The 72,089-nt window shown below is 38.9% G+C and overlaps 1 protein-coding gene across 1 annotated transcript; it reads right to left on the minus strand.

The window, feature by feature from the left end:
* Nucleotides 1-24,497: 24,497 nt before the first annotated feature.
* On the minus strand, nucleotides 24,498-45,682 carry LOC140740314 (uncharacterized). Its single transcript, XM_073069468.1, has 17 exons — nucleotides 45,562-45,682; nucleotides 39,031-39,156; nucleotides 37,484-37,642; nucleotides 36,912-37,070; nucleotides 33,125-33,283; nucleotides 32,494-32,652; nucleotides 31,282-31,440; nucleotides 30,702-30,860; nucleotides 30,069-30,227; nucleotides 28,857-29,015; nucleotides 28,277-28,435; nucleotides 27,644-27,802; nucleotides 27,064-27,222; nucleotides 26,425-26,589; nucleotides 25,849-26,007; nucleotides 24,634-24,792; nucleotides 24,498-24,544 (listed from the first exon to the last, which is right to left on the minus strand). Exons 1-17 carry the CDS (start codon nucleotides 45,629-45,631, stop codon nucleotides 24,498-24,500), a joined length of 2,475 nt encoding a protein of 824 aa, XP_072925569.1. The 5' UTR covers nucleotides 45,632-45,682.
* Nucleotides 45,683-72,089: the final 26,407 nt, after the last annotated feature.

Below are 72,089 nucleotides of genomic sequence, written 5' to 3' on the forward strand. Positions count from 1 at the left end.
AATGTGTCTTTGAATATTACAGGTATACACAGAGTGGTAACGGGTGACAGATTACTTCCTGAATGTGAAGGAAAACTATCGACAATGCAATATATAATAGAAAGGTTGGACGTATTGGTCCAATATGTTGAGAAAACAGCAGGATGCCGATGTCATGAATCTAACAGAGAATTCTGATAATCTTCGAATTTAAACTGGAAGGTACTAATTGTGACGTTAACACATTAATGATGAAGGTACATATGGAGCGCAATTCTTAGCTCCTGAAATTATTGATGATGAATTATTTGAGATGCAATTCGTAGGATAACTAGAGGAATTACAGAATTTGAGTGTATCAGAGCACACTCACCAAGTGATGTGGTTGGAGCTGTGGTGCTCGCAGTTGTACTTTCAAATGTGGATGCACTAGTGCTGCCTGTAGTGATTTCTGTTGATGATGATGGCGTACTTTCTGCTGTAGTCATTACGGTACTGCTTGTCTCTGCAATTGTGGATGATTCTGTTGTTTCTAAAAGAATGCAGATTTGATGATGAGATGTGCAGTTATTGAAGCATAATTCTGTGATATAGCTTCAACAGTATTGGGATTCTTAGTGATTATTTGTACAGTGAGTGAGAGTGTAAAATTGCCTAATGATATCAAGAAGAGAGGGAAAGAATGTGAATGTAAACCATTTTGTTTTGTCTGTTTGTTAATTGTAGTATCAACATGATTTACTGTTGCCTGTAAATTTGATACCGTTTCCCAGACGTATCATTTTTCTCGTAACTTTCAATTTATTTCGAAGCAGCCAAGAACAGTTTCTGTCCGCTTGCATATTTAAGAGAATGGATGAAATATTTGAGATGGAATTGCATGTTAAATGGATCAATATTATTGATGTTACATTTGAGGAATTCATTTACAGCTCCTGTTTCAGTTAACTCACCGAAGGTTGTGGAAGGAATTGTCACTGTGCTGGATGAAGTTTCAGTTGTGAGCGCACTTGTGGTTGCAGTGGATGCTTCTGATGTTGTTGAGGCCGCAACTGATGTGCTACTTGGTGCTGTACTGCTTGCCACTGTACTTGTCGACAGTTCCGTTGTTTCTTCAAGAAAAATGAGATTGTTTGAAAATGAGTTGAACCATTGACAGAGTAGATTTGGTCATTGAATACTACAGCATTGTGAGAGTTTGGATGCAGGAATATAAAAATGATAAACATTTCGAAATGTGTCTTTGAATATTACAGGTATACACAGAGTGGTAACGGGCGACAGATTACTTCCTGAATGTGAAGGAAAACTATCGACAATGCAATATATAATAGAAAGGTTGGACGTATTGGTCCAATATGTTGAGAAAACAGCAGGATGCCGATGTCATGAATCTAACAGAGAATTCTGATAATCTTCGAATTTAAACTGGAAGGTACTAATTGTGACGTTAACACATTAATGATGAAGGTACATATGGAGCGCAATTCTTAGCTCCTGAAATTATTGATGATGAATTATTTGAGATGCAATTCGTAGGATAACTAGAGGAATTACAGAATTTGAGTGTATCAGAGCACACTCACCAAGTGATGTGGTTGGAGCTGTGGTGCTCGCAGTTGTACTTTCAAATGTGGATGCACTGGTGCTGCCTGTAGTGATTTCTGTTGATGATGATGGCGTACTTTCTGCTGTAGTCATTACGGTACTGCTTGTCTCTGCAATTGTGGATGATTCTGTTGTTTCTAAAAGAATGCAGATTTGATGATGAGATGTGCAGTTATTGAAGCATAATTCTGTGATATAGCTTCAACAGTATTGGGATTCTTAGTGACTATTTGTACAGTGAGTGAGAGTGTAAAATTGCCTAATGATATCAAGAAGAGAGGGAAAGAATGTGAATGTAAACCATTTTGTTTTGTCTGTTTGTTAATTGTAGTATCAACATGATTTACTGTTGCCTGTAAATTTGATACCGTTTCCCAGACGTATCATTTTTCTCGTAACTTTCAATTTATTTCGAAGCAGCCAAGAACAGTTTCTGTCCGCTTGCATATTTAAGAGAATGGATGAAATATTTGAGATGGAATTGCATGTTAAATGGATCAATATTATTGATGTTACATTTGAGGAATTCATTTACAGCTCCTGTTTCAGTTAACTCACCAAAGGTTGTGGAAGGAATTGTCACTGTGCTGGATGAAGTTTCAGTTGTGAGCGCACTTGTGGTTGCAGTGGATGCTTCTGATGTTGTTGAGGCCGCAACTGATGTGCTACTTGGTGCTGTACTGCTTGCCACTGTACTTGTCGACAGTTCCGTTGTTTCTTCAAGAAAAATGAGATTGTTTGAAAATGAGTTGAACCATTGACAGAGTAGATTTGGTCATTGAATACTACAGCATTGTGAGAGTTTGGATGCAGGAATATAAAAATTATAAACATTTCGAAATGTGTCTTTGAATATTACAGGTATACACAGAGTGGTAACGGGCGACAGATTACTTCCTGAATGTGAAGGAATACTATCGACAATGCAATATATAATAGAAAGGTTGGACGTATTGGTCCAATATGTTGAGAAAACAGCAGGATGCCGATGTCATGAATCTAACAGAGAATTCTGATAATCTTCGAATTTAAACTGGAAGGTACTAATTGTGACGTTAACACATTAATGATGAAGGTACATATGGAGCGCAATTCTTAGCTCCTGAAATTATTGATGATGAATTATTTGAGATGCAATTCGTAGGATAACTAGAGGAATTACAGAATTTGAGTGTATCAGAGCACACTCACCAAGTGATGTGGTTGGAGCTGTGGTGCTCGCAGTTGTACTTTCAAATGTGGATGCAGTAGTGCTGCCTGTAGTGATTTCTGTTGATGATGATGGCGTACTTTCTGCTGTAGTCATTACAGTACTGCTTGTCTCTGCAATTGTGGATGATTCTGTTGTTCCTAAAAGAATGCAGATTTGATGATGAGATGTGCAGTTATTGAAGCATAATTCTGTGATATAGCTTCAACAGTATTGGGATTCTTAGTGATTATTTGTACAGTGAGTGAGAGTGTAAAATTGCCTAATGATATCAAGAAGAGAGGGAAAGAATGTGAATGTAAACCATTTTGTTTTGTCTGTTTGTTAATTGTAGTATCAACATGATTTACTGTTGCCTGTAAATTTGATACCGTTTCCCAGACGTATCATTTTTTTTGTAACTTTCAATTTATATCGAAGCAGGTAAGAAGGGTTTCTGTACGCATGCATATTTAAGAAAATGTATGAAATATTTGAGATGGAATTGCATTGAAATGCATCAATGATAATGATGTTACATTTGAGGAATTTATTTGCAGCTCCACTTTTTTTAGTACCCTCACCGAAGGTTGTGGAAGGTGTTGTCACTGTGCTGGATGAAGTTTCAGTTGTGAGCGCACTTGTGGTTGCAGTGGATGCTTCTGATGTTGTTGAGGCCGCAACTGATGTGCTACTTGGTGCTGTACTGCTTGCCACTGTACTTGTCGACAGTTCCGTTGTTTCTTCAAGAAAAATGAGATTGTTTGAAAATGAGTTGAACCATTGACAGAGTAGATTTGGTCATTGAATACTACAGCATTGTGAGAGTTTGGATGCAGGAATATAAAAATTATAAACATTTCGAAATGTGTCTTTGAATATTACAGGTATACACAGAGTGGTAACGGGCGACAGATTACTTACTGAATGTGAAGGAAAACTATCGACAATGCAATATATAATAGAAAGGTTGGACGTATTGGTCCAATATGTTGAGAAAACAGCAGGATGCCGATGTCATGAATCTAACAGAGAATTCTGATAATCTTCGAATTTAAACTGGAAGGTACTAATTGTGACGTTAACACATGATTGATGAAGGTACATATGGAGCGCAATTCTTAGCTCCTGAAATTATTGATGATGAATTATTTGAGATGCAATTCGTAGGATAACTAGAGGAATTACAGAATTTGAGTGTATCAGAGCACACTCACCAAGTGATGTGGTTGGAGCTGTGGTGCTCGCAGTTGTACTTTCAAATGTGGATGCACTAGTGCTGCCTGTAGTGTTTTCTGTTGATGATAATGGCGTACTTTCTGCTGTAGTCATTACAGTACTGCTTGTCTCTGCAATTGTGGATGATTCTGTTGTTCCTAAAAGAATGCAGATTTGATGATGAGATGTGCAGTTATTGAAGCATAATTCTGTGATATAGCTTCAACAGTATTGGGATTCTTAGTGATTATTTGTACAGTGAGTGAGAGTGTAAAATTGCCTAATGATATCAAGAAGAGAGGGAAAGAATGTGAATGTAAACCATTTTGTTTTGTCTGTTTGTTAATTGTAGTATCAACATGATTTACTGTTGCCTGTAAATTTGATACCGTTTCCCAGACGTATCATTTTTTTTGTAACTTTCAATTTATATCGAAGCAGGTAAGAAGGGTTTCTGTACGCATGCATATTTAAGAAAATGTATGAAATATTTGAGATGGAATTGCATTGAAATGCATCAATGATAATGATGTTACATTTGAGGAATTTATTTGCAGCTCCACTTTTTTAAGTACCCTCACCGATGGTTGTGGAAGGAGTTGTCACTGTGCTGGATGAAGTTTCAGTTGTGAGCGCACTTGTGGTTGCAGTGGATGCTTCTGATGTTGTTGAGGCCGCAACTGATGTGCTACTTGGTGCTGTACTGCTTGCCACTGTACTTGTCGACAGTTCCGTTGTTTCTTCAAGAAAAATGAGATTATTTGAAAATGAGTTGAACCATTGACAGAGTAGATTTGGTCATTGAATACTACAGCATTGTGAGCGTTTGGATGCAGGAATATAAAAATTATAAACATTTCGAAATGTGTCTTTGAATATTACAGGTATACACAGAGTGGTAACGGGCGACAGATTACTTCCTGAATGTGAAGGAAAACTATCGACAATGCAAAATATAATAGAAAGGTTTGAAGTATTGGTCCAATATGTTGAGAAAACCGCAGGATACCTATGTCATGAATGTAACAGTGAATTCTGATAAGCTTCGAATTTAAACTGGAAGGTACTAATTGTGACGTTAACACATGATTGATGAAGGTACATATGGAGCGCAATTCTTAGCTCCTGAAATTATTGATGATGAATTATTTGAGATGCAATTCGTAGGATAACTAGAGGAATTACTGAATTTGAGTGTATCAGAGCACACTCACCAAGTGATGTGGTTGGAGCTGTGGTGCTCGCAGTTGTACTTTCAAATGTGGATGCACTAGTGCTGCCTGTAGTGATTTCTGTTGATGATGATGGCGTACTTTCTGCTGTAGTCATTACGGTACTGCTTGTCTCTGCAATTGTGGATGATTCTGTTGTTCCTAAAAGAATGCAGATTTGATGATGAGATGTGCAGTTATTGAAGCATAACTCTGTGATGCAGCTTCAACAGTATTGGGATTATTAGTGATTATTTGTACAGAGAGTGAGAAAGTAAAATTGCCTGATGACATCAAGAAGAGAGGGAAATAATGTGAATGAAACCCATTTTGTTTTGTCTGTTTGTTAATTGTAGTATCAACATGATTTACTGTTGCCTGTAAATTTGATACCGTTTCCCAGACGTATCATTTTTTTTGTAACTTTCAATTTATATCGAAGCAGGTAAGAAGGGTTTCTGTACGCATGCATATTTAAGAAAATGTATGAAATATTTGAGATGGAATTGCATTGAAATGCATCAATGATAATGATGTTACATTTGAGGAATTTATGTGCAGCTCCACTTTTTTAAGTACCCTCACCGATGGTTGTGGAAGGAGTTGTCACTGTGCTGGATGAAGTTTCAGTTGTGAGCGCACTTGTGGTTGCAGTGGATGCTTCTGTTGTTGTTGAGGCCGCAACTGATGTGCTACTTGGTGCTGTACTGCTTGCCACTGTACTTGTCGACAGTTCCGTTGTTTCTTCAAGAAAAATGAGATTATTTGAAAATGAGTTGAACCATTGACAGAGCAGATTTGGTCATTGAATACTACAGCATTGTGAGAGTTTGGATGCAGGAATATAAAAATGATAAACATTTTGAAATGTGTCTTTGAATATTACAGGTGTACACAGAGTGGTAACGGGTGACAGATTACTTCCTGAATGTGAAGGAAAACTATCGACAATGCAATATATAATAGAAAGGTTGGACGTATTGGTCCAATATGTTGAGAAAACAGCAGGATGCCGATGTCATGAATCTAACAGAGAATTCTGATAATCTTCGAATTTAAACTGGAAGGTACTAATTGTGACGTTAACACATGATTGATGAAGGTACATATGGAGCGCAATTCTTAGCTCCTGAAATTATTGATGATGAATTATTTGAGATGCAATTCGTAGGATAACTAGAGGAATTACAGAATTTGAGTGTATCAGAGCACACTCACCAAGTGATGTGGTTGGAGCTGTGGTGCTCGTAGTTGTACTTTCAAATGTGGATGCACTAGTGCTGCCTGTAGTGATTTCTGTTGATGATGATGGCGTACTTTCTGCTGTAGTCATTACAGTACTGCTTGTCTCTGCAATTGTGGATGATTCTGTTGTTCCTAAAAGAATGCAGATTTGATGATGAGATGTGCAGTTATTGAAGCATAATTCTGTGATATAGCTTCAACAGTATTGGGATTCTTAGTGATTATTTGTACAGTGAGTGAGAGTGTAAAATTGCCTAATGATATCAAGAAGAGAGGGAAAGAATGTGAATGTAAACCATTTTGTTTTGTCTGTTTGTTAATTGTAGTATCAACATGATTTACTGTTGCCTGTAAATTTGATACCGTTTCCCAGACGTATCATTTTTTTTGTAACTTTCAATTTATATCGAAGCAGGTAAGAAGGGTTTCTGTACGCATGCATATTTAAGAAAATGTATGAAATATTTGAGATGGAATTGCATTGAAATGCATCAATGATAATGATGTTACATTTGAGGAATTTATTTGCAGCTCCACTTTTTTAAGTACCCTCACCGATGGTTGTGGAAGGAGTTGTCACTGTGCTGGATGAAGTTTCAGTTGTGAGCGCACTTGTGGTTGCAGTGGATGCTTCTGATGTTGTTGAGGCCGCAACTGATGTGCTACTTGGTGCTGTACTGCTTGCCACTGTACTTGTCGACAGTTCCGTTGTTTCTTCAAGAAAAATGAGATTATTTGAAAATGAGTTGAACCATTGACAGAGTAGATTTGGTCATTGAATACTACAGCATTGTGAGCGTTTGGATGCAGGAATATAAAAATTATAAACATTTCGAAATGTGTCTTTGAATATTACAGGTATACACAGAGTGGTAACGGGCGACAGATTACTTCCTGAATGTGAAGGAAAACTATCGACAATGCAAAATATAATAGAAAGGTTTGAAGTATTGGTCCAATATGTTGAGAAAACCGCAGGATACCTATGTCATGAATGTAACAGTGAATTCTGATAAGCTTCGAATTTAAACTGGAAGGTACTAATTGTGACGTTAACACATGATTGATGAAGGTACATATGGAGCGCAATTCTTAGCTCCTGAAATTATTGATGATGAATTATTTGAGATGCAATTCGTAGGATAACTAGAGGAATTACAGAATTTAAGTGTATCAGAGCACACTCACCAAGTGATGTGGTTGGAGCTGTGGTTCTCGCAGTTGTACTTTCAAATGTGGATGCACTAGTGCTGCCTGTAGTGATTTCTGTTGATGATGATGTCGTACTTTCTGCTGTAGTCATTACGGTACTGCTTGTCTCTGCAATTGTGGATGATTCTGTCGTTTCTAAAAGAATGCAGATTTGATGATGAGATGTGCAGTTATTGAAGCATAATCCTGTGATGCAGCTTCAACAGTATTTGGGTTCATAGTGATTATTTGTACAGAGAGTGAGAAAATAAATTTGCCTGAGGATATCGAGAAGAGAGGGAAAGAATGTGAATGAAAACAATTTTGTTTTGTCTGTTTGTTAATTGTAGTATCAACATGATTTACTGTTGCCTGTAAATTTGATACCGTTTCCCAGACGTATCATTTTTTTTGTAACTTTCAATTTATATCGAAGCAGGTAAGAAGGGTTTCTGTACGCATGCATATTTAAGAAAATGTATGAAATATTTGAGATGGAATTGCATTGAAATGCATCAATGATAATGATGTTACATTTGAGGAATTTATTTGCAGCTCCACTTTTTTAAGTACCCTCACCGATGGTTGTGGAAGGAGTTGTCACTGTGCTGGATGAAGTTTCAGTTGTGAGCGCACTTGTGGTTGCAGTGGATGCTTCTGATGTTGTTGAGGCCGCAACTGATGTGCTACTTGGTGCTGTACTGCTTGCCACTGTACTTGTCGACAGTTCCGTTGTTTCTTCAAGAAAAATGAGATTATTTGAAAATGAGTTGAACCATTGACAGAGTAGATTTGGTCATTGAATACTACAGCATTGTGAGAGTTTGGATGCAGGAATATAAAAATTATAAACATTTCGAAATGTGTCTTTGAATATTACAGGTATACACAGAGTGGTAACGGGCGACAGATTACTTCCTGAATGTGAAGGAAAACTATCGACAATGCAATATATAATAGAAAGGTTTGATGTATTGGTCTAATCTGTTGAGAAAATAACAGGATGCCTATGTCATGAATGTAATAGAGAATTCTGATAAGCTTCGAATTTAAACTGGAAGGAAGTAATTGTGATGTTAACACATGATTGATGAAGGTACATATGGAGCGCAATTCTAAGCTCCTGAAATTATTGATGATAAATTATTTGAGATGCAATTCGTAGGAGAACTAGAGGAATTACAGAATTTGAGTGTATCAGGGCACACTCACCAAGTGATGTGGTTGGAGCTGTGGTGCTCGCAGTTGTACTTTCAAATGTGGATGCACTAGTGCTGCCTGTAGTGATTTCTGTTGATGATGATGGCGTACTTTCTGCCGTAGTCATTACGGTACTGCTTGTCTCTGCAATTGTGGATGATTCTGTTGTTCCTAAAAGAATGCAGATTTGATGATGAGATGTGCAGTTATTGAAGCATAACTCTGTGATGCAGCTTCAACAGTATTGGGATTATTAGTGATTATTTGTACAGAGAGTGAGAAAGTAAAATTGCCTGATGACATCAAGAAGAGAGGGAAATAATGTGAATGTAAACCATTTTGTTTTGTCTGTTTGTTAATTGTAGTATCAACATGATTTACTGTTGCCTGTAAATTTGATACCGTTTCCCAGACGTATCATTTTTTTTGTAACTTTCAATTTATATCGAAGCAGGTAAGAAGGGTTTCTGTACGCATGCATATTTAAGAAAATGTATGAAATATTTGAGATGGAATTGCATTGAAATGCATCAATGATAATGATGTTACATTTGAGGAATTTATTTGCAGCTCCACTTTTTTAAGTACCCTCACCGATGGTTGTGGAAGGAGTTGTCACTGTGCTGGATGAAGTTTCAGTTGTGAGCGCACTTGTGGTTGCAGTGGATGCTTCTGATGTTGTTGAGGCCGCAACTGATGTGCTACTTGGTGCTGTACTGCTTGCCACTGTACTTGTCGACAGTTCCGTTGTTTCTTCAAGAAAAATGAGATTATTTGAAAATGAGTTGAACCATTGACAGAGTAGATTTGGTCATTGAATACTACAGCATTGTGAGAGTTTGGATGCAGGAATATAAAAATTATAAACATTTCGAAATGTGTCTTTGAATATTACAGGTATACACAGAGTGGTAACGGGCGACAGATTACTTCCTGAATGTGAAGGAAAACTATCGACAATGCAATATATAATAGAAAGGTTTGATGTATTGGTCTAATCTGTTGAGAAAATAACAGGATGCCTATGTCATGAATGTAATAGAGAATTCTGATAAGCTTCGAATTTAAACTGGAAGGAAGTAATTGTGATGTTAACACATGATTGATGAAGGTACATATGGAGCGCAATTCTAAGCTCCTGAAATTATTGATGATAAATTATTTGAGATGCAATTCGTAGGAGAACTAGAGGAATTACAGAATTTGAGTGTATCAGGGCACACTCACCAAGTGATGTGGTTGGAGCTGTGGTGCTCGCAGTTGTACTTTCAAATGTGGATGCACTAGTGCTGCCTGTAGTGATTTCTGTTGATGATGATGGCGTACTTTCTGCTGTAGTCATTACGGTACTGCTTGTCTCTGCAATTGTGGATGATTCTGTTGTTCCTAAAAGAATGCAGATTTGATGATGAGATGTGCAGTTATTGAAGCATAATTCTGTGATATAGCTTCAACAGTATTGGGATTCTTAGTGATTATTTGTACAGTGAGTGAGAGTGTAAAATTGCCTAATGATATCAAGAAGAGAGGGAAAGAATGTGAATGTAAACCATTTTGTTTTGTCTGTTTGTTAATTGTAGTATCAACATGATTTACTGTTGCCTGTAAATTTGATACCGTTTCCCAGACGTATCATTTTTTTTGTAACTTTCAATTTATATCGAAGCAGGTAAGAAGGGTTTCTGTACGCATGCATATTTAAGAAAATGTATGAAATATTTGAGATGGAATTGCATTGAAATGCATCAATGATAATGATGTTACATTTGAGGAATTTATTTGCAGCTCCACTTTTTTAAGTACCCTCACCGATGGTTGTGGAAGGAGTTGTCACTGTGCTGGATGAAGTTTCAGTTGTGAGCGCACTTGTGGTTGCAGTGGATGCTTCTGATGTTGTTGAGGCCGCAACTGATGTGCTACTTGGTGCTGTACTGCTTGCCACTGTACTTGTCGACAGTTCCGTTGTTTCTTCAAGAAAAATGAGATTATTTGAAAATGAGTTGAACCATTGACAGAGTAGATTTGGTCATTGAATACTACAGCATTGTGAGCGTTTGGATGCAGGAATATAAAAATTATAAACATTTCGAAATGTGTCTTTGAATATTACAGGTATACACAGAGTGGTAACGGGCGACAGATTACTTCCTGAATGTGAAGGAAAACTATCGACAATGCAAAATATAATAGAAAGGTTTGAAGTATTGGTCCAATATGTTGAGAAAACCGCAGGATACCTATGTCATGAATGTAACAGTGAATTCTGATAATCTTCGAATTTAAACTGGAAGGTACTAATTGTGACGTTAACACATGATTGATGAAGGTACATATGGAGCGCAATTCTTAGCTCCTGAAATTATTGATGATGAATTATTTGAGATGCAATTCGTAGGATAACTAGAGGAATTACTGAATTTGAGTGTATCAGAGCACACTCACCAAGTGATGTGGTTGGAGCTGTGGTGCTCGCAGTTGTACTTTCAAATGTGGATGCACTAGTGCTGCCTGTAGTGATTTCTGTTGATGATGATGGCGTACTTTCTGCTGTAGTCATTACGGTACTGCTTGTCTCTGCAATTGTGGATGATTCTGTTGTTCCTAAAAGAATGCAGATTTGATGATGAGATGTGCAGTTATTGAAGCATAACTCTGTGATGCAGCTTCAACAGTATTGGGATTATTAGTGATTATTTGTACAGAGAGTGAGAAAGTAAAATTGCCTGATGACATCAAGAAGAGAGGGAAATAATGTGAATGAAACCCATTTTGTTTTGTCTGTTTGTTAATTGTAGTATCAACATGATTTACTGTTGCCTGTAAATTTGATACCGTTTCCCAGACGTATCATTTTTTTTGTAACTTTCAATTTATATCGAAGCAGGTAAGAAGGGTTTCTGTACGCATGCATATTTAAGAAAATGTATGAAATATTTGAGATGGAATTGCATTGAAATGCATCAATGATAATGATGTTACATTTGAGGAATTTATGTGCAGCTCCACTTTTTTAAGTACCCTCACCGATGGTTGTGGAAGGAGTTGTCACTGTGCTGGATGAAGTTTCAGTTGTGAGCGCACTTGTGGTTGCAGTGGATGCTTCTGTTGTTGTTGAGGCCGCAACTGATGTGCTACTTGGTGCTGTACTGCTTGCCACTGTACTTGTCGACAGTTCCGTTGTTTCTTCAAGAAAAATGAGATTATTTGAAAATGAGTTGAACCATTGACAGAGCAGATTTGGTCATTGAATACTACAGCATTGTGAGAGTTTGGATGCAGGAATATAAAAATGATAAACATTTTGAAATGTGTCTTTGAATATTACAGGTGTACACAGAGTGGTAACGGGTGACAGATTACTTCCTGAATGTGAAGGAAAACTATCGACAATGCAATATATAATAGAAAGGTTGGACGTATTGGTCCAATATGTTGAGAAAACAGCAGGATGCCGATGTCATGAATCTAACAGAGAATTCTGATAATCTTCGAATTTAAACTGGAAGGTACTAATTGTGACGTTAACACATGATTGATGAAGGTACATATGGAGCGCAATTCTTAGCTCCTGAAATTATTGATGATGAATTATTTGAGATGCAATTCGTAGGATAACTAGAGGAATTACAGAATTTGAGTGTATCAGAGCACACTCACCAAGTGATGTGGTTGGAGCTGTGGTGCTCGCAGTTGTACTTTCAAATGTGGATGCACTAGTGCTGCCTGTAGTGATTTCTGTTGATGATGATGGCGTACTTTCTGCTGTAGTCATTACAGTACTGCTTGTCTCTGCAATTGTGGATGATTCTGTTGTTCCTAAAAGAATGCAGATTTGATGATGAGATGTGCAGTTATTGAAGCATAATTCTGTGATATAGCTTCAACAGTATTGGGATTCTTAGTGATTATTTGTACAGTGAGTGAGAGTGTAAAATTGCCTAATGATATCAAGAAGAGAGGGAAAGAATGTGAATGTAAACCATTTTGTTTTGTCTGTTTGTTAATTGTAGTATCAACATGATTTACTGTTGCCTGTAAATTTGATACCGTTTCCCAGACGTATCATTTTTTTTGTAACTTTCAATTTATATCGAAGCAGGTAAGAAGGGTTTCTGTACGCATGCATATTTAAGAAAATGTATGAAATATTTGAGATGGAATTGCATTGAAATGCATCAATGATAATGATGTTACATTTGAGGAATTTATGTGCAGCTCCACTTTTTTAAGTACCCTCACCGATGGTTGTGGAAGGAGTTGTCACTGTGCTGGATGAAGTTTCAGTTGTGAGCGCACTTGTGGTTGCAGTGGATGCTTCTGTTGTTGTTGAGGCCGCAACTGATGTGCTACTTGGTGCTGTACTGCTTGCCACTGTACTTGTCGACAGTTCCGTTGTTTCTTCAAGAAAAATGAGATTATTTGAAAATGAGTTGAACCATTGACAGAGTAGATTTGGTCATTGAATACTACAGCATTGTGAGCGTTTGGATGCAGGAATATAAAAATTATAAACATTTCGAAATGTGTCTTTGAATATTACAGGTATACACAGAGTGGTAACGGGCGACAGATTACTTCCTGAATGTGAAGGAAAACTATCGACAATGCAAAATATAATAGAAAGGTTTGAAGTATTGGTCCAATATGTTGAGAAAACCGCAGGATACCTATGTCATGAATGTAACAGTGAATTCTGATAATCTTCGAATTTAAACTGGAAGGTACTAATTGTGACGTTAACACATGATTGATGAAGGTACATATGGAGCGCAATTCTTAGCTCCTGAAATTATTGATGATGAATTATTTGAGATGCAATTCGTAGGATAACTAGAGGAATTACTGAATTTGAGTGTATCAGAGCACACTCACCAAGTGATGTGGTTGGAGCTGTGGTGCTCGCAGTTGTACTTTCAAATGTGGATGCACTAGTGCTGCCTGTAGTGATTTCTGTTGATGATGATGGCGTACTTTCTGCTGTAGTCATTACGGTACTGCTTGTCTCTGCAATTGTGGATGATTCTGTTGTTCCTAAAAGAATGCAGATTTGATGATGAGATGTGCAGTTATTGAAGCATAACTCTGTGATGCAGCTTCAACAGTATTGGGATTATTAGTGATTATTTGTACAGAGAGTGAGAAAGTAAAATTGCCTGATGACATCAAGAAGAGAGGGAAATAATGTGAATGAAACCCATTTTGTTTTGTCTGTTTGTTAATTGTAGTATCAACATGATTTACTGTTGCCTGTAAATTTGATACCGTTTCCCAGACGTATCATTTTTTTTGTAACTTTCAATTTATATCGAAGCAGGTAAGAAGGGTTTCTGTACGCATGCATATTTAAGAAAATGTATGAAATATTTGAGATGGAATTGCATTGAAATGCATCAATGATAATGATGTTACATTTGAGGAATTTATGTGCAGCTCCACTTTTTTAAGTACCCTCACCGATGGTTGTGGAAGGAGTTGTCACTGTGCTGGATGAAGTTTCAGTTGTGAGCGCACTTGTGGTTGCAGTGGATGCTTCTGTTGTTGTTGAGGCCGCAACTGATGTGCTACTTGGTGCTGTACTGCTTGCCACTGTACTTGTCGACAGTTCCGTTGTTTCTTCAAGAAAAATGAGATTATTTGAAAATGAGTTGAACCATTGACAGAGCAGATTTGGTCATTGAATACTACAGCATTGTGAGAGTTTGGATGCAGGAATATAAAAATGATAAACATTTTGAAATGTGTCTTTGAATATTACAGGTGTACACAGAGTGGTAACGGGTGACAGATTACTTCCTGAATGTGAAGGAAAACTATCGACAATGCAATATATAATAGAAAGGTTGGACGTATTGGTCCAATATGTTGAGAAAACAGCAGGATGCCGATGTCATGAATCTAACAGAGAATTCTGATAATCTTCGAATTTAAACTGGAAGGTACTAATTGTGACGTTAACACATGATTGATGAAGGTACATATGGAGCGCAATTCTTAGCTCCTGAAATTATTGATGATGAATTATTTGAGATGCAATTCGTAGGATAACTAGAGGAATTACAGAATTTGAGTGTATCAGAGCACACTCACCAAGTGATGTGGTTGGAGCTGTGGTGCTCGCAGTTGTACTTTCAAATGTGGATGCACTAGTGCTGCCTGTAGTGATTTCTGTTGATGATGATGGCGTACTTTCTGCTGTAGTCATTACAGTACTGCTTGTCTCTGCAATTGTGGATGATTCTGTTGTTCCTAAAAGAATGCAGATTTGATGATGAGATGTGCAGTTATTGAAGCATAATTCTGTGATATAGCTTCAACAGTATTGGGATTCTTAGTGATTATTTGTACAGTGAGTGAGAGTGTAAAATTGCCTAATGATATCAAGAAGAGAGGGAAAGAATGTGAATGTAAACCATTTTGTTTTGTCTGTTTGTTAATTGTAGTATCAACATGATTTACTGTTGCCTGTAAATTTGATACCGTTTCCCAGACGTATCATTTTTTTTGTAACTTTCAATTTATATCGAAGCAGGTAAGAAGGGTTTCTGTACGCATGCATATTTAAGAAAATGTATGAAATATTTGAGATGGAATTGCATTGAAATGCATCAATGATAATGATGTTACATTTGAGGAATTTATTTGCAGCTCCACTTTTTTAAGTACCCTCACCGATGGTTGTGGAAGGAGTTGTCACTGTGCTGGATGAAGTTTCAGTTGTGAGCGCACTTGTGGTTGCAGTGGATGCTTCTGATGTTGTTGAGGCCGCAACTGATGTGCTACTTGGTGCTGTACTGCTTGCCACTGTACTTGTCGACAGTTCCGTTGTTTCTTCAAGAAAAATGAGATTATTTGAAAATGAGTTGAACCATTGACAGAGTAGATTTGGTCATTGAATACTACAGCATTGTGAGCGTTTGGATGCAGGAATATAAAAATTATAAACATTTCGAAATGTGTCTTTGAATATTACAGGTATACACAGAGTGGTAACGGGCGACAGATTACTTCCTGAATGTGAAGGAAAACTATCGACAATGCAAAATATAATAGAAAGGTTTGAAGTATTGGTCCAATATGTTGAGAAAACCGCAGGATACCTATGTCATGAATGTAACAGTGAATTCTGATAAGCTTCGAATTTAAACTGGAAGGTACTAATTGTGACGTTAACACATGATTGATGAAGGTACATATGGAGCGCAATTCTTAGCTCCTGAAATTATTGATGATGAATTATTTGAGATGCAATTCGTAGGATAACTAGAGGAATTACAGAATTTAAGTGTATCAGAGCACACTCACCAAGTGATGTGGTTGGAGCTGTGGTTCTCGCAGTTGTACTTTCAAATGTGGATGCACTAGTGCTGCCTGTAGTGATTTCTGTTGATGATGATGTCGTACTTTCTGCTGTAGTCATTACGGTACTGCTTGTCTCTGCAATTGTGGATGATTCTGTCGTTTCTAAAAGAATGCAGATTTGATGATGAGATGTGCAGTTATTGAAGCATAATCCTGTGATGCAGCTTCAACAGTATTTGGGTTCATAGTGATTATTTGTACAGAGAGTGAGAAAATAAATTTGCCTGAGGATATCGAGAAGAGAGGGAAAGAATGTGAATGAAAACAATTTTGTTTTGTCTGTTTGTTAATTGTAGTATCAACATGATTTACTGTTGCCTGTAAATTTGATACCGTTTCCCAGACGTATCATTTTTTTTGTAACTTTCAATTTATATCGAAGCAGGTAAGAAGGGTTTCTGTACGCATGCATATTTAAGAAAATGTATGAAATATTTGAGATGGAATTGCATTGAAATGCATCAATGATAATGATGTTACATTTGAGGAATTTATTTGCAGCTCCACTTTTTTAAGTACCCTCACCGATGGTTGTGGAAGGAGTTGTCACTGTGCTGGATGAAGTTTCAGTTGTGAGCGCACTTGTGGTTGCAGTGGATGCTTCTGATGTTGTTGAGGCCGCAACTGATGTGCTACTTGGTGCTGTACTGCTTGCCACTGTACTTGTCGACAGTTCCGTTGTTTCTTCAAGAAAAATGAGATTATTTGAAAATGAGTTGAACCATTGACAGAGTAGATTTGGTCATTGAATACTACAGCATTGTGAGAGTTTGGATGCAGGAATATAAAAATTATAAACATTTCGAAATGTGTCTTTGAATATTACAGGTATACACAGAGTGGTAACGGGCGACAGATTACTTCCTGAATGTGAAGGAAAACTATCGACAATGCAATATATAATAGAAAGGTTTGATGTATTGGTCTAATCTGTTGAGAAAATAACAGGATGCCTATGTCATGAATGTAATAGAGAATTCTGATAAGCTTCGAATTTAAACTGGAAGGAAGTAATTGTGATGTTAACACATGATTGATGAAGGTACATATGGAGCGCAATTCTAAGCTCCTGAAATTATTGATGATAAATTATTTGAGATGCAATTCGTAGGAGAACTAGAGGAATTACAGAATTTGAGTGTATCAGGGCACACTCACCAAGTGATGTGGTTGGAGCTGTGGTGCTCGCAGTTGTACTTTCAAATGTGGATGCACTAGTGCTGCCTGTAGTGATTTCTGTTGATGATGATGGCGTACTTTCTGCCGTAGTCATTACGGTACTGCTTGTCTCTGCAATTGTGGATGATTCTGTTGTTCCTAAAAGAATGCAGATTTGATGATGAGATGTGCAGTTATTGAAGCATAACTCTGTGATGCAGCTTCAACAGTATTGGGATTATTAGTGATTATTTGTACAGAGAGTGAGAAAGTAAAATTGCCTGATGACATCAAGAAGAGAGGGAAATAATGTGAATGTAAACCATTTTGTTTTGTCTGTTTGTTAATTGTAGTATCAACATGATTTACTGTTGCCTGTAAATTTGATACCGTTTCCCAGACGTATCATTTTTTTTGTAACTTTCAATTTATATCGAAGCAGGTAAGAAGGGTTTCTGTACGCATGCATATTTAAGAAAATGTATGAAATATTTGAGATGGAATTGCATTGAAATGCATCAATGATAATGATGTTACATTTGAGGAATTTATTTGCAGCTCCACTTTTTTAAGTACCCTCACCGATGGTTGTGGAAGGAGTTGTCACTGTGCTGGATGAAGTTTCAGTTGTGAGCGCACTTGTGGTTGCAGTGGATGCTTCTGATGTTGTTGAGGCCGCAACTGATGTGCTACTTGGTGCTGTACTGCTTGCCACTGTACTTGTCGACAGTTCCGTTGTTTCTTCAAGAAAAATGAGATTATTTGAAAATGAGTTGAACCATTGACAGAGTAGATTTGGTCATTGAATACTACAGCATTGTGAGAGTTTGGATGCAGGAATATAAAAATTATAAACATTTCGAAATGTGTCTTTGAATATTACAGGTATACACAGAGTGGTAACGGGCGACAGATTACTTCCTGAATGTGAAGGAAAACTATCGACAATGCAATATATAATAGAAAGGTTTGATGTATTGGTCTAATCTGTTGAGAAAATAACAGGATGCCTATGTCATGAATGTAATAGAGAATTCTGATAAGCTTCGAATTTAAACTGGAAGGAAGTAATTGTGATGTTAACACATGATTGATGAAGGTACATATGGAGCGCAATTCTAAGCTCCTGAAATTATTGATGATAAATTATTTGAGATGCAATTCGTAGGAGAACTAGAGGAATTACAGAATTTGAGTGTATCAGGGCACACTCACCAAGTGATGTGGTTGGAGCTGTGGTGCTCGCAGTTGTACTTTCAAATGTGGATGCACTAGTGCTGCCTGTAGTGATTTCTGTTGATGATGATGGCGTACTTTCTGCCGTAGTCATTACGGTACTGCTTGTCTCTGCAATTGTGGATGATTCTGTTGTTCCTAAAAGAATGCAGATTTGATGATGAGATGTGCAGTTATTGAAGCATAACTCTGTGATGCAGCTTCAACAGTATTGGGATTATTAGTGATTATTTGTACAGAGAGTGAGAAAGTAAAATTGCCTGATGACATCAAGAAGAGAGGGAAATAATGTGAATGTAAACCATTTTGTTTTGTCTGTTTGTTAATTGTAGTATCAACATGATTTACTGTTGCCTGTAAATTTGATACCGTTTCCCAGACGTATCATTTTTTTTGTAACTTTCAATTTATATCGAAGCAGGTAAGAAGGGTTTCTGTACGCATGCATATTTAAGAAAATGTATGAAATATTTGAGATGGAATTGCATTGAAATGCATCAATGATAATGATGTTACATTTGAGGAATTTATTTGCAGCTCCACTTTTTTAAGTACCCTCACCGATGGTTGTGGAAGGAGTTGTCACTGTGCTGGATGAAGTTTCAGTTGTGAGCGCACTTGTGGTTGCAGTGGATGCTTCTGATGTTGTTGAGGCCGCAACTGATGTGCTACTTGGTGCTGTACTGCTTGCCACTGTACTTGTCGACAGTTCCGTTGTTTCTTCAAGAAAAATGAGATTGTTTGAAAATGAGTTGAACCATTGACAGAGTAGATTTGGTCATTGAATACTACAGCATTGTGAGAGTTTGGATGCAGGAATATAAAAATTATAAACATTTCGAAATGTGTCTTTGAATATTACAGGTATACACAGAGTGGTAACGGGCGACAGATTACTTCCTGAATGTGAAGGAAAACTATCGACAATGCAAAATATAATAGAAAGGTTTGAAGTATTGGTCCAATATGTTGAGAAAACCGCAGGATACCTATGTCATGAATGTAACAGTGAATTCTGATAAGCTTCGAATTTAAACTGGAAGGTACTAATTGTGACGTTAACACATGATTGATGAAGGTACATATGGAGCGCAATTCTTAGCTCCTGAAATTATTGATGATGAATTATTTGAGATGCAATTCGTAGGATAACTAGAGGAATTACAGAATTTGAGTGTATCAGAGCACACTCACCAAGTGATGTGGTTGGAGCTGTGGTTCTCGCAGTTGTACTTTCAAATGTGGATGCACTAGTGCTGCCTGTAGTGATTTCTGTTGATGATGATGGCGTACTTTCTGCTGTAGTCATTACGGTACTGCTTGTCTCTGCAATTGTGGATGATTCTGTTGTTTCTAAAAGAATGCAGATTTGATGATGAGATGTGCAGTTATTGAAGCATAATCCTGTGATGCAGCTTCAACAGTATTTGGGTTCATAGTGATTATTTGTATAGAGAGTGAGAAAATAAATTTGCCTGAGGATATCGAGAAGAGAGGGAAAGAATGTGAATGAAAACAATTTTGTTTTGTCTGTTTGTTAATTGTAGTATCAACATGATTTACTGTTGCCTGTAAATTTGATACCGTTTCCCAGACGTATCATTTTTCTCGTAACTTTCAATTTATTTCGAAGCAGCCAAGAACAGTTTTTGTCCGCTTGCATATTTAAGAGAATGGATGAAATATTTGAGATGGAATTGCATGTTAAATGGATCAATATTATTGATGTTACATTTGAGGAATTCATTTACAGCTCCTGTTTCAGTTAACTCACCGAAGGTTGTGGAAGGAATTGTCACTGTGCTGGATGAAGTTTCAGTTGTGAGCGCACTTGTGGTTGCAGTGGATGCTTCTGATGTTGTTGAGGCCGCAACTGATGTGCTACTTGGTGCTGTACTGCTTGCCACTGTACTTGTCGACAGTTCCGTTGTTTCTTCAAGAAAAATGAGATTGTTTGAAAATGAGTTGAACCATTGACAGAGTAGATTTGGTCATTGAATACTACAGCATTGTGAGAGTTTGGATGCAGGAATAGAAAAATGATAAACATTTTGAAATGTGTCTTTGAATATTACAGGTATACACAGAGTGGTAACGGGTGACCGATTACTTCCTGAATGTGAAGGAAAACTATCGACAATGCAATATATAATAGAAAGGTTTGATGTATTGGTCTAATCTGTTGAGAAAATAACAGGATGCCTATGTTGTGAATCTAACAGAGAATTCTGATAATCTTCGAATTTAAACTGGAAGGTACTAATTGTGATGTTAACACATGATTGATGAAGGTACATATGGAGCGCAATTCTAAGCTCCTGAAATTATTGATGATGAATTATTTGAGATGCAATTCGTAGGAGAAGTAGAGGAATTACAGAATTTGAGTGTATCAGGGCACACTCACCAAGTGATGTGGTTGGAGCTGTGGTGCTCGCAGTTGTACTTTCAAATGTGGATGCACTAGTGCTGCCTGTAGTGATTTCTGTTGATGATGATGGCGTACTTTCTGCTGTAGTCATTACGGTACTGCTTGTCTCTGCAATTGTGGATGATTCTGTTGTTCCTAAAAGAATACAGATTTGATGATGAGATGTGCAGTTATTGAAGCATAACTATGTGATGCAGCTTCAACAGTATTGGGATTATTAGTGATTATTTGTACAGAGAGTGAGAAAGTAAAATTGCCTGATGACATCAAGAAGAGAGGGAAATAATGTGAATGAAACCCATTTTGTTTTGTCTGTTTGTTAATTGTAGTATCAACATGATTTACTGTTGCCTGTAAATTTGATACCGTTTCCCAGACGTATCATTTTTTTTGTAACTTTCAATTTATATCGAAGCAGGTAAGAAGGGTTTCTGTACGCATGCATATTTAAGAAAATGTATGAAATATTTGAGATGGAATTGCATTGAAATGCATCAATGATAATGATGTTACATTTGAGGAATTTATTTGCAGCTCCTGTAAAATTTAACTCACCGATGGTTGTGGAAGGAGTTGTCACTGTGCTGGATGAAGTTTCAGTTGTGAGCGCACTTGTGGTTGCAGTGGATGCTTCTGATGTTGTTGAGGCCGCAACTGATGTGCTACTTGGTGCTGTACTGCTTGCCACTGTACTTGTCGACAGTTCCGTTGTTTCTTCAAGAAAAATGAGATTATTTGAAAATGAGTTGAACCATTGACAGAGCAGATTTGGTCATTGAATACTACAGCATTGTGAGAGTTTGGATGCAGGAATATAAAAATGATAAACATTTTGAAATGTGTCTTTGAATATTACAGGTATACACAGAGTGGTAACGGGCGACAGATTACTTCCTGAATGTGAAGGAAAACTATCGACAATGCAATATATAATAGAAAGGTTGGACGTATTGGTCCAATATGTTGAGAAAACAGCAGGATGCCGATGTCATGAATCTAACAGAGAATTCTGATAATCTTCGAATTTAAACTGGAAGGTACTAATTGTGACGTTAACACATTAATGATGAAGGTACATATGGAGCGCAATTCTTAGCTCCTGAAATTATTGATGATGAATTATTTGAGATGCAATTCGTAGGATAACTAGAGGAATTACAGAATTTGAGTGTATCAGAGCACACTCACCAAGTGATGTGGTTGGAGCTGTGGTGCTCGCAGTTGTACTTTCAAATGTGGATGCACTAGTGCTGCCTGTAGTGATTTCTGTTGATGATGATGGCGTACTTTCTGCTGTAGTCATTACGGTACTGCTTGTCTCTGCAATTGTGGATGATTCTGTTGTTTCTAAAAGAATGCAGATTTGATGATGAGATGTGCAGTTATTGAAGCATAATTCTGTGATATAGCTTCAACAGTATTGGGATTCTTAGTGATTATTTGTACAGTGAGTGAGAGTGTAAAATTGCCTAATGATATCAAGAAGAGAGGGAAAGAATGTGAATGAAAACCATTTTGTTTTGTTTGTTTGTTAATTGTAGTATCAACATGATTTACTGTTGCCTGTAAATTTGATACCGTTTCCCAGACGTATCATTTTTCTCGTAACTTTCAATTTATTTCGAAGCAGCCAAGAACAGTTTCTGTCCGCTTGCATATTTAAGAGAATGGATGAAATATTTGAGATGGAATTGCATGTTAAATGGATCAATATTATTGATGTTACATTTGAGGAATTCATTTACAGCTCCTGTTTAAGTTAACTCACCGATGGTTGTGGAAGGAATTGTCACTGTGCTGGATGAAGTTTCAGTTGTGAGCGCACTTGTGGTTGCAGTGGATGCTTCTGATGTTGTTGAGGCCGCAACTGATGTGCTACTTGGTGCTGTACTGCTTGCCACTGTACTTGTCGACAGTTCCGTTGTTTCTTCAAGAAAAATGAGATTGTTTGAAAATGAGTTGAACCATTGACAGAGTAGATTTGGTCATTGAATACTACAGCATTGTGAGAGTTTGGATGCAGGAATATAAAAATGATAAACATTTTGAAATGTGTCTTTGAATATTACAGGTATACACAGAGTGGTAACGGGTGACAGATTACTGAATGTGAAGGAAAACTATTGACAATGCAATATATAATAGAAATTGGACGTATTGGTCCAATATGTTGAGAAAACCGCAGGATACCTATGTCATGAATGTAACAGTGAATTCTGATATGCTTCTAATTTAAACTGGAAGGTACTAATTGTGACGTTAACACATGATTGATGAAGGTACATATGGAGCGCAATTCTTAGCTCCTGAAATTATTGATGATGGATTATTTGAGATGCAATTCGTAGCAGAACTAGAGGACTTACAGAATTTGAGTGTATCAGGGCACACTCACCAAGTGATGTGGTTGGAGCTGTGGTGCTCGCAGTTGTACTTTCAAATGTGGATGCACTAGTGCTGCCTGTAGTGATTTCTGTTGATGATGATGGCATACTTTCTGTTGTAGTCATTACGATACTGCTTGTCTCTGCAAATGTGGATGATTCTGTTGTTTCTAAAAGAAGGCAGATTTGATGATGAGATGTGCAGTCATTGAAGCATAATTGTGTGATACAACTTCAACAGTATTGGGATTCTTAGTGATTATTTGTACAGTGAGTGAGAGTGTAAAATTGCCTAATGATATCAAGAAGAGAGGGAAAGAATGTGAATGTAAACCATTTTGTTTTGTCTGTTTGTTAATTGTAGTATCAACATGATTTACTGTTGCCTGTAAATTTGATACCGTTTCCCAGACGTATCATTTTTCACGTAACTTTCAATTTATTTCGAAGCAGCCAAGAACAGTTTCTGTCCGCTTGCATATTTAAGAGAATGGATGAAATATTTGAGATGGAATTGCATGTTAAATGGATCAATATTATTGATGTTACATTTGTGGAATTCATTTACAGCTCCTGTTTCAGTTAACTCACCGATGGTTGTGGAAGGAATTGTCACTGTGCTGGATGAAGTTTCAGTTGTGAGCGCACTTGTGGTTGCAGTGGATGCTTCTGATGTTGTTGAGGCCGCAACTGATGTGCTACTTGGTGCTGTACTGCTTGCCACTGTACTTGTCGACAGTTCCGTTGTTTCTTCAAGAAAAATGAGATTATTTGAAAATGAGTTGAACCATTGACAGAGTAGATTTGGTCATTGAATACTACAGCATTGTGAGCGTTTGGATGCAGGAATATAAAAATTATAAACATTTCGAAATGTGTCTTTGAATATTACAGGTATACACAGAGTGGTAACGGGCGACAGATTACTTCCTGAATGTGAAGGAAAACTATCGACAATGCAAAATATAATAGAAAGGTTTGAAGTATTGGTCCAATATGTTGAGAAAACCGCAGGATACCTATGTCATGAATGTAACAGTGAATTCTGATAAGCTTCGAATTTAAACTGGAAGGTACTAATTGTGACGTTAACACATGATTGATGAAGGTACATATGGAGCGCAATTCTTAGCTCCTGAAATTATTGATGATGAATTATTTGAGATGCAATTCGTAGGATAACTAGAGGAATTACTGAATTTGAGTGTATCAGAGCACACTCACCAAGTGATGTGGTTGGAGCTGTGGTGCTCGCAGTTGTACTTTCAAATGTGGATGCACTAGTGCTGCCTGTAGTGATTTCTGTTGATGATGATGGCGTACTTTCTGCTGTAGTCATTACGGTACTGCTTGTCTCTGCAATTGTGGATGATTCTGTTGTTCCTAAAAGAATGCAGATTTGATGATGAGATGTGCAGTTATTGAAGCATAACTCTGTGATGCAGCTTCAACAGTATTGGGATTATTAGTGATTATTTGTACAGAGAGTGAGAAAGTAAAATTGCCTGATGACATCAAGAAGAGAGGGAAATAATGTGAATGAAACCCATTTTGTTTTGTCTGTTTGTTAATTGTAGTATCAACATGATTTACTGTTGCCTGTAAATTTGATACCGTTTCCCAGACGTATCATTTTTTTTGTAACTTTCAATTTATATCGAAGCAGGTAAGAAGGGTTTCTGTACGCATGCATATTTAAGAAAATGTATGAAATATTTGAGATGGAATTGCATTGAAATGCATCAATGATAATGATGTTACATTTGAGGAATTTATGTGCAGCTCCACTTTTTTAAGTACCCTCACCGATGGTTGTGGAAGGAGTTGTCACTGTGCTGGATGAAGTTTCAGTTGTGAGCGCACTTGTGGTTGCAGTGGATGCTTCTGATGTTGTTGAGGCCGCAACTGATGTGCTACTTGGTGCTGTACTGCTTGCCACTGTACTTGTCGACAGTTCCGTTGTTTCTTCAAGAAAAATGAGATTATTTGAAAATGAGTTGAACCATTGACAGAGCAGATTTGGTCATTGAATACTACAGCATTGTGAGAGTTTGGATGCAGGAATATAAAAATGATAAACATTTTGAAATGTGTCTTTGAATATTACAGGTATACACAGAGTGGTAACGGGCGACAGATTACTTCCTGAATGTGAAGGAAAACTATCGACAATGCAATATATAATAGAAAGGTTGGACGTATTGGTCCAATATGTTGAGAAAACAGCAGGATGCCGATGTCATGAATCTAACAGAGAATTCTGATAATCTTCGAATTTAAACTGGAAGGTACTAATTGTGACGTTAACACATGATTGATGAAGGTACATATGGAGCGCAATTCTTAGCTCCTGAAATTATTGATGATGAATTATTTGAGATGCAATTCGTAGGATAACTAGAGGAATTACAGAATTTGAGTGTATCAGAGCACACTCACCAAGTGATGTGGTTGGAGCTGTGGTGCTCGCAGTTGTACTTTCAAATGTGGATGCACTAGTGCTGCCTGTAGTGATTTCTGTTGATGATGATGGCGTACTTTCTGCTGTAGTCATTACAGTACTGCTTGTCTCTGCAATTGTGGATGATTCTGTTGTTCCTAAAAGAATGCAGATTTGATGATGAGATGTGCAGTTATTGAAGCATAACTCTGTGATGCAGCTTCAACAGTATTGGGATTATTAGTGATTATTTGTACAGAGAGTGAGAGTGTAAAATTGCCTAATGATATCAAGAAGAGAGGGAAAGAATGTGAATGTAAACCATTTTGTTTTGTCTGTTTGTTAATTGTAGTATCAACATGATTTACTGTTGCCTGTAAATTTGATACCGTTTCCCAGACGTATCATTTTTTTTGTAACTTTCAATTTATATCGAAGCAGGTAAGAAGGGTTTCTGTACGCATGCATATTTAAGAAAATGTATGAAATATTTGAGATGGAATTGCATTGAAATGCATCAATGATAATGATGTTACATTTGAGGAATTTATTTGCAGCTCCACTTTTTTAAGTACCCTCACCGATGGTTGTGGAAGGAGTTGTCACTGTGCTGGATGAAGTTTCAGTTGTGAGCGCACTTGTGGTTGCAGTGGATGCTTCTGATGTTGTTGAGGCCGCAACTGATGTGCTACTTGGTGCTGTACTGCTTGCCACTGTACTTGTCGACAGTTCCGTTGTTTCTTCAAGAAAAATGTGATTGTTTGAAAATGAGTTGAACCATTGACAGAGTAGATTTGGTCATTGAATACTACAGCATTGTGAGAGTTTGGATGCAGGAATATAAAAATGATAAACATTTCGAAATGTGTCTTTGAATATTACAGGTATACACAGAGTGGTAACGGGTGACCGATTACTTCCTGAATGTGAAGGAAAACTATCGACAATGCAATATATAATAGAAAGGTTTGATGTATTGGTCTAATCTGTTGAGAAAATAACAGGATGCCTATGTTGTGAATCTAACAGAGAATTCTGATAATCTTCGAATTTAAACTGGAAGGTACTAATTGTGATGTTAACACATGATTGATGAAGGTACATATGGAGCGCAATTCTAAGCTCCTGAAATTATTGATGATAAATTATTTGAGATGCAATTCGTAGGAGAACTAGAGGAATTACAGAATTTGAGTGTATCAGGGCACACTCACCAAGTGATGTGGTTGGAGCTGTGGTGCTCGCAGTTGTACTTTCAAATGTGGATGCACTAGTGCTGCCTGTAGTGATTTCTGTTGATGATGATGGCGTACTTTCTGCTGTAGTCATTACGGTACTGCTTGTCTCTGCAATTGTGGATGATTCTGTTGTTCCTAAAAGAATGCAGATTTGATGATGAGATGTGCAGTTATTGAAGCATAATTCTGTGATATAGCTTCAACAGTATTGGGATTCTTAGTGATTATTTGTACAGTGAGTGAGAGTGTAAAATTGCCTAATGATATCAAGAAGAGAGGGAAAGAATGTGAATGTAAACCATTTTGTTTTGTCTGTTTGTTAATTGTAGTATCAACATGATTTACTGTTGCCTGTAAATTTGATACCGTTTCCCAGACGTATCATTTTTTTTGTAACTTTCAATTTATATCGAAGCAGCCAAGAACAGTTTCTGTCCGCTTGCATATTTAAGAGAATGGATGAAATATTTGAGATGGAATTGCATGTTAAATGGATCAATATTATTGATGTTACATTTGAGGAATTCATTTACAGCTCCTGTTTAAGTTAACTCACCGATGGTTGTGGAAGGAATTGTCACTGTGCTGGATGAAGTTTCAGTTGTGAGCGCACTTGTGGTTGCAGTGGATGCTTCTGATGTTGTTGAGGCCGCAACTGATGTGCTACTTGGTGCTGTACTGCTTGCCACTGCACTTGTCGACAGTTCCGTTGTTTCTTCAAGAAAAATGAGATTGTTTGAAAATGAGTTGAACCATTGACAGAGTAGATTTGGTCATTGAATACTACAGCATTGTGAGAGTTTGGATGCAGGAATATAAAAATGATAAACATTTTGAAATGTGTCTTTGAATATTACAGGTATACACAGAGTGGTAACGGGTGACAGATTACTTCCTGAATGTGAAGGAAAACTATCGACAATGCAATATATAATAGAAAGGTTGGACGTATTGGTCCAATATGTTGAGAAAACAGCAGGATGCCGATGTCATGAATCTAACAGAGAATTCTGATAATCTTCGAATTTAAACTGGAAGGTACTAATTGTGACGTTAACACATTAATGATGAAGGTACATATGGAGCGCAATTCTTAGCTCCTGAAATTATTGATGATGGATTATTTGAGATGCAATTCGTAGCAGAACTAGAGGACTTACAGAATTTGAGTGTATCAGGGCACACTCACCAAGTGATGTGGTTGGAGCTGTGGTGCTCGCAGTTGTACTTTCAAATGTGGATGCACTAGTGCTGCCTGTAGTGATTTCTGTTGATGATGATGGCATACTTTCTGTTGTAGTCATTACGATACTGCTTGTCTCTGCAAATGTGGATGATTCTGTTGTTTCTAAAAGAAGGCAGATTTGATGATGAGATGTGCAGTCATTGAAGCATAATTGTGTGATACAACTTCAACAGTATTGGGATTCTTAGTGATTATTTGTACAGAGAGTGAGCAAGTAAATTTGCATGAAGATATCGAGAAGAGATGCAAAAGAATGTGAATGAAAACCATTTTGTTTTGTCTGTTTGTTAATTGTAGTATCAACATGATTTACTGTTGCCTCTAAATTTGATACCGTTTCCCAGACGTATCATTTTTTTTGTAACTTTCAATTTGTATCGAAGCAGGGAAGAAGGGTTTCTGTATGCATGCATATTTAAGAAAATGTATGAAATATTTGATATGGAATTGCATTGAAATGCGTCAATGTTAATGATTTTACACTTGAGGAATTTATTTGCAGCTCCTGTACAATTTAACTCACCGATGGTTGTGGAAGGAGTTGTCACTTTGCTCGATGAAGTTTCAGTTGTGAGCGCACTTGTGGTTGCAGTGGATGCTTCTGATGTTGTTGAGGCCGCAACTGATGTGCTACTTGGCGCTGTACTGCTTGCCTCTGCACTTGTCGACAGTTCCGTTGTTTCTTCAAGAGAAATTAGATTATTTGAAAATTAGTTGAACCATTGACAGAATAGATCTGGACATTGAATACTACAGCATTGTGAGAGTTTGGATGCAGGAATATAAAAATGATAAATATTTCGACATGAGTCTTTGAATATTAGAGTTATACACAGAGTGGTAATGGGTGACAGATTATTTCCTGAATGTGAAGGAAAACTATCGACAATGCAATATATAAAGGAAAGGTTGGACGTATTGGTCCAATATGTTGAGAAAACAGCAGGATGCCGATGTCATGAATCTAACAGAGAATTCTGATAATCTTCGAATTTAAACTGGAAGGTACTAATTGTGACGTTAACACATGATTGATGAAGGTACATATGGAGCACAATTCTTAGCTCCTGAAATTATTGATGATGAATTATTTGAGATGCAATTCGTAGGATAACTAGAGGAATTACAGAATTTGAGTGTATCAGAGCACACTCACCAAGTGATGTGGTTGGAGCTGTGGTGCTCGCAGTTGTACTTTCAAATGTGGATGCACTAGTGCTGCCTGTAGTGATTTCTGTTGATGATGATGGCGTACTTTCTGCTGTAGTCATTACGGTACTGCTTTTCTCTGCAATTGTGGATGATTCTGTTGTTCCTAAAAGAATGCAGATTTGATGATGAGATGTGCAGTTATTGAAGCATAATTCTGTGATATAGCTTCAACAGTATTGGGATTCTTAGTGATTATTTGTACAGTGAGTGAGAGTGTAAAATTTCCTGATTATAGCAAGAAGAGAGGGAAAGAATGTGAATGAAACCCATTTTGTTTTGGCTGTTTGTTAATTGTAGTATCAACATGATTTAGTGTTGCCTCTAAATTTGATACCGTTTCCCAGACGTATCATTTTTTTTGTAACTTTCAATTTGTATCGAAGCAGGGAAGAACGGTTTCTGTACGCATGCATATTTAAGAAAATGTATGAAATATTTGAGATGGAATTGCATTGAAATGCATCAATGATAATGATGTTATATTTGAGGAATTTATTTGCAGCTCCCGTTTAAGTTAACTCACCGATGGTTGTGGAAGGAGTTGTCACTGTGCTGGATGAAGTTTCAGTTGTGAGCGCACTTGTGGTTGCAGTGGATGCTTCTGATGTTGTTGAGGCCGCAACTGATGTGCTACTTGGTGCTGTACTGCTTGCCACTGTACTTGTCGACAGTTCCGTTGTTTCTTCAAGAAAAATGAGATTATTTGAAAATGAGTTGAACCATTGACAGAGCAGATTTGGTCATTGAATACTACAGCATTGTGAGAGTTTGGATGCAGGAATATAAAAATGATAAACATTTTGAAATGTGTCTTTGAATATTACAGGTATACACAGAGTGGTAACGGGTGACAGATTACTTCCTGAATGTGAAGGAAAACTATCGACAATGCAATATATAATAGAAAGGTTGGACGTATTGGTCCAATATGTTGAGAAAACAGCAGGATGCCGATGTCATGAATCTAACAGAGAATTCTGATAATCTTCGAATTTAAACTGGAAGGTACTAATTGTGACGTTAACACATTAATGATGAAGGTACATATGGAGCGCAATTCTTAGCTCCTGAAATTATTGATGATGAATTATTTGAGATGCAATTCGTAGGATAACTAGAGGAATTACAGAATTTGAGTGTATCAGAGCACACTCACCAAGTGATGTGGTTGGAGCTGTGGTGCTCGCAGTTGTACTTTCAAATGTGGATGCACTAGTGCTGCCTGTAGTGATTTCTGTTGATGATGATGGCGTACTTTCTGCTGTAGTCATTACTGTACTGCTTGTCTCTGCAATTGTGGATGATTCTGTTGTTTCTAAAAGAATGCAGATTTGATGATGAGATGTGCAGTTATTGAAGCATAATTCTGTGATATAGCTTCAACAGTATTGGGATTCTTAGTGATTATTTGTACAGTGAGTGAGAGTGCAAAATTGCCTAATGATATCAAGAAGAGAGGGAAAGAATGTGAATGTAAACCATTTTGTTTTGTCTGTTTGTTAATTGTAGTATCAACATGATTTACTGTTGCCTGTAAATTTGATACCGTTTCCCAGACGTATCATTTTTCTCGTAACTTTCAATTTATTTCGAAGCAGCCAAGAACCGTTTCTGTCCGCTTGCGTATTTAAGAGAATGGATGAAATATTTGAGATGGAATTGCATGTTAAATGGATCAATATTATTGATGTTACATTTGAGGAATTCATTTACAGCTCCTGTTTCAGTTAACTCACCGAAGGTTGTGGAAGGAATTGTCACTGTGCTGGATGAAGTTTCAGTTGTGAGCGCACTTGTGGTTGCAGTGGATGCTTCTGATGTTGTTGAGGCCGCAACTGATGTGCTACTTGGTGCTGTACTGCTTGCCACTGTACTTGTCGACAGTTCCGTTGTTTCTTCAAGAAAAATCAGATTGTTTGAAAATGAGTTGAACCATTGACAGAGTAGATTTGGTCATTGAATACTACAGCATTGTGAGAGTTTGGATGCAGGAATATAAAAATTATAAACATTTCGAAATGTGTCTTTGAATATTACAGGTATACACAGAGTGGTAACGGGTGACAGATTACTTCCTGAATATGAAGGAAAACTATCGACAATGCAATATATAATAGAAAGGTTTGATGTATTGGTCCAATATGTTGAGAAAACAGCAGGATGCCGATGTCATGAATCTAACAGAGAATTCTGATAAGCTTTGAATTTAAACTGGAAGGAAGTAATTGTGATGTTAACACATGATAGATGAAGGTACATATGGAGCCCAATTCTAAGCTCCTGAAATTATTGATGATAAATTATTTGAGATGCAATTCGTAGGAGAACTAGAGGAATTACAGAATTTGAGTGTATCAGGGCACACTCACCAAGTGATGTGGTTGGAGCTGTGGTGCTCGCAGTTGTACTTTCAAATGTGGATGCACTAGTGCTGCCTGTAGTGATTTCTGTTGATGATTATTGCCTACTTTCTGCTGTAGTCATTACGGTACTGCTTGTCTCTGCAATTGTGGATGATTCTGTTGTTCCTAAAAGAATGCAGATTTGATGATGAGATGTGCAGTTATTGAAGCATAACTCTGTGATGCAGCTTCAACAGTATTGGGATTATTAGTGATTATTTGTACAGAGAGTGAGAAAGTAAAATTGCCTGATGACATCAAGAAGAGAGGGAAAGAATGTGAATGAAACCCATTTTGTTTTGGCTGTTTGTTAATTGTAGTATCAACATGATTTAGTGTTGCCTCTAAATTTGATACCGTTTCCCAGACGTATCATTTTTTTTGTAACTTTCAATTTGTATCGAAGCAGGGAAGAACGGTTTCTGTACGCATGCATATTTAAGAAAATGTATGAAATATTTGAGATGGAATTGCATTGAAATGCATCAATGATAATGATGTTATATTTGAGGAATTTATTTGCAGCTCCCGTTTAAGTTAACTCACCGATGGTTGTGGAAGGAGTTGTCACTGTGCTGGATGAAGTTTCAGTTGTGAGCGCACTTGTGGTTGCAGTGGATGCTTCTGATGTTGTTGAGGCCGCAACTGATGTGCTACTTGGTGCTGTACTGCTTGCCACTGTACTTGTCGACAGTTCTGTTGTTTCTTCAAGAGAAATTAGATTACTTGAAAATGATTTGTACCATTGACAGAGTAGATGTTGACATTGAATATCACAGCATTGTGAGAGATTCGAAGCACGAATAGAAAATGATGAATATATCGACATGACTATTTGAATATTACAGTTTTCACAGAGTGGTAACGGGGGTTTGTTTATTTCCTGAATGTGAAGGAACAGTATCTACAATGCAAAAGATAATAGAAAGTTTTGTCCTATTGGTTTAATATGTTTAGGAACCTGCAGGGTGCCTTTGTCATGAAAGGAACAGAGAATTCTGTTAAGCTGAGAATTACTACTGGAAGGTAGTAAATATGATTTTAACTTCTTTTTGATGGAGTTAAATATGGAGCCCAATTCTTTGCTTTTTAAGTTATTGATCGTGATATTTATGAGATTCAATTCGTAGGATAACTACAGGAATTACAGAATTTGAGTGTATCAGGGCACACTCACCAAGTGATGTGGATGGAGCTGTGGTGCTCGCAGTTGTACTTTCAAATGTGGATGCACTAGTGCTGTCTGTAGTGATTTCTGTTGTTGATGATGGGGTACTTTCTGTTGTAGTCATTACGATTCTGCTTGTCTCTGCAAATGTGGATGATTCTGTTGTTTCTAAAAGAATGCAGATTTGATGATGAGATGTGCAGTCATTGAAGCATAATTATGTGGTGCAGATTCAACAGTGTTGCGATGCATAATGATTATGTGTACTGTTATGACCCCAGCCCCCTCCTTTGTGAGAATCGCAAGAGCCCTAGTGAATGGGGGGTCAATGACCCAAGAGAAGAGAAAGATACGTGCGGTGTCCCTCGTTTCACGGCGAGGCAAAAGCTGGCGACTCTGGTCATTGTCTCGTGGAGACACCTTTGTGAATTGGGAACTGTACTACGTGTATACCCTTAGGGCAACGTGGGTGGCGAGACGGAGAGAGATTGCATCATCCCAACCTGATTGACATCTGAGACCCCGTGAGTTCAGATAAAAGAGGGGTTTTAAAGACGGTCCCCCAGACGCACCAGAAGTCACGCTAGAAATCCTGTGACAGCGTTTAATAGCGACAGCCAGTGGGGGGGGGGGGGGTTCGTGTGCGTCTTTTCCTTGTCTGGGATTGGCGACCTCACCACGGAAGAACGGCTTAGCTACAGGAGAGGCCACAAGTGAGCGGCCATTCCCCAACGAGTCTCCGACGGATCGAACTCATAAAGGTTGGAAAAACCCACCCAACTGTTCCATTCAATCTCTATCTCTCTCTCTCCAACAAAGTGCACCACCGCGACACCCCAAAAGACGGCAGCTGGTGGAACTGCAGTGACCGCAAGAGACTTTTAGATATACAGCGGACAATGTATACCTTACCCCTAGACAATGATAGAGCTTACTTCTTATTGATTATTAGTATAGCTGCGCTTTCGATTGAGTATTGACGACGTATGTTATCTGAATGTTTGTACTAACCTTACTTTTGTGCCCCTTTATAAATAAAAACGTTTAAAAATGGTACCATCCGACTTCAGCGGACCTCTCTATCTTTGCTGGTAAGTGATCCAGTTACGGGATACGTAACAGTGCAGAGAGTGATAATTTATATCCACGTGATGATTTATGGAATACAGCGGAATAACACTGGAACACAGCCGGATGTCATGGTACTTTTAGGGACCAATGACGTGGGTAGGAAGAGTGAGGAGTTCCTGAAAGGTGAGTTTAGGGGCTAAGTGCCAATTTAAAGGACATTACCTCCAGATTAGCATTCCCAGGATTGCTACCAGTGCCACATGTAGGTGGGTTTAGAAATATTAACATAGTGCAGATGAACACGTTGCTGAAGACATGATGCAGGATGGAGGGCTTCAGATTTATAGATAATTGGGCAGTTTTCCATTTAAGTTGGGACCTGTTCCAGCAGAACGGTTTACTATTGAATTGGAGGGGGACTAGTATTCTTGCAGGTAGGTTTGCTGGAGAGGCTTCTGTGAATTTAAACTAGATATGAGGTTGGAGTGGAACCAGAGTGTAGGAAAAGATGTATGGGAGAAGGAAGAAAAAGAAGACCGTAAAGTTCTTTGTACTGTTAGAGATAAACATAGAGGATGAGGTGGAGAATTTCTTAAATGCATTTATTTTAGTGCTAGGAGCATTGTAAGAAAGGTGGATGAGCTTAGAGCATGGATTGATACCTTGAAAGACAATGTTGTAGCTTTTAGTGAAACATGGTTGCAGGAGGGGTGTTATTGGCAACTAAATATTCCTGGATTTCGTTGCTTCAGGTGTGATAGAATCTGAGGGACAAGAGGGGGAGGTGTTGCATTGCTTGTCAGCAAAAATATTACAGCGGTGCTTTGGCAGGATAGATTAGAGGGCTCGTCTAGGGAGACTATTTGGGTGGAATTGAGGAATGGGAAAGGTGTAGTAACACTTATAGGGGTGTATTATAGACCACCTAATGGGGAGCGAGAATTGGAGGAGAATATTTGCAGGGAGATAGCAGATGTTTGTAGTAAGCGCAGGGTTGTGATTGTGGGAGAGTTTAATTTTCCACACATAGACTTGGAAGCCCATACTGTAAAAGGGATGGATGGTTTGGAGTTTGTAAAATGTGTGCAGGATAGTTTTTTACAGCAATACATAGAGGAACCAACTAGAGAAGGGGCAGTGTTGGATCTTTTGTTAGGGAATGAAATAGGTCAGGTGATGGAGGTATGTGTTGGGGAGCACTTCGGGTCCAGTGATCACAATGCCATTAGTTTCAATATAATTATGGAGAAGGATAGGACTGGGCCCAGGGTTGAGATTTTTGATTGGAGAAAGGCTAACTTTGAGGCAATGTGAAAGGATTTAGAAATGAGTGTATTGGGACAATTTGTTTTATGGGAAGGATGTAATAGAGAAATGGCAGTCATTTAAAGGTGAAATTTTTGACAGGAAAGGTTAAAAGTTTGAGAGAGCCATGGCTTTCAAGGGATATTGGAAACTTGGTTAGGAAAAAGAGAGATAACTACAATAACTATAGGCAGCATGGAGTAAATGAGGTGCTCGAGAAATATAAAGAATGTAAGAAGAATCTTAAGAAAGAAATTAGAAAAGCTAAAAGAAGATACGAGGTTGCTTTGGCAAGTAAGGTGAAAATAAATTCAAAAGGTTTCTACAGTTATATTAATAGCAAAAGGATAGTGAGGGATAAAATTGGTCCCTTAGAGAAACATAATGGACAACTATGTGTGGAGCCGAAAGAGATGGGGGAGATTTTGAACAATTTCCTTTCTTCGGTATTCACTAAGGAGAAGGATATTGAATTGCGTAAGGTAAGGGAAACAAGTAGGGAAGTTATGGAAACTACGACGATTAAAGAAGAGGAAGTACTGGTGCTTTTAAGGAATATCAAAGTGGATAAATCTCCAGGCCCTGACAGGATGTTCGCTAGGACCTTGAGGGAGGTTAGTGTAGAAATAGCACGGGCTCTGACAGAAATATTTCAAATGTCATTAGAAACAGGGATGGTGCCAGAGGATTGGCATATTGCTCATGTAGTTCCATTGTTTAAAAAGGGTTCTAAGAGTAAACCTAGCAATTATAGGCCTGTCAGTTTGATGTCAGTGGTGGGTAAATTAATGGAAAGTATTCTTAGAGATGGTATATATAATTATCTGGATATACAGTGTCTGATTAGGAACAGTCAACATGGATTTGTGTGTGGAAGGTCATGTTTGACAAATCTTATTGAATTTTTTGAAGAGGTTACGAGGAAAGTTGACGAGGGTAAAGCAGTGGATGTTGTCTATATGGACTTTGACAAGGTTCCGCACAGAAAGTTAGTTAGGAAGGTTCAGTCGTTAGGTATTAATATTGAATTTGTAAAATGGATTCAACAGTGGCTGGATGGGAGATGCCATGAGTCTTTGAATATTACAGTTATACACAGAGTGGTAATGGGGGGACAGTTTATTTCCTGAATCTGAAAGAACACTATGGACACTACAATGCACAACAGACTGGTTTGTCCTTTTGGTTTAATATGATGACAATCAGGAAGGATGCCTTTGTCATGAAGGTTACCGAGAATTCTGATAAGTTGAGAATTACTATTGGAAGGTAGCAAATATTATTTTAACACCTATTTGATGGAGTTAGATATTGAACCCAATATTTAGCCCCTGATATTACTGATGATGAATTATTTGTGATTCAAGTCATATGATACCTACAGGAATTACTGAGCTTGGGTATATCAGAGCACACTCACCAGTGGATGTGGTTGGAGCTGTGGTGCTCGCAGTTGTACTTTCAAATGTGGATGACCTTGTGCTGCCTGTAGTGATTTCTGATGTTGTCGATAGGGGAGTTCCTGTCGTAGTCGTTACGATACTGCTTGTCTCTGCAGTTGTGGAATATTCTGTTGTTTCTGGAATAATGCAGATTTGATGATGAGATATGCAGTCATTGAAGCATAATTGTGTGGTGCAGCTTCAACAGTGTTGCGATGTATCGATATTATTTGTACTGAGAGTGATAAAATATATCCATGTGAAGATTGTAAAGAACTGAGGGAAATAATGTGAATGTAACTCATTTTATTTTTGTCTTTTATTAAATCGTAGTGACATGTTTTACCCTCTAAATGTGTTAACATTTGATAGACGTGATTATTTTGTAAATTTCAATTTTATTTGATGCAGACTAGAACAGATTCCGTCTGCATGCATATTTAAGGAAATGTACTGATAATTTGTGATGCAATTGCATGTAAATGGATCAATACTATGGATGTGAGATATGCTGAAATTATTTGCAGCTGTTCTGTCCGAGAGCACTAACCGAATGTTGTGGAAGGAATTGTCACTGTGCTGGATGAACTTTCAGTTGTGAGCGCACTTGTGGTTGCAGTGGATGCTTCTGATGTTGTTGAGGCCGCAACTGATGTGCTACTTGGTGCTGTACTGCTTGTCACTGTACTTGTCAACAGTTCCGTTGTTTCTGGAAGAAAGTAAATGTTATTTTCATGAGTCAAATCATTGTGAGAGTAAATGAGGACGTTGCATGAAACTGCATTGTGAGAGTTTGAAGCGGGAATATAAATTGATATATATCTCTGCATTACCCTTTGATCATTGCATTTGTATGTGCTAAGTTTGTGCAAAATATTTTCTTCCTGTTCATGATGCATATCTTTTGAATCCAGATTATTCCAAAAAAAGAGTGCACCATTTTGCATTGATATGATGATAAATATAGAGGTAAGTATTTCCCCTGTTTGTATCGTAGAATTCTGACAAGCTGAGAATGTTGTTAGACAGGGAAAGAATTTGTACAGAGATTGAATTCAATCCTTATGACTATTTGAAGAACAGAAGGAAACACTATGGTTGAAAGTCATTTTCATTTTTTGTGTTAATAAATACTACTTAAGACTTGATATACTATACCATCTCAAATAATCCTAATTTACTGGAGATCATTATTTATTAATTTTATTTTTCTCGATGCACACTAGAAAGTCTACTGTCTGGATGTCTTTTTCAGGAAAAGTACTGAAGTATTAATGTAGTATTGCATGTAAGTCGATCCTTCTTATTGAAGTGAAATATGCAGAATTTATTTGCCAATGTTCTGTCTGAGATGACTCACCGAAGGTTGTGGATGGAATTGTCGCTGTGCTGGATGAACTTTCAGTTGTGAATGCACTGGTGGTTGCAGTGGATGCTTCTGCTGTTGTAGAGTCCAGAACTGATGTGCTACTTGCTGTTGTACTGCTATTCACTCTACTTGTTGACAATTCCATTGTTTCTAGAAGAAGATAGATGTTATTTTAAGATATGTTGAGTCATTGAGAGAGTAAATTCAGACATTGCATGGAAATGCATTGTGAGAGTTAGGAAGCAAGAAAATACCTTGATAAATATATTTGAATGATATTTGACCATTGCAGTAATGCAGGCAATGATAGTGGGAAATATTTTGCTTCCTGTCCCTGATTAATACCTTACTGATACCACAATATATTATTAAAAGTTGTAAAATTTCCATTTAATCTGTTAAGAAATCTGCAGGATGTGTTTCCTGTAACTGTATTGTTGAATTCTGCTTGGCTGAGAATTACTACTTAAATATAATGTTAACACATTTTTAATACAGTTATCACTTGTAATCTAATCACAAACAAGAACTCTTCAAATGCTGGAAATCAGATGCAATACAGCTGCAACACACACAAACCTACTGAACTCCTCCTCCATTGTTTTGTGCGTTGCACCAATGGTAACCTGATTGATACCTCCTTCTGTATTGCTGATGAACTATTTGGGATTGAAATGATGCAAAATCTAGAGTAATTATTGAGCTTGAGTATATCAGCGAACACTCACCAGTGGATGTGGTTCTCCCAGTTGTACTTTCAAATGTTGACATACTCATGCTGCCAGTAGTCTTTTCTGTTGTTGATGTGGGTGTTCCTGTTATAGTCGTCTGTGCACTTGTGGATGATTCTGTGGCTTGTAAAGATTGGAGATTTGATGTTAACGTGTGTCTTCATTGAAGAGTCAACGCATGGTGTGGCAGCTACAGTGTTGTGATGCTGCGACATAATTTGTACAAAGCCCAATAAAATAAACCAGAATCAGGTTTATTATCACCGGCATATGTTATGAAATTTGTTAACTTAGCAGCAGCCGTTCAATCCAAAACATAATGAAGAAGAAGAAGAAGAGGAGGTGGAAATAAATAAATCTATTACAGTATATGTATAATGAATAGATTAAAAATCATGCAAAAATAGAAATCATATACATTTAAAAAAGTGAGGTTGTGTTCATGGGATCAAACTCCATTTAGGAATCGGATGGCAAAGGGGAAGAAGCTGTTCCTGAATTGCTGAGTGTGTGCCTTCAGGCTTCCGTACCTCCTACCTGATGGTAACAGTGAGAAAAGGGTATGCCCTGGGTGCTGGGGGTCTTTAATAATGGATGCTGCCTTTCTGAAACACCACTCCTTAAAGATGTCCTGGGTACTTTGTAGGCTAATACCCAAGATAGAGCTGACTAAATTTACAGCCCTCTGCAGCTTCTTTCGGTCCCGTTCAGTAGTTCCCTCATACCAGACAATCGTATAGCCTCTCAGGATGGTACAACTATAGAAGTTATTGATCTATAGAAGTGCTTGACCATTTAAAGAGCACAGAGAATTAAATGTGACTGAAACTCATTTTCATTATTGCTTATAAAAGAATTGTACATATTATTGTTGCATTTACTTCATGTGAAAGTTACAGAATGGTTTTTCTAATATCCTGCAAATGCTCACCTTCCTGAGGTTTTTTGCACTCTCATTGTATCACCTCAATATCCCTGTCTAACAATGTTCTCAGCTTGTCAGATTGGTGTATCTGGTCTCCTAATTTCTGTGTTCTTTATCACTTTTCTCAAACACTTTGTGCACTTTGTTCTTCACTTGACATTCATTTCCATTCCTATATGTCAAAGGATTTCTTAACTCTATAATTCTGTAAAAATTAATGTCATTTCCTGTAATTAAGTGTAAGGAGTATGAAAAAAATTGATACTCCAACTCTGATGCAACACAAAAATCACAAAAGATAAAGAACACAATAATAATACAAAAATACAAACAATAGATACAAATATAAAAACATGCAATAGTTTATATATATATATATATTTATATATTCACATATATATGTATGCATTTATATATATATAGATTATATGTCAATAAAATGATAATGTTCAAGAAAAATATAGACCCATTTTCAAGGACTCTACAGCTCATTCTCAGTATTAGTTATTTTCAATTTTTAAATTATATTTATTATTATTTCAACAATTTCTCTTGTTTTGCATAATGGTTGTTTGTCAGTCCTGTTGATTATAGATTTTCATAAATTCTATTGTATTTTTAAATTTTCCTATAAATGCCTGCAAGAATATGAATCTCAAGGTGGTATGGTGACATGTCTGTACTTTTCTTTGATAATAAATTTACTTTGAACTTGATATGTTTCTATTATTTATTTAAATTAAGATTTAATTATCTGTCCACTACTGATGTTAGGTTAACTCGATGTTGGTTTCTAAATTTGCTGACATGGGAATAGTGTTAATTGTTTGTCAGTCGGTGGAAATATTGCCCATCAGGACAAAGAACATCAGATAGTAGAGCACAAAAGCAGGCCCTTTGGCCCATCATGTCAGTGCCAGCCATGATGTCAGTCCAAACTAATCCCATCTGCCTGCACATGTGCCAGGGATTTGCAATTTCTTTCTGGCATGGACCCCTACCGTTAACCAAGGGGTTCGTGGGCTCCGGTCTGGGAACCCTGACATAGACTATATCCTCCGGAAGACAGAAGAGGCCAGCAGATACTGGAATTTGTTTTAAAATTTCAAAGGTTTGAGCAGCATCTGATGAAGGAAAGAAATTCCTGACATTTTATGTTGAAACCCTGATCTGATCTATATCTTTAATTATCTGGCTGTTTATGTGTCTGTGTAAGTGCCTCTTAAACATTGCTCTTGTATCTGCTTCCACTAACTCCCCCTGGCAGCAAGATCCAGACACGCACCACTCTCTGTGTAAAACATCAGGCTTGTAAATCTCCTTTAATCTTTTGGGTTTTAAGTGGTCTCTTTCTGAATTTATCCTTTCTCCTTAATATTCTTGATTCCTTCTCCTAAAACTATGTTGAGTTGGCTTTTGTTTTTATCAGAGAGACAAGGCAACTTTTACTTTTGACAAAGGCATTAAAATTAGCCCCAGTATTTAATAAACAATCATTACCATCGCTATTAAATTCAAGTGACAGATAAGTCAGTTCAAAAGAAGATGCTTCAAAGTTCAAAGGACATTTATGATACAAGTATTGTTCTCTGCACAACCTAGAGATTTGTCTCCTCACGGGCAACCACAAAACAAAGAAATGCAATAGAACCCATTAAAAAGAAGGCTGTCATACACCCAATGTGCACAAAAAACAAATTGTGCAAACAATAAAAATAAGCCAATAACATTCAGAGGTGAAGTTTATGAAAGTGAGTGCACATTAACGCTCATTCACTCTACATTTCTGCAGCATATCTCTGAAAAAATATCTAATTATTCCAACTACCCTCCCCAGTTTCGTCAAGACTTTCTGAGTTTCCCTTTCAATTTAATATCTTATTCCTATTTTGATTCAAAATTGATCTGGCTCCACCATTCTCATAGGTGAATTTAGATGTTAACAACTTATTGTATAAAATTATCTCTATCAATTCTCCTCTGACTTCTCTGAGAGTGAGCACAAGTCATGTTTCTCTGCTTACTGAACTAAGTCTGGTTGGTTCAATATCTCCACCCATCTTTGAAAGTTCCTTTCAATTTTGAACACTTTTACTGAATTTTTCCTTCAGCTTTGTTATCCATAGGAACACAGTCACAACTTCTTGAATCTTGTGGAATATTTTACCCAGTTTTACTAAAAAAAAGATGAGGGCCTTAATTTCATGGAGCCAGTAACTGTCAGTGCATGTAACAATACCTCTTTGGAATCAAAATCAGAATCAGGTTTATTATCATGATATATGTCATGAAATTTGCTGTTTTGTGGCAGCAATACAGTCCAATACATAAAATATACTATACATTGTATTAAGAAAAAAAATATCAATTAAATAAGTAAATAAGTAGTGCAAAAACAGTGAGGTAGTGTTCATAGGTTCATTAACCTTTCAGAAATCTGATGGCGGAGTGGAAGAAACTGTTCCTATAACATTAAATGTGTTCCTTCAGGCTTGTATCCCTCGTCCCTGATGGTAGTAATGAGAAGAGGACATGTCCTGGATGGTGGGGGCCTTTAATAATGGATGCTGCCTTTCTGAGGGATTGCCTTTTGAGGATCTCTCGCGCAGTAATCCATGACAATCTACGTTAAATTTCATGTGCAGATATAACCAGAGCAGTAGACTTATTTTCTCATGACCTATGTGAGAAGGTTTGCTTTAGTTTACCATGGCAGAGAAAGTCTTTAATCTAGTCTTCACAATGTTCAGTGTCATTTCTTTGGTTGGTTTCCAAATAGAGAGCTAGTCATTGCGTGAGAAGAAAGTTTTTTGTTGCCCTTAGTTAAGTCCTCAAGCACGTTATATAAGTGTTGTATAAAAGGTCAGAAGGGTCTGAAACCTAGTCACTGCAGAAAAGTTTTGATAGAAACTGAATTCTCCTCTGGGCTGTACAAAAACACTTGCATATTCCTGCGTTACAACATAGGCTTGCAAAATTTTTGTGCAAATGCAATGAAGTGATCCTTCCAAAAACCCTGTTAACTCACTACATGATAAACTGCTGCAGATATACAAGAATACAAATACCTGAAAAACCAGAAAGGTTTCAGTAATTAGTACTGCATTTTCATTTGCATCGTCCTTAAATAGAAAACTGCACAGATGACAAACTGTTGCTTCCTAAAACAATATTCTTATTTTGGCAAACTTAACAGCCCCATTGTTAAGAGCCAGATTTATAATTGATTTTGATATACACCACTTTAGACACAGAATGAACATCCCTCAAAAGCAATCAGATTTCTCTCTACTTGTTTGTAGTTAAACTTGTAAGCTAAACATACATCTTGATATAACTTTAATTTTATTGCGGGACTAAAATCATCATCATCATTATGTGCTGTGATGTGGACAATCATGGTCTTTCCATAACCCATGATGGTTCTTGGCAAATTTTTCTACAGAAGTGCCTTCCTCTGGGCAGTGTCTTTACAACACGGGTGACCCCCAGCCATTATCAATACTCTTCAGAGATTGACTGCTTGGTGTCAGTGACCGCATAACCAACACTAGTGATATGCACTAGCTGCTTATACGATCATCCACCAGCTGCTCTAATGGTTTCACGTCACCCTGATCGGGGGGCTAAGCAGGAGTTACTCCTCGCCCAAGGGTGACCTGCAGGCTAGCAGAGGGAAGGAGCTCCTTACACCTCCTTTGATGTACACCCCTTCCCCCACTAGTTTAACATAAGTATTCATAACTACAGGAAAGATCTAGCCTAATTTACTGATATTTGCCAGCTGTCTAACTAATTGCTCGAGTACAAGTTCTAATTATGGTGCATATCAGCTGGAAGTATCACAATAATCTGTGGATCCCATGTTCACTTTATCCTCGCTACTAATTTGACCTTCAAGTTAACTCCAAACTCACCCAACTAAATAAGAAATCTTTACCTCAACAAATCTAGTTTAATTGATTTTATTAAGCTTTTGTACTTTTGATCACACTGACGTAAATAATGAAAGACAAATTATACATTTAAACACAATATCCCTATGGAATAGATTAAATGCATTCAGGTTACTCCTCCATTCTGTCAAGCTTATTCATTTCTCTATCACATATGACTCTTGGCAATGTGGAGGATCAGAGGGATCTTGGGGTCCGATCCATAGGACGCTCAAAGCAGCTGCGCAGGTTGACTCTGTGGTTAAGAAGGCATACGGTGTATTGGCCTTTATCAATCGTGGAATTGAATTTAAGAGCTGAGAGGTAATGTTGCAGCTATATAGGTTCCTGGTCAGACCCCACTTGGAGTACTGTGCTCAGTTCTGGTCGCCTCACTACAGGAAGGATGTGGAAGCCATAGAAAGGGTGCAGAGGAAATTTACAAGGATGTTGCCTGGATTGGGGAACATGCCTTATGAGAATAGGTTGAGTGAACTCAGCCTTTTCTACTGTGTGGATAGTCAGAGGCTTTTTCCCAAGGCTGAAATGGCTGCCACAAGAGGGCATAGGTTTAAGGTGCTTGGGAGTAGGTACAGAGGAGATGTCAGGGGTAAGTTTTTTACGCAGAGAGTGGTGAGTGCGTGCAATGGGCTGCTGGCAATGGTGGTGGAGGCGGATACGATAGGGTCTTTTAAGAGACTTTTGGATAGGTACATGGAGCTTAGTAAAATAGAGGGCTATGGGTAATCTTAGTAATTTCTAAAGTAGGGACATATTCGGCACAACTTTGTGGGCCGAAAGGCCTGTATTGTGCTGTAGGTTTTCTATGTTTCTATATCTCAATTTGTTACAAGGTTCTGTTTTTAAAAATTAACCTCTGGTTTAATGGTTTAAACTGAATGCTGATAATATTCAGTCAATATTTTCTGTTATAGAGCCATAGAAAAGCACAGCACTAAAATAGGTCTTTCACCCCATCTGGTCCGTGCCAAAGCATTTAAACTGCCTATTTCCATCAACTGGCGCCCTCTCATTGCCATCCAGGTACCTATCCAAACATCTCTTTAATACAAAATGGAAATAGTGAACTTTTGAGTACAGACTTCAAATGAAGGTACTGATCTAAATTTTCAGGAGTTTCATCTGATTTGGAGCTCCTAATGTTTTTGACATAATTCTATTGCATGGTCAGTTTTCCAATAAATTTTGCTGCTATCATTAAAAATGCCAGATGGTCTAAAACCGTGTCCCTGACAAATAATCAGAATTAGAATCAGGTTTAACATCGCCAGCATATGTGGTGAAATCTGTTAACTTTGTGGCAGCAGTACAATGCAATACATAATAATATAGTAATTACAGTACATATGTACGTATATTAAATAGTTGAATTAAGAATAGTGCAAAAACAAAAATGATAAAAAAGTGAGGTAGAGGTAAATAAATAGATATTGCCCACATTTCTTAAACAAAAAAAATCTCTATCACCCTCTTTTCAATTATAAAGCTTAAGGGTAAAAGGTAATAAGACTAAAGTTTAGTTAAGATAGTTACTCTTTCTTTTACATTTACATTATAGTGTTTTTTTCTTAAAATAATTTTTTTTTTTACAGAACTGTAATAACTACACTGCCAGAATCATGACATTCTGTTCCTATAAATTCTTACCTGAAGGGTTGATGCAGCATATAATTACATGCCAGAAAAGAAGCATTAATGTCAACTTTTTATGATCCATGTTCCTAAAAGCAAAAGTCAGAAAGTTGTAGGTATCAGATCTGCACTGTCTCAAGACAAAATGATCAGGAGTATTTTAAACCTTTCTTGTTTCAAACGTTTAGCTGTACCTGACGCCCATGTACCACACCTTCCTTTTGTAAGCACAGAATATGTGTGTAATCACTGGAATGACGAATGAAACAACTTCCCCACCCAAATAATTTTGAGTACAATTTTATGTGTGGCTCACACTTCGTATAGAAACATAGAAACCCTACAGCATGATACAGGCCCTTCGGCCCACAAAGCTGTGCCGAACATGTACTTACCTCAGAAATTACCTCGGGTTACCCATAGCGCTCTAATTTTCTCAGGTCCATGTACCTCTCCAGGAGTCTCTTAAAAGACCCTGGAAAATAACACAGAGATATCTCTAAAGATGCAGTAAAAGAAAACTAAAACTTTGCAGATTCTGAAATAAAAACAGAAAATAGTGGAAAATCTCAGTGAGTCAGACATAGAACATACAACACAGTAAAAGTCAGCTTTATCATCATAGCACATGTTCATGTGTGCATAAGTGCAATGAAAAATTTAACTTGCTGCAGCATCACAGGTATACAGCATAAGATAAACAGCATTCACAAGAAAAGCGTAAATTAATGCACAGCAGTACCAGTGAGAGTGTCCTGTCTGGCTGCATCATTGTGCGGTATGGCATCGGTCCGCAAGATTGTCAAGAGGATGGTAAAAATAGCTGAGAGGTTCACCAGGATCTTCCTCCCACTATTTATGACACTTATCAGGAGTGTTGCAAGCAAAGGGCCCAATGCATTGCTCAGGATCCCCACCACAATCTTTTTGACCCACTACCATCAGGCAAGAGGTACATTAGCATTAGAACTAGGACTGACAAACTGGGCAACAGCTTCTTCCTTCAGGCTGTGAGATGAATAAATACCCTGCCACCAACGAGCTCTCATCACTCGGACAACGAGCAGTTTACTGTTAACTATTTAAATGTGCATACTTTACAACATGCATTTTGAATTGTGTTTTATTAACTTATTTATAGTATAATATTTTAGTCTATGTGCTGTGTGTGATATGTGTTGGGTGCACTAAGGCCCGGAAGAGCGTTGTTTCGTTAGGTTGTATATATAATGGATGTAGGAGAGATCCTGAGCACAAGAGATTCAGCGGATGTTGGAAATATGGAGCAACACACAAAGTACTGCAGGAACTCGGCAGTTCAGGTTGCATCTACATCTATTCCCCTCCAGAGACTTTACCATTAGTCTATGAGGGGAAATAAATAGACTGTTTATTCCCGCCCTTGGACTGATCTCAAATCAGGCTGAGAGGTCAGCACGACCTCGTGAGCAGAGGGGTCTGTACTGTGCCATAGTGTTCTATGTTCTATATTCTATCAGCTGAGTGAGGATGATCGGTGGTTTGTGTTTAATATGGTGTCAGCAGTCTGACAGCAACGTCGAGGACTTCTGGAGCTATTCCATTCCTCCGGTACACCACTGTCCTGGCCCCTCAGGTGTGCCTGTCCTACAGGTGGGACATGATGAACCGATGGGTTATGGTGAAGGAGTCACACATTGCATGATTATGCAAGTAACAACTTATCAGGCAATCTAACCTCTGCTGGAGTGGACATCACTGCCCAGGCGTTTGTGAGGAAAGCTTTGTAAGGTTGATGAGGCTGCAGACAGCATGTTCAAATGTGAAAATAAGCAAATCCTGACTGAATTCTATTGTAACCATTTCTGACAACCCACTGAATATTTCTCAGTGCTGTGCAGGTTGGGCATATAGCTGAGTTATTACCTCATGAAGACATTCAGCAAAAGACGATACACATAGCAGCTCTCAAATCACTTGAATATCAGAAGTTTCATTCAGAATGTATTCATTATCATCTGACTCGTTCCACTCAATATTGCAGTTGGTCCATATTTTTTGGCCTTGATTCAGACTTCCTTATTTTGAAAATGTCTCTAATTATCTGTATTTATAAGAGGAATTTAATGAGGTTCTTTGACTTCTCGGGTAATTGTCAGGTTTCTGGCGTCTGCTGCAATGGCTTCAATGCAGTTAGATGTAATATTACCTGAAGTGTACGTGACGTCGATAGAAATGTACAATGGAAAAGTATTAAACAGAATGGGCTGTTTCGTTTATGTCATCAACAGGAACTCCAAGCATTCTGCCTTTAAAACTGGAATATAACCAGAAATTCCCTGAACGTAGTGTCCTAGACAATCTGACAGATTTGACCTTCTGGATACACTTTTCCTTACTAATGTGCATGTGAAAGATAAAACCGGACTAACGACTGTTGTCTGTGTTAACCCTCTCTTCCTGAAGTGATATCATTTGCTTGAGATGCTGTCAAAGAGCAGTGCCCAGTCTGTTCACAACTCCCTCCTGAGATGAATGCCAAGGACGTTCTCAGCTAATCACCAAGTTCAAAGAACCTTGAACCAACTGTAGTGAATTGCTGCAGCTGAGATTCTGAAAGCTGTCTGTTCCAGAGTTATGATTCAATTTTTGTAATGCTCAGTATTTTTCAGTAAGATCCCCTCATCAAAGCTGAGTACTACCCAATCGTAATAGTCTGGTTTGCAGGAATTTAATTGAAAAAGAGCTTCTTAAGCAGTAATGCAGACAGGTAATTTTGTTCTTCTGTAAAATATAAAGTCAGTTAGGCAGCACACTGCATTAGAATAAAGAGCTGGCTTGCCAATTTGCTCATTGGCCCAGTTACACTAACACTGATGGGTCCTCGTTATTTTCCTGATGTTAAACACTGCCACATTATGTGTTTTATAGGGATTGCAAATCAGAATGTTTTAGAAAGTATGTATCAGTTCAGGTGTATTCACATATTCTTTATTCCCCTCTATTTATGACATTTACTGGAAGTATTGAATACCAAAGGCCATCCATCCCACTATCTCTTTGACTCACTACTGTCCACAAGGAGGTACAGGAGCATCAGGACTAGGACTGCCAGACTGGGTAACAGTCTTCCCTCAGGCTGTGACACTAATGAATAACCTGCCACCTCCGAGCTCTCATCACTAGGACAGCAGGCTATTTATTGTTTATCTATGCTGTGTGCTGGGCACTACAAATACAAATACTTTATTGTCACCAGACAATTAATACTAGAGCGTACAATCATCACATTGATATTTGTTTCTGCGCTTCGCACTCCCTGAAGTACAAATCGAAGAAAATATAATTAAAAAATCTAATTATAAATCATAATTAGAAAATAGAAAAGGGAAAGTACGGTAGTGCAAGTCAGGTCTTGGAAGGTACGGCCCAGATCCGGGTCAGGATCTGTTCAGCAGTCTTATCACAGTTGGAAAGAAGCTGTTCCTAAATCTGGCCGTACGTATCTTCATGCTCCTGAACCTTCTCCTGGAGGGAAGTGGGACAAAAAGTGTGTTGGCTGGGTGGGACTTAACCTTGATTATCCTGGCAGCACTGCTATGACAGTGTGTGGTGTAAAGTGAGTCTAAGGATGGAAGATTGGTTTGTGTGAGGTGCTGGGCTATGTTCACGATCTTCTGCAGCTTCTTCTGGTCTTGGACAGGACAACTTCCATACCAGGTTGTGATGCACCTTAGAAGAATGCTTTCTACGGTGCACCTATAAAAATTAGTGAGGGTTTTAGGGGATAGGCTAAATTTCTTCAGCTTTCTCAGGAAGTAAAGGCGCTGGTGGGCCTTCTTGGCAGTGGACTCTGCTTGGTTAGACCAAGTCAGGTCATTTGTGATATTCATCCCGAGGAACTTAAAGCTTTTGACCTGTTCCACCTGCACACCACTGATGTAGATGGGGTTGTGCGGTCCGCTACTCCTTCTGAAGTCAACAACCAATTCCTTTGTCTTGCTGACGTTGAGGGATAGGTTATTGTCTTCGCACCATGCCACCAGGTTCTTAATTTCCTCTCTGTACTCAGACTCATCATTACCCAAGATACGGCCTACAATTGTGGTGTCATCAGCAAACTTATATATTGAGTTCAATGGAAACTTGGCTACACAATCTTGGGTGTACAGTGAGTACAGCAGGGGGCTGAGTACACAGCCTTGGAGGGCACCGGTGCTCAGAGTGATTGTAGAGGAGAGCTTGTCCCCTATTTTTACAGCCTGGGTCCTGTCTGTGAGGAAGCTGAAGATCTAGCTGCAGATCTGAGTGCTAAGACCCAGGTTCCGGAGCTTAGGAATCAGTTTATTTGGAATGATGGTATTAAAGGATAGTATTAGAGCTGTAGTCAATGAAAAGGAGCCTTACATATGCGTCTTTATTCTCCAGGTGTTCTAAGGAGGAATGTAGTGCCAGAGAGATGGCATCTGCCGTTGACCTGTTGCTCCGGTAGGCGAATTGCAAAGCGTCGAGGTTGACCGGTAGGTTATGGTTGATGTGTGCCATAACCAATCACTCGAAGCACTTCATAGCAATTGGTGTGAGAGTCACAGGTCAGTAGTCATTCAGGCATGCCACCTTGCTTTTCTTCGGCACTGGGATTATCGTTGCCTTATTAAAACACAAGGGGATCTTAGACTGAAGCTGAAAGCAGTTTCTAAGATGGCAGCGCGATGCAGCAGCGAGCAGTGGCCACGTCGGAATGAATATCTGTAATCTGTCAATTAGGATGCCGTGTACAATCCTGATTTGATGGAGATGGATGGGAGAAGCACGGAGGAACATCTGGTGAAACTTTTGAAATGCCTGTTTTGCTGCCGCTGCTACTGTGTGATCGGAAAATCTCTGGGAGGAAGGCCCCGAATCCTCGGCTTTGCCTGTTGCTTGGCGGCCGGTGCCGGGGTCGAAGCGCTCGGCAGAGATGGTGCTCGGTGCTCGGTGTTGGAGGGCTGGTCGGAGGCTTGAATTTTTTGGACGGACTCAGAGTTGGCTGTGGTCGGGTGCTTCCAGGGGTCGGTATCAGCAAGGTTGCGGTGCTGGAGGTTCATGGCAGGAAGAGTTTTTCTTCCTTCTACCGTCTGCATGAGATGATGGGCTGTCGGGACTTTGAGACTTTCTTTTACCGTGCCATAGTCTGCTCTTTATCAAATTACGGTATTGCTTTGCACTGTGGTAACTATATGTTATAATTATGTGGTTTTGTCAGTTAGTCTTTTATCAATTATGGTATTGTCTGCACTATTGCAACTAAATGTTAACTATATGTGGATTTGTGTACATTTTTGGTTTGTTGGGTGGTAGTGCTGACTCTTGACTTAGTGTGTCTGGGTAGTCTTGTTTTGTCTGATGGGTTTGGAGTTCCTTTCCGGTAAACGTGCTAAGATGGTAGCGCAATATTGATACGCAGCAGCCTCTCCAGACTCTGGACTGGGGATTACCAAACGTTATGTTGTTTTTCTTGTGTGGTCTATTTTGTTGTGTGCTTTTGTGATATCATTCCGGAGAATGTTGTCTCATTTTTTAACTGCATTGTATTTGTGGTTTCTAAATGACAATAAACTGAATCTGAATCTGAATCTGAGTTGAAGATGTCAGCAAACACTCCAGCTAGCTTGCTTGCACAGGCCCGGAGAACCCATCCCTGGACGCCATCTGGGACACAACCTGCAAATTAACCTTTAGGGAATCCTGCACAAAGACTCCCAGATCCCTTTGTGCCTTGGATCTTTGTATTTTCTCTCCATTTAGAAAACAGTCAACCCTTTCCTTTCTTTTACCAAAGTGCATGACTTTGGTATACACTTTGTTCCAGCTGTGTTCCAGCTGCTTTTTCTTTGCCCATTCTCCTAATCTGTCTAAGCCCTTCTGTAGACTTCCTATTTCCTCAAAACTACCTGCCTTTCCACCTTTCTTTGTATCATCTGCAAACTTTACAACTGTTACGTTCCCCAGTAACCGGGTAATTTACCAGCAAAGATAGATGGGTCCACTGAAGCCTGATGCTACTATTTTCAAATGTTTTTATTTATAAAGGGGCACAAACGTATGGTTAATACAAAACATTCAGATCATATACATCATCACAACTCAATCTAAAGCAAAGGTATAGTAATAATCAATCAGAAATAAGCTCTATCATTGTCTAGGGGTAATGTAGATATATATTGTTTACTGGATATCTAAAAGTCTTTTGCGGTCACTGCAGTTCCACCCGCTGTCGTCGTTGTGGTGTCGCCTTGGTGCACTTTTGTTAGAAAGAGAGAGAGAGAGATGGGATGAAACAGTTACCCGACCGGTTTTCCAACCTGGAGAAGTTAGGTCGTCGGAGCCTCGTTGGGGGAATGAACGCTCATCGGTGGCCTCCCCTGTAGCTAAGCCATTCTTCCGTTGTGGGGTCGCCAATCCCAGGCAAGGAAAAGACGCACACGAACCCCACCACCGGCTGTCGCTATCAAAACGCTGTCACAGGATCTCTAGCGTGTCTTCTGGTGCGTCTGAAGGGGTCCTCCCCCCCAGACCCTCCTTTATACTTCCTCACGGAATCGCCGGTGTCAATCTCTCTCTCAACCAGCCCACGTTGCCCGAGGGCTTTACACGTGGTCTTCATGAGACAATAGTCAGAGTCACTTTATTCTGCTTCCCGGGGGAACGTGGTCTTCCGCACGTCTCCCTCTCTCTCCCATTTTCCTGTGTCTATTCAGCACGTCTCTCCCCCTCTTGGGTCATTTGACCCCCCCTTGACTAGGGCTCTTGCGATTCTCACAAAGGAGGGGGCTGGGGTCATGACACAACAAAGCCATGATTTCTATCATCCGAATTATTGACATATAGTGTAAAAAGGATTGGTCCCACCACAGACTACTGTGGAACACTATTAGTCACCGACAGTCAACCAATAAAGGCTCCCTTTGCGACCTACCAATCAGCCATTGCTTTATCCATGTTAGAGTCTTTTCTGTAATACAGTAGCTTGTTAAGCAGCCTCATGTATGATACCTTGTCAAAGGCCTTCTGAAAATCCAAGTACTCTCTGATTCTCCTTTGTCTATCCTACTTGTTACTTTTTCAAAGAATTCCAAGGGATTTGTTAGGTAAGATTTTCCCTTGAGAAAACCATGCTGACTACGGTCAATTTTGTCATGCGCCTTCAAACAGTCTTGAGTCCTCATCCTTAACAATCGACTCCAGCACCTTCCCATCTACTGAGGTCTGACTAACTTGCCTACAGTTTCCTTTCTTCTGCCTCTCTCCCTTCTTGAAGAGTGTGGTGACATTTGCAATTTTCCAGTTTTCTGGAACCATTCCAGAATCTAGTGATAATTGAAAGATCATTATTAATGCCTCCTCAATCTCTTCAGTCACCCCTTTCAGAACTCTGAGGTGTACACCATCTGGCCCAGGTGACTTACCTACCTTTGAATCTTTCAGTTTCCCAAGAACCTTTTCTCTAGTTATGGTAACCTCATATACTTCATGATCCCTGACACCTAGAACTTCTACCATACTGCTAATGCCTTCCACAGTGAAGACTGATTTAAAATACTTATTCACTTCATCCACCATTTCCTTGTCCTCCATTACAACTTCTCCAGCATTGTTTTCTAGTGGTCCAATATCCACTTTTACCTCTATTTTACACTTTGTGTATCTGAAGAAACTGTTGGTATACTATTTAATATTATTGGCTAGCTTACTTTTGATATCCTATCTTTTCCTTCTTAATGACTTTGTAGATGCCTGTTGGCTTTTAAAAGTTTCCCAATCTACTAACTACCCACTAATTAGCCTTTATGTGCTGTGTGTGATATTCTGTATGTGCCTACATTTGCACAGTATTGTCTGCAACCAAACTAAACAAGGTTCCTCTGGACCATGGAGCACCCATACAGCATACAGCCCTCTTCAGGTCATGTCACAGCATTATAATTGGATTAAGGTCTGGACTCTGACTTGGCCATTCCAAAATACAAATTTTCTTCTTTTTAATCCATTCTGTTGTTGATTTTCTCTTGAATTTTGGATCATTGTCTTGTTGCATCATCCAATTAACCTTCATATGAGGGACCACTGCCCTGATATTTGCTTGTAAAATGTCTTGATACAATTTTGAATTCATTGTTCCCTCTGCAATTGCAAACTATCCAGGCCCTGAGGCAGCAGAGCAGCTGCCAAACCATGATGCTCCTTCCACCAGTTGAGATGAGGTTTTGGTGTTGGTGTACAGTCCCTTTTTCTTTCTCAACATAGTGGTGTGCCTTTCCACCAAAAAGTCCAACTTTTGTCTCATCTGTCCACAGAGCATTGCACCAGAAGTGCTGTGGAACATCCAGGTGACTTTTTCCAAACTTGAGATATGTAGCAATGTTTTATTTTTGGAGAGCAGTGGTTTCCTCTATCCTGCTCTTTCATGAATACCATTTTTGTTCAGGTTTTTCTTAAAGTGGACACATGAACAGAGACTATAGCAAGTTCTAAAGATTTCTGCAGGTACCTTGCTGTTAGCCTTGAGTTCTCTTTCATCTCATTCAGCATTGCATGTTGTGCTCTTGGTGTAATCTTTGCAGGATGCCCACCCCTCGGGAGAGAAGCAACAGTTCTGAGTTTCCTCCATGTGTAGACAATTTCACTCACTGTGGTCTGATGAACACACAGGTCTTTACAAATGTTTTTGTAGCCTTTTCTTACTTCGTGCATCTGTACAATTCTTCTGCTGAGGTCCTCTGAAAATTGTTTTGATCAAGGTATGCTTCACATAATCAGATCTTTTCGAGAAGAGCAGCTCTGTCAATAACCTGACCTTGTGTGTCATTTTTATAGGGCTGGTCGCCTCTATACCCCACACCTCTAATTTAATCTCATCAATTGGAACACTTGACTCCAAATAGCTTCTGTAGAATGCATTACACCCCAGAGGTTCACATACTGTACTTTTTGAAGCTGGACTGTGATTGTTTAATCGGTATACTTAGTATTGATGAGAAATACAATTGTTTGTATGTTATTAGTTTAGACAGATTTTGTTTGTCAATTATTGTGATTTAGATTAGATTAGATTAGATTCAACTTTATTGTCATTGTGCCGAGTACAGATACAAAGCCAATGAAATGAAGTTAGCATCTAACCAGAAATGCAAAGAATAGTGTTGTTTACAAAATAACTGTGAATAAAAAGTAAGTGCTACAGCACACAAATATAAATTAGATGAAGATCAGACCGCATTTAATAAGTAACTAATGCAGAAAACCAGGAAATTGCAAAGGGTTCACAAGCTTTTTCTTGCAACTCTATTTATACTTAAGGTGCTTAGGAGTTTTACACAGCACTGTATTTGTCAGATGGAGCAGAGAACAAGTTTGTAAATCTGGCAGGAGCAAAGGGTGTTGAGAATGATGAGGGTGTAGTGCCACGAGAGTGGTTTGGGACAGGTGGCAGAGAAGAAGTGCCAGGGTCAGGTGATAACACATCCAGCCCTGAAACACCAGGCAAGGTCACTTTACACTGCACGCTATCGGAGCAGTGCTGCCAGGATAATCAAGGACACGACTCACCCAGCCAACACACTTTTTGTCCCTCTTCCCTCTGAGAGAAGGTTCAGGAGCATAAAGATTCATACGGCCAGATTTGGGAACAGCTTCTTTCCAACTGTGATAAGACTGCTGAATGGATTCTGACCCAGATCTGGGCCGTACCTTCCAAATATCCGGACCTGACTTGCACTAACTTACTTTCCCTTTTCTATTTTCTAATTATGATTTATAATTTAAATCCTTATTATATTTACTTCGATTTGTACTTCAGGGAGCGCGAAGCCCAGAATCAAATATCACTGTGATGATTGTACGCTCTAGTATCAATTGTTTGGTGACAATATAGTATAGTAAAGTAAAGGTCATTTGATTCCAAACAATTGGTTTATTGATCATTACATCCAGGAACACATAATAGGAAGTCGGCCTGTGTGTGTACATACTGAAGAGATTGATGTTTTCCAAGGTGAACTAGTCTGAACATAGAACAGTAAAGCACAACAACAGACCCTTCGGCCCACAATGTTGTGCTGAACCGAATTAATTAGTAATCAAATAGCTGACTAAACTATACTGTACTGTATATGTACTGTCAAATGACAATAAACATGAACTTGAAAACAAACAAGACACTGTCTTCATTGTCTGAATTATGTTAGACATGCAATTTAGCTTTGTATAGAGATGCATAAGTAATTTTGTGTGCAACATTTTTATTCTGACCAGTTCAGCTCCATTTTCCTATGCTTGAGCTGATGATGCTGATGGTTCCTCTGAAAGCTCTTCACTCGCTGAGGTGTTTTATGTGATTTTCATTTCTGCTTCAGTATTGATTATCAAATATTTGGTGTGCTTGTTCCTATTTCCCATTATGGATGTGACTAGGAGATGGATGGTGAAGTGGGGAGGTAGGGTGGGAGGGGGAAGGGCAATAATGGTGAATGCCGGATGTGGGATACAGAAGAACTGCTGTAGCGGGTCCAATATTTCACAAGTGGAATGCAGAAAAGTCCACTTTGTTGCGACTGTGAAAGGAGGAAGGTTGGGCATTGAGGTCAGCAACCCCACAATGTAAACACCTAGAGCTATAGAAACACCAGCAGAAGTTCCAAAGACTTTATCCCCGAGAGAGGAAGGATACACCAAGAAAATGGGCTACACCTGGGAATAATATGAAAGACTGGCCTAGGACTGAGGACTCTGGCAAATGACTATTGGCACCCTACAGGGAGGGGGGAGAAGGAAAAGGAGGAGAAGGAGGAGGAGAAGGAGAAGAAAGAGAAGAAAAAGAAGAAGAAAAAGTTGTTGTTGAAGTTGTCTTGCTTGTGAAAGCATTGAAAACACTGCCACACTACCACACCTCCCCAAGTCTACTGGCCAATAGGAAGTGGATGGGGCAGAGAATGGAATTACACAGCTGTTATAACATTGGCACTAATCTTCTATGGGATTATTGACTGTTCCGTACACACATACAAACTTCCACATGGCAACTGCTTTCACATGCAGATGGAAGGAATGGTCCTCTGTGATGTTAGGGAAGTTGCTCCTCCAGGTGAGATCCTTGCCTCTTCTGAAACTCAGGCAGCAACTTTCAGACATTTCAGTCCATGGCCTCCTTTATCACCATGATGAAAGCTGGAGGAGCTACACCACACCTTCCATCTGGATAGGCTCCAACCAGACAGCATGAACTTCAATTTCTCAAACTTCTGGTAATTTCTCCCACCTTTCCCTTCTCTTTTTGTCCAGTGCCCATTCTGACTCCCCTCTCACCCCTTCACTTCATCTGCCCATCACTTCCCTCTGGTACTTTTCCTCCTTCTCTTTCCCATTGTCCACTCGGAGTCCTGCCATGTGCAGAAGTTCGCTGATGACACGGCCATAGTGGGGTGTGTCAGGAATGGACAGGAGGAGGAGTATAGGAAACTGATACAGGACTTTGTGATATGGTGCAACTCAAACTACCTGCGTCTCAATATCACCAAGACCAAGGAGATGGTGGTGGACTTTAGGAGATCTAGGCCTCATATGGAGCCAGTGATCATTAATGGAGAATGTGTGGAGCAGGTTAAGACCTACAAGTATCTGGGAGTACAGTTAGACGAGAAGCTAGACTGGACTGCCAACACAGATGCCTTGTGCAGGAAGGCACAGAGTCGACTGTACTTCCTAAGAAGGTTGGCGTCATTCAATGTCTGTAGTGAGATGCTGAAGATGTTCTATAGGTCAGTTGTGGAGAGCGCCCTCTTCTTTGTGGTGGCGTGTTGGGGAGGAAGCATTAAGAAGAGGGACGCCTCACGTCTTAATAAGCTGGTAAGGAAGGCGGGCTCTGTCGTGGGCAAAGTACTGGAGAGTTTAACATCGGTAGCTGAGCGAAGGGCGCTGAGTAGGCTACGGTCAATTATGGATAACTCTGAACATCCTCTACATAGCACCATCCAGAGACAGAGAAGCAGTTTCAGCGACAGGTTACTATCGATGCAATGCTCCTCAGACAGGATGAAGAGGTCAATACTCCCCAATGCCATTAGGCTTTACAATTCTACCGCCAGGACTTAAGAACTTTTTAAAAGCTATTATTAATGCTTTTTGAGATAGTGATTTAGATGCATATCATATTTTTTACTGAGTTAAGTATTGTATGTAATTAGTTTTGCTACAACAAGTGTATGGGACATTGGAAAAAAGTTGAATTTCCCCATGGGGATGAATAAAGTATCTATCTATCTATCTCTTCTCTCTTGTTACGAACCCCGTAACTGGGTGTCTTACCAGCAAAGATAGGAGTATCCGTTGAAGTCTGATGATACTATTTTTAACAGTATTTATTAGTAAAAATACACAAAAATAATATCAATGCAAATATACAGATAATATACGTCATCAATACTAAACCTAAAAGTGCGGGTATAATAATAATCAATAAGAAATAAGCTCTATCGTTGTCTAGGGGATAATGAATTGTCCGATGGAAATATAAAGTTCAGTTCAGTTCATACAGGCTGCAGTAGTTGTTGTTCACTGTGTTGCAATTGTTGGAGAGAGAGAGAGAGTAACTTGCTGACTTTCCTTTTACGATCTTGATCTGTCTCTGTCCTTTAGCTAGACCGTTCCGTGGAGGACTCGTCACCCAGGCAAGGGTGGACACACACACAAGCCCCCACCAGTCTCGTAGCTTCTCTCCTGGTGCGCCTGAGGGGTGTTCCCCAGACCCTACTTTTATCCCCACTCACGGGGTCTCAGATGTCAATCAGGTTGGGATGATGCAATCCCTCAACCAGACCACTCTGGTTGCCCCCTGAGGGGTTTCAATGAATAGAACAGTACTCAATGCATGATTCCTTCTCCAAGAGACAATAGCAGTAATCTCTCTCTTTGTCAATAGGAGACATTCCTACCTGTGCTGTGCCTCTCTCTCATAAATTTGTATGAGCTGTTTATCTCTCTCATTTCCTTTGATAACAGCATCGGAATAGTAGCGATTTGCGATTCTCCAAGGGAGGGGGGGGGGCATTGGTGAATCTGTACCCTTCTGCCCATTAGAGTTGCTCCTCATTCATAACACTCCCATCAGGTTCCTTCTTCAGCTCCCAACTTCTTAATTCATCCACCTTTCTTCACCCCTCCACCACTTTACCCTCGCCTGGCTTGTTTCTCACCACCCCATCTTCTTATTCTGGCTTCTGTCCCTTCCTTTTGAGTTATGATGAAGGTCTTTACACAAAACATTCCTCTACAGATGCTGCCTAACCTGCTGAGTTCCTCCAACATTTTGTGTGACTACTGTCAGAATCAGAATCAGAGTCAGGTTTAATATCACTGACATATGTCATGAAATTTGTTGTTCTAAAGCAGCAGCACATTGCAATGCATAATAATAATAACTGTAAATTACAATAAGAAATACATATATATTATAAATAAATTAAATAAGTGGTGCGCAAAGAAAGTAAAAATAAAGGAAAATATTAGTGAGGTAATATAATGAGTTCATTATCCATTTAGAAGTCTGATGGTCAATGAGAAGAAGCTGTTCCTAAAATGGGGAATGTCTATCTTCAGTTTCCTTCAGCAATGAGAAGTGGGCATATCCAAGGTGATGGAAGTCCTTAATGATGAATGATGCATTTTTAAGGAGATTTGGCCTTTTAAAGATATCCTCAATGCTGAGGATGTGTCCTGCACTTGTGTTCATATCGTTCGCTCATTGCAGCAGAGGAGGTATCACAGCAGTGAAGGTATTTAGAACTCCTGCTGAAAGCATAGTGAATAAACCACATGTGATAATGTAAGGGGACCTCCAAGCCTACAAGTCCATTTGAAATTCCCCCAATTTTTAATCATTACTGTTTTATTTTAATCAAACAAATTAATGTAAATTCTGAAAATGTGGTAATTGTAATTGGAATGAAGCATGCTGTTAAGCAATTATTTGACAATGCTAATTAAAATTAGATATTAATTTATATTGTGCTTTACTCAATCTTTGCAAAATGTGCTTTTGTTTCTAAAGATTAAAAATAACCTGTCCCTAAGAATGCTCTTTCTTAGTTTGCCCACCACTACATCACTGATTGATGGCATTCGCCAGGGATCTGTTCTGGCACCCCTGCTCTTTGTAACTTTTAATGAATGGCTTGGACGAGTAAGTGATTGTATGGGTTAGTAAGTTTGCAGATGACATGAAGGTTGGTGATGTTCTGGATAGTGTAGTGGGTTGCCACAGGTTGTCATGGCATATCCAATGGGATGAAGAGCTGGACAGAGAAGTGGCAGATGGGAGTTCAAATGGTAAATGTGTGAAGTGATTCATTTTGTAGTCAAAGACAAAATTGATTTATTATTAAAGTATGTCACCAGATACTACCTTGAGATTCATTTTCTTGCAGACATTTAAAGGAAAATAAAGAAATAATAGAATGGAAAACTATACATAAATAAAGATAGACAAACAATGTGCAAAAATGACATATCATGCAAATAATAAGAGTAAATATATAATACTGAGAGCTTGAGTTGTATTCCTTAGAAGTGAATAGATTGTGGATTCTGTTTAGTGTTGAGGTGAGTGAAGTTACCCACACTCAGAGCCTGATGGTTGTAGATCAAACATGAAGGTAGAGTATAGGGTTAATGGCAGGATTTTTAGCAGTGCAGAGGAACAGAGGGATCTTGGTAGTCAAAGTCCATATGTTATATGTAAAGAAAGCAATAAACAAAATACAAATGCTAAATTCTGCAGCAACACACACAAAATGCTGGAGGAACTCAGCAGGCCAGGCTGCTACTATGATGAATGAACTGTAGATGCTGCCTGACCTGTAGAGTTCCTCCAGCATTTTGTAAATGTTGCTTCAACAAAATATTTGGATTAGCGGAAAAGAAAAAGAACTTTTGCCAAGGGGACCGGGTTTCTTCCATGTTCTGGTAGAGTTCATTTTTCTTTTATTTTTCTTGTTTAGAAATACTAATTACTTGAAGGTTATTTGGTCAGAAAATGCCAGTGTTCTGGCTTACATGTAAGGTGATTAAAAATACCTGCAAAGTTAAGATTGGTGATGGTTTAAAAAATGGAGTTGCTGATGTGCACATCCCACATAAGCTGCAGCAATTCAAAAATTGACCGTGTTTTCTCACACCTCTTGGGACTGCTCCAACTATCACTGAACTCCATCATTACACAACATTGTTACAATCTTCAATTTATGTTCCTTTTTGATATTATATGAGATTCTGAATATTGCACTTTGGATATAATACTTCCATAATGCAAAATTAATTACCATATAACCATATAACAATTACAGCACGGAAACAGGCCATCTCAGCCCTTCTAGTCCGTGCCAAATGCTTACTCTCACCTAGTCCCATTGACCCGCACTCAGCCCATAACCCTCCATTCCTTTCCTGTCCATATACCTATCCAATTTTTTTTATTGACAAAATCGAACCTGCCTCTACCACTTCTACTGGAAGCTCATTCCACACAGCTACCACTCTGAGTAAAGAAATTCCCCCTCGTGTTACCTTTAAACTTTTGCCCCCTAACTCTCAACTCATGTCCTCTTGTTTGAATCTCCCCGACTCTCAATGGAAAAAGCCTATCCACGTCAACTCTATCTATCCCCCTCATAATTTTAAATACCTCTATCAAGTCCCCCCTCAACCTTCTACGCTCCTAAGAATAAAGACCTAACTTGTTCAACCTTTCTCTGTAACTTAGGTGCTGAAACCCAGGTAACATTCTAGTAAATCTTCTCTGTACTCTCTCTATTTTGTTGACAACTTTCCTATAATTCGGTGACCAGAACTGGACACAATACTCCAAATTTGGCCTTACCAATGCCTTGTACAATTTAAACATTACATCCCAACTCCTATACTCATTGCTCTGATTTATAAAGGCCAGCATACCAAAAGTTTTCTTCACCACCCTATCCACATGAGATTCCACCTTCAGGGAACTATGCACCATTATTTCTAGATCACTATGTTCTACTGCATTCATCAATGCCCTACCATTTACCATGTATGTCCTATTTTGATTAGTCCTACCAAAATCTAACAGCTCACACTTAACAGCATTAAACTCCATCTGCCATCTTTCAGCCCACTCATCTAACTGGCCTAAATCTCTCTGCAAGCTTTGAAAACCTACTTCATTATCCACAACACCACCTATCTTAGTATCATCTGCATACTTACTAATCCAATTTACCATCCCATCATCCAGATCATTAATGTATATGACAAACAACATTGGACCCAGTACAGATCCCTGAGGCACACCACTAGTCACCGGCCTCTAACCTGACAAACAGTTATCCACCACTACTCTCTGGCATCTCCCATCCAGCCACTGTTGAATCCATTTTACTACTTCAATATTAATACCTAGCGATTGAACCTTCCTAACTAACCTTCCATGTGGAACCTTGTCAAAGGCCTTACTGAAGTTCATATAGACAAAATCCACTGCTTTACCCTCGTCAACTTTCCTAGTAACCTCTTCAAAAAATTCAAGAAGATTTGTCAAACATGACCTTCCACGCACAAATCCATGTTGACTGTTCCTAATCAGACCCTGTCTATCCAGATAATTATATATACAATCCCTAAGAATACTTTCCATTAATTTACCCACCACTGATGTCAAACTTACAGGCCTATAATTGCTAGGTTTACTGTTAGAACCCTTTTTAAACAATGGAACCACATGAGCAATATGCCAATCCTCCGGCACCATCCCCATTTCTAATGACATTTGAAATATTTCTGTCAGAGCCCCTGCTATTTCTACACTAACTTCCCTCAAGGTCCTAGGGAATATCCTGTCAGGACCTGGATTCTTATCCACTTTTATATTCTTTAAAAGCTCCAGTACTTACTCTTTTTTAATCATCATAGTTTCCATAACTACCCTACTTGTTTCCCTTACGCAATTCAATATCTTTCTCCTTAGTGAATACTGAAGACAAGAAATTGTTCAAAATCTCCCCCATCTCTTTTGGCTCCGCACATAGCTGTCCACTCCGATTCTCTAAGGGACCAATTTTATCCCTCACTATCCTTTTGCTATTAATATAACAGTAGAGACCCTTTAGATTTATTTTCACCTTACTTGCCAAAGCAACCTCATATCTTCTTTTAGCTTTTCTAATTTCTTTCTTAAGATTCTTTTTACATTCTTTATACTCCTCGAGCACCTCAGTTACTCCATGCTGCCTATATTTATAGTAGATCTCCCTCTTTTTCCGAACCAAGTTTCCAATATCCCTTAAAAACCATGACTCTCTCAAACTTTTAACCTTTCCTTTCAACCTAACTGGAACGTAAAGATTCTATACCCTCAAAATTACACCTTTAAATGACCTCCATTTCTCTATTACATCCTTCCCATAAAACCCATTGTTCCAATCCACTCCTTCTAAATCCTGTCGCATCTCCTCAAAGTTAGCCTTTCTCCAATCAAAAATCTCAACCCTGGGTCCAGTCCTATCCTTCTCCATAATTATATTGAAACTAATATTGAATTACAATTCAATAATATTGAACTAAAAATGAATTACATAATAGACCATAAGATATAGGAGTAGAACTAGGCTGTTTGGTCCATCGAGTCTGCCCCACCATTTGGTCATGTCTTATCTATTTCCCTCTCAGCTCAATCTGCTGCCTTCTCCTTGTAACCATGCCATAACTAATCAAGAATCTATCAACCTCTATCTTAAATATACTCAGTGACTTAGCCTCCATTGCAGTTTGTGGCAATGAACTCCACAGATTCACCACTCTCTGACTAAAGAAATTCCTCCTTATTTTCCATTCTAAATGGGCATCCCTCTATTCTGAGGTTGTGCCTTCTGCTCCTAGACTCCTCCACCATAGGAAATGTCCTCTCCACATGCAATTATTGAGGGCTTTCAGCAGTCAGGAGGTTTCAATGAGATCACTCCTGACACATTCTTCTGAATTCCCAAGAGTACAGTCTGAGAGCTGTCAAGCACTCCTTATATAATAAACCTTTAAATCTTGGAATAATTTTTGACCCTCCTTGGAACCCTCTCCAATGTTAGCACATCCTTTCTTAGATAAGGGGCCAAAAGCTGCTCACAATACTCCAAGTGAGGCCTTGTCAGTGCCTTGGAAAGCCTCGAATTACATCCTTGCTTTTATATTCTAAACCTTTTGAAATGAATGCTAACATTGCATTTATCTTCCTCACCACTAACTCAACCTGCAAATTAACCTTTAGAGAATTCTGCACGAGGGTTTCCAAGTCCTTTTGCACCTCAGATTTTTGAATTTTCTCTCATTTTAGAAAATAGTCTATAGTTCTACTTAGTCTAGCAAAGTGCATGACCATACACTTCCCAACACTGTATTCCATCTGCCACTTCTTTGCCCATTCTCCTAATGGTATATAAATAGAATAAGAACGCAATTTTTTGTTGCTGATTCTGGGTAATACTTTAAAAAGAAGAGATAGTTGCTATGTACAAGAGCACTTAAGCAGTTGTTAACTGGGTTTACTCCCAACAAACATTTAAAACATCATAAGAACCTGTAATACCAGTTAGCTCCAGGTGACTCTACGCACAGACACTGCTCCACCCTTCTTTTGTTTTAATTCCCACACGCACAACTCCGTCACATAGAAGAATAAAGAAAAGGACAAGGTGTGAATATTGCCCACTCCCCATGTTCACACATTTCTCTGACCTGAAGGTCAATTATGGTTCAGAGTCTGGTTCTCTCTACTCAACAATCCATCAACAAATGCAGACAAACATGAGGTGTTGCATTTTGGCAGGACAAACCAGTGTTGGACTTATATGGTGAAGGAGTGCGGTAGAACAGAGGGAATTGGTAAAACAGATCCGGAAAATGGCATCACAGGTACATAGAGTTGCAAGGAGAACATTAGCCACATGGGCCCTCATAAATGAAAATACTGAGTTGAGATTTTAAAGTTGAGTAAAGTGGTATAATTTGACAGGGGGGTGGGAACTGGAGTGATGGTGCTGAGGATGAGGTAGTTAGTTTACAAAGACAATGTGTAGTGAGAGTCCTAGCAAGGAGAGGTTGTCAACAGTAAAAGGGCAGACAAAATCAAAAGGGTGAATACAGAACCGAAGGTGTTATATTTGAATGCGTACAGTATATGGAACTCGTAGCACAGTTACAGATTGGCATGTATGATGTTGGAGGCATCACTGAATCATGGCTGAAAGAAGATTATAGCTGCAAGGCACACATAATGCTGGAGGAACTCAGCAGGCCAGGCAGCATCTATGAAAAAGAGTATAGTTGAAGTTTTGAGCCAAGACCCTTCAACGGACAGGAAAATAGAAGGGTCAGAGTTGCTCTGTTGGTAAAAAATTAAACCAAATCATTAGAAAGCAATAACATAGGGTTGGAAGGTGTTGAATCATTGTGAATAGAGTTAAGGAACTACAAAGGTAACTCTTGATGGGAGCTATTTACAGACCCCCATTTGGTCTACAAATTAAAATGAGAGATAGAAAATCATGTCAAAAGGGCAATATTACATTAGTCGGGGGATTTCAATATGAAGGTAGATTGGGAAAAACAGAAAATCAAATTGGATCTGGATCCCAAGAGGGGAAACTTTTGGAATGCCTATGAGGTGGCTTTTTAGAGCAGTTAATGGTTGATCCCACTAGGGGACCAGTTATTCTGGATTGGGTGTTGTGCAATGAACCAGAATTGATCAGAGATTAAGATAAAAAAATCCCTGGGGGGGCAAGTGATCATATTATGATCAAACTCAATGACATGGGTAGGACGAATGACAAGTAACTGCATAGGGAGTTCAGGGAGTTTGGTGCTGTGAACTCAGGACTACAACCCATGCCATGAGCTAGTGAAACTAGAACTAGGAAGATAAAACAGTTAAAACGTGGCTAAGGAGTTGATGTAGGAGGGAAGGTGGGCACTGTATAGAAGAAATGGTTTGTACCTGAACTTCAACGGGACTAATATCCTATTTGGTAGGTTTGTTAATGCTGCACAGTGTGTTTTAAACTGACTTGCAGTGGGAAGGGAACCAGAGTGCCAGAACAGTTAGTGGAGAGGTTGTGGAGGTGGATGTTGGGAAAAGCTCAAACGAAGATAGGAATCACAAGCTTGAGCATGATGGGACAAAATCAAAAAGGGTGAGTACAGGACTGAAGGTGTATCTGGATTCGTGCAGTATACAGACTAAAGTAGATGAACTTGCAGTACAGTTGCAGGTTGGCAGATATAATGTTGCAGGCATAACTGAATATTGCTGAAAGACTATAGCTGGAAGCTTAATGTCCAAGGATACACATTGCATCAAAAGGATGGCAAGAAAGCAGAGGGGGTGGCATTGCTCTGTTGGTAAGAAAAAAATGATATCATTAGAAAAGAATGACATAGGGTCAGATGGTGTTGAATCATTGTGGATAGACCTAAGGAAATTCAAGGGTAAAAAAAAACATTGATGGGAGTTGTATACCAACTTTCATACAATAGTAAGTGTGTGACCGACAAAGTACAACAAGAGATAGAAAGTGCTTGCCAAAAGTGTAATGTTACAATAGTCACGGGTGAGTTCAATATGCAGGTGGATTGGGAAAATCAGGTTGGTGCTGGATTCTATGAGGGGGATTTTCTGGTGTGCCTACTAGGTGACTTTTTAGAGCAGCTCGTGGTTGAGCCCAATAGGGGATCAGCTATTCTGGACTGGGTGTTGTGCAATGAACCAAAATTGACAAGAGACCTTAAAGTAAAAGAACTTTAAGTAAAACTTAAACTTAAAGTAAACAAAGTTTTAACTTAAAGTAAAAGATCAGCGTGAGTGATCATAATATGATTGAATTCACCATGAAATTTCAGAAGGAGAAGCTGAAGTTAGATATATCAGAATTACAGTGGAGTTACGGGGATTACAGAGGCATGAGAGAGGAGTTGGCCAGAATTAACTGGAAAAGAACACTGGCAGGGATGATGGCAGAGCAGCATGGAATTTCTGGAAGAAATTCAGAAGGCAAAGGATAGTTCCATTCCACAGAGGAAGAAGTATTCTAAAGGAAAGATGGCATTACCGTGCCTAACAAGAGAAGTTAAAGCCAACATAAAAGAGGGCATATAACAAAACAAAAATTAACGGGAAGTTAGAAGATTGGGAAGCTTTCTAAAACCAACATAAGGCAATTAAAGAGTCATTAAGAAAGTAAAGATGGAATACAAAAATAAGCTAGCCAATAATATTAAAGAGGATACCAAAAGTTTCTTCAGATACATAAAGTGTAAAAGAAAGATGAGATTGGCTATTGACATGCTTGAAAATGACGCTGGAGAGGTGGTAATGGGGGACGACAAAATGGTGGATGAACTGAATAAGTTTTTTGCATCGGTTTTCACAATGGAAGACACTAGCAGTATGGTGGAAGTTTCAGGTTTCAGTGGGCATGAAGTGTGTGAAGTTACCATAAATAGACAGAAGGTTCTCGGGGAACTAAAATGTCTGAAGGTAGATAAATCACCTGCACTAGATGGTGTATACCTCAGAGTTCTGCAAAAGATGGCTGAAGAGTTTGTGAGGGTATTATCAATGATATTTCAAGAATCAGTAGATTCTGGAATGATTCCAGAAAAATGGAAAATTGCAAATGTCACTCCACTCTTCAAGAAGGGAAAGAGGCAGAAGGAAGGAAACGATAGCCTATTTAATCTGATCTCAGTGGTTAGGAAGATGTTGAAGTCCATTATTAAGGATTAGGTCTCAGCATACATGGAGACACATGATAAAATAGGCCGTAGTCAGCATGTTTTCCTCAAGAGAAAATCTTGCCTGATAAACTTGTTGGAATTCTTTGAGGAAATAACAAGCAGGATAGACAAAAGAGAATCAGTTGATGTTTTGTACTTGCATTTGCAGAAAGTCTTTGACAAGGTGCCACACATGATGCTGCTTAACAAGCTACAAGCCCATGGTATTGCAGGAATGATTCTAGCATGCATAAAACAGAGGCAGATTATCTGGAGGCAAAGAGTGGGAATGAAGAGAGCCTTTTCTGGCTGACTGCCGGTGACTAGTGGAGTTCCACAGGGGACTGTGTTGGTGCTGATTCTTTTTACATTATAAGTCAATGACTTGGATGATTGAATTGATGGTTTTGTTGCAAAGTTTGCAGATGATATGAAGATAGTTGTAGGGGCAGGTAGTTTTGAAGAAATAGAGAGGCTACAGAAGGACTTAGATTAAGAGAATGGGTAAAGAAGTTGCAGATGGAATACAGTGTTGGGAATTGTATATAGAAGAAATTAAAGGGTCGACTATTTTCTAAATGGATAGAAATTTCAAAAATCTGAGGCATAAAAGGTCTTGGGGGGCTTCCTTGTGCTGGATTCCCTAAAGGTTAATTTGCAGATTGAGTCTGTGGTGAGGAAGGTAAATGCAATGTTTGCATTCATTTCAAGAGGACTAGAATATAAAAGCAAGGATGTAATGTTGAGAATTTATTAAGCAACAGAGAGGCCTCACATGGAGTATCATGAGCTGTTTTAGGCCTCTTATCTCAAAAAGGATGTGCTGAAACTGGAGAGGGTTCAGAGGAGGTTTACATAAATGACTCCAGGATTGAAAGGCTTATCATATGAAGAGCATTTGATGGCTGTGGGTCTATATTCACTAGAATTCAGAAGAATGAGGGGGCACATAATTGAAACCTATCAAATGGTGAAATGCCTTGATAGAATGGATGTGGAGTGTATTTTTCCAATGGTGGGAAAGTCTAAGACCAGAGGATACTGCCTCAGAATAGAGGGGCATCCTTTTAGAATGGAGATGAGGAGGAATTTCTTTAGTTATAGACTAATGAGCTGTTGAATTTGTTGCCACAGGCAGCTGTGGAGGCCAGGTTTTATGTATACTTAAGGTAGAGGTTGATCGATTCTTGTTGGTCAGGGCATGAAGCACGTGGGGTAAGGGAGGCAGGAGACTGGAGCTGAGTGGGAAATAGATCAGCCATGATGAAATGGCAGAGCGTACTCAATGGGCCAGGTGGCCTAATTCTGCTCCTATATCTTATGGTATTAATGTCTAAGACATTTGTAATGCCTAATTTGGAGTATTGTGTGCAGTTCTGGTCACCTATCAACAGGAAAGATATCAAAAGGATTGAAAGAGTGTAAAGAAAATTTACAAGAATGTTGTTGGGACTTGAGGACTTGAGTTATAGGAAAAGGTTGAATAGGTTAGGACTTTATTCCTTGGAGCGTAGGAGAACAAGGGCAGACTTATAGAGGTATTCAAAATGATGAGGGGTTTAGAAGGGTAAATACAAGCAGACTTTTTCCACTGATGTTGGGTCAGATTAGAATTAGATGTCATGTGTTATGGGTGAAAGATGAAATGCTTAAGAGCAACCTGAGAGGTTCTTCTTCAGTCAGAGGGTGGTGTGAGTGTGGAATAAGCTGCCAGTGAAAGTGGTGGATGTAGATTCAATATCAACATTTAAGAGAAGTTTGTATAGGTACATTGATGGGAGAGGGGATATGGAGGGCTATTATCTGGGTGCGGGTTGATGGAACTAGGCAGAATAAAAGTTCTGCATGGAATAGATGAGCTGTAGTATTCTATGACTTTATAACAATGTGGTCAAAATACTTTTTCCACATGGACTGCAGAAATTCAAGAAAGTGGTTTCCAGAGTTCTTCTGAGGGATCTGAGGAATACTGGCCCTGCCAGCAATGACTTCCCAAATAGAACTTCCAAAGAAAAGAGTCAAAAGATCACAATCATAATCCATACCCCAGGCAATCCCTTCAACATCGTTGCCTGTGATGTTAAAAATTTAATGCCTCCCATTTATTTGCAGTGACTATTTGTGGAACATCATTAACACTGTAAAATAATTTTTTAAAAACAGCAAGAAGACAGAACAATCCCACTTGGACTTTTCATACTTAGTTACCTGGATGGCAGGAATTCTAAACAGCTAATTGATCACAAAAAGAAGGTCCATGAGATTCTCACAAGGAATGCAAAACTACTATCCTAACCACAATTACACAGGTCACAGCTGCATGTTGCATAACAGATTTTCCCCTCCCTTTGACTATTATGTACCCAGTGATAGAGGAAACGCAGGAACAACCAGATTGATCCTGAGTATCAAGCAACAAAAGAATGTTTATCTCTATTGCAGCAGGGTTAAATTGCAGTCAAGTGAATCAGGATTGCAAAGTCTAGCTGTGAGTCAGAAAGTGTGGTTTCTATTTCTCCTCCAGGGATGACTCCAACTTTTAATATAGCTGCCCTGTGTATCTGTCTAAATTACAGCTGAATTGTCTAGTTCTGGTTAAAGCAGAAAATGTGTGCTTCCTGAAATTGCCGAATTCTATACTGAGTCTGAAGTTGCTGTTCCCCTGTCGTCCACCCCGGAACAGTGCAGGAGGATAAAGATAAAGGTCAAAGATAATGATTAGCCTTATTTGTCACATGTACATCAAAATATCAAATCAGTGAGAGCTGTGCTGGGAAGCCCACAAGTGTCACCATGCTTCTGGTGCAAACATGAGGTGAGGTGAGGTTGATTATGGGTATTGCATCCTAGCTGTCCAGATATGCAAGCCTGGGTAGTACAATATGGAGAGAAAGCTGCTGCCTTCCTCCCCAGGCATCTGATGAACCTAAAGGACCGGCAGAGACTGATACAGTTTGGTACAAGCACCATCACAGGAGTTGCCAGTCAACAATGTAGGACTGCCTTAGGGACTCCAGCTCTGGAATTTTCCCTCACGGTTTGCTCCTGAAGCCTTCCGCATGAGTGAGTACAGCCGCAAGGCAGCAGCGGTTTGAGATCAGAGTTTTCTTTTTCCTAGATGAGCTGCCGACCATGGCTGATTAGCCCCATCTGCCCGAAGTGACTGGTCTTAAGGCACCAGTATCCTGCCTTGGCCCCTCCTCCTTTCAGTAAAAATGGTTCCACCAGGCTTAGTAGCTAAGCTACATGTGAAGGCCAGGAGATGAACTTGGTTGTCAGAGGCTATTTGAGATACACGCCATTGGGAGCATTTAATAGGTAGTGGTAGCTTGTCCCCAATACCACCTCCGGCTATAACAACTTTAAGGAACAATGGCAACATTTGCAAACCTACGACTTAGTGACCCTAATGTTATGCTTTTGGACTGTGAGAAGAAATTGGAGGACACAGTGGAAAATTAAAGTGATAGCAACTTGAAACTCATGGGCATCCCCTGTGAACTGAACTACTGTACTCCACAAAGTGCATGTGGTTTTTTTCTGCAATGTAGAGAAGAGCATGTCATAAGCATGGAGCTATACACTGAGTTGGAAGAATTCCTGTTCAACCTGCAAGGAATATTCTGTTCCCTGTAAGGTGGGAAAAAAAAGATAAAAGAACAGGTATCACATTTCCTGCTGTGGTCATGGAAATGAGTGCATGGGCTTGCGGAGATGGAGATTGGATTAAGCAGTAGGGAAGGGAATGGTTCCTGCAGATATCTGAAGAGGGAGGGGATAATGTGTTAGAACATAATACAGTATAGTACAGGCCCTTCAGCCCATGATATTGTGCTGGCCTTTGAACCTACTCTAAAAACAATGTAACTCATCTCTCCTACATAACGGTCATCCATGTGCCTATCTAAGAGTTCCTTAAATGTCCCTACCACCACCAGTACTGAGTGGTGGTATCTAACTGGAGGTGGTAGAGATCATAGAGGATGATCTGTTGAATGTGTTGGTTGTTAAGGTGGAAGGGGAGAGCCAGGGATCTCTAAGCTGTTGTGTCCAGGAGGAGAAGGGGTGAGACCATAAGGAAATGGCTGTGATGGGCCAGGGGCTCTGACTGTGCAGAATCTTTCTCATATCTCCCCTCACAAATTCCTCTCAATATGCAAGTCCTGATCCTGATTAATGGAGCCACCACAGAACCAATCCTAGGATACTTGGTTTCAATACCAAACTGTGTCATCACTCTAACCTACTAAATAAAAACTGAAAATGCAGTAAACACTCAGCAGATGAGGCAACATTGTGGAAAGAGAGGTTTTGTTTCAGGTCACAACTGTTCTTTGAATTTAAATTAACTCCATCCACAAAAAATAAAACAGGATTTCCCAGTAGCCAACCATTTCAAATCCAATCCTCATTGGCCCATGGCCTCCTCTTCTGCCATTTTTACCATGATGGGGCCTCTCTTAGGTTGGAGCAACAACACTTAATATTCTGTCCAGGTAGCCTCCAGTCTTATATCATGCACATTGATTTAGAAACATAGAAACATAGCAAACCTACAGCGCAATACAGGCCCTTCGGCCCACAAAGCTGTGCCGAACACCTGTGATTCTCCACCTTCCAGTCACTTTTCCCCCTCCAATTTCCTTCTTCTTTGCTTCTCTATTTTGGTCTCTTACCTCTTCCCATTATCTGCCTATCACCTGCCCCTGATGCCCCTCCTCCTTTCCTATCAG

Source organism: Hemitrygon akajei, chromosome 16, assembly GCF_048418815.1.
Source record: "Hemitrygon akajei chromosome 16, sHemAka1.3, whole genome shotgun sequence".
NCBI classification, from domain to species: Eukaryota; Metazoa; Chordata; class Chondrichthyes; order Myliobatiformes; family Dasyatidae; genus Hemitrygon; species Hemitrygon akajei.

What these genes read in the sequence shown, in the direction of transcription:
- LOC140740314 (XM_073069468.1), bottom strand. Translation starts at nt 45,631, where the DNA reads ATGGATCATAAAAAGTTGACATTAATGCTTCTTTTCTGGCATGTAATT. An exon ending in AACTCCTTCCACAACCATCG is followed by an intron (nt 28,436 to 28,856) that starts GTGAGTTAAATT and finishes GCCTTCTTTTAG; the next exon opens with AAACAACAGAATCATCCACA. An exon ending in AGCTCCAACCACATCACTTG is followed by an intron (nt 27,803 to 28,276) that starts GTGAGTGTGCCC and finishes TTTTTCTTGAAG; the next exon opens with AAACAACGGAACTGTCGACA.